Source organism: Moschus berezovskii, chromosome 4 (genome assembly GCF_049115385.1).
Source record: "Moschus berezovskii isolate FMDL1 chromosome 4, NW_MosBer_1.0, whole genome shotgun sequence".
Lineage (NCBI taxonomy): Eukaryota > Metazoa > Chordata > Mammalia > Artiodactyla > Moschidae > Moschus > Moschus berezovskii.
Genome location: NC_142463.1, coordinates 14,465,049 through 14,536,448, shown reverse-complemented (window position 1 = coordinate 14,536,448; position 71,400 = coordinate 14,465,049). Strand labels below are relative to the sequence as shown.

The following is a 71,400-nucleotide window of genomic DNA, read 5'->3' as shown; positions in this document are numbered from 1 at the left end:
GGGAGTACGCAGGGCGGCATCAGCCCGCAGCCGGCTCTGCGCTCCCCACTGTGCAATTCATCTGATGGGCCTGGGACTCCACAGACCCCACCTGTCGACAGAAGAGGCGGGGCGTGGGCGGGGCTGGTCCCGTAGGGCCCGCCCCCTATCCCTGAGCCGCGGGCGCGCGACGAGATATAAGGCAGCCTGGAAACAATGCGCCTGCATCTCGCGCTCCCGCGCCGCTCCCGGGAGCGTCCGGGCCGCCGTGCGCGAGCGAGGGCGGGAGCGCGCGCTGGGGGGCTAGCGCCTGTGTGCGGGCCTCGCGCTCGGCGGCGCGCATGTGCAAGTGTGAGGGCTGCTTCGCTGCCCCGAGCGGGCGGGGAGCCGGTCCGCTCCAGGTGGCCGGTGGCGGGAGCGAGGTGAGCCTGCGGGCAGCCTGGGAACGGGCGCGGGTCCCGGGGGACGGGCTGCGGGCTGCCTTCTGGGCACAGCGCGCCCCCGCCCGACCCGGCCGGGTCCTCGGAGCTGTGCTCCGGGCGGCGCTGTAAAGTTTGCTTTGAACTCGCTCCCTGCAGCCTAGTCCGCGCGCTGTGAGCGGCTTCCCCAGGCACGCTGACCCGGGGCCGGGCTGCCCGGGACGCTGGGGAAGGGCGCGGGCTCCAAGCTGTGAGGTTGGAGAGGTACGAGAGCCTGGCAGCCAGCTGCACTGGGGGGCCGGGGGACGCCTCCCTCCCTGGGCCCGCACCTGGGTCAGCACGTCCCCCTTCCCTCCCGCAGGGAGCGGACATGGACTTCGACTCGTACCAGCACTATTTCTACGACTATGACTGCGGAGAGGATTTCTACCGCTCCACGGCGCCCAGCGAGGACATCTGGAAGAAATTCGAGCTGGTGCCGTCGCCCCCCACGTCGCCGCCCTGGAGCTCCGGTCCCGGCGACGGAGACGCGGGCCCCGGAATTGGTCCTCCGGAGCCGTGGCCCGGAGGGGGCGCCGGGGACGATGCAGAATCCCGGGGTCACTCGAAAGCTTGGGGCAGGAACTACGCTTCCATCATCCGCCGAGACTGTATGTGGAGCGGCTTTTCGGCCCGGGAACGGCTGGAGAGAGCGGTGAGCGACCGGCTCGCCGCTGGCGCGCCCCGGGGGAACCCGCCCAAGGCGCCCGCCACCCCGGACTGCGCTCCCAGCCTCGAAGCCGGCAACCCGGCGCCCGCTGCCCCCTGTCCACTGGGCGAGCCCAAGACCCAGGCCTGTTCGGGGTCCGAGAGCCCAAGCGACTCGGGTAAGGACCGCCCCGGGTCATCCAAGAGGGGGCACCCCATGGGTGGCCAAACCTCTGCCGCTGAGGTCAGGCACTGGGTCTGCGCAAGCCCTTCCGCCACCTCCCTCTTCCTCTGGCTGAAGCTGCCGGTGTAGCCCCCAGCGGTGTCTGTCTGGCACGTGGGAGTGTTAGTAAACAGTTTGAAGAAGTGGCGTGGGAGCCAGCGTCCCTTTGCTGATGATTGGAGCCCCAGGGGACAAGGGAGACAGGGTGAGGCTTGGCGCTTAGGGAGAACAATACGGGGATTGGACCATAGGGGATTTCTGCCCTCCGAAGGCTGGAAGGGGTCCCTTAAGGGTCACTCCAGACTTGAATTTTTTTGTTGCTGTCTCTTTCTCTGGGAAACTCACTCCCCTGGGGAGAGAAGCTGAGAAGCCTTTTGTGCAAATCCAAAGCCTTCATCCTTTAAAAAACCTGGTCTCCTGCCTGCTTTATTTTAAAATGACAATAATGGCTCCTCCTCCATCCCCACCTCTTACCACGTATTCATCCTCACCATCACCCATGAGACAGTAGTGGAGGAATGACTGCTCCCCATTAACAGATGGAAAAACCGAGGCTTAGAAATAGGAAACCGCCAGAAGTGAACACCAGCTTTCTGCCATCCAGCCAGCTTCTTTTGCTCAGTCCGCCATCCCAACCAGGCACTTCTCTGAGGTTTAGAGGAACTTATTGGTAGCTTATCTGAGAAGTGGTACATCTTGCCATTTTGCTCTGGCCTGTGGTGGGAAGGTGTTCCTCTAGGAACAATTCATGTGAGGGCTTTCAGCTGCTTCATTTGTATTCAACAAATGTTCACTGGCCTCTACTTTGTGCTAAGCTCTGGGGTTAGTGCTGGGGGGTCACAGATATGGAGCTCCAGGCTCCCCTTCTCCATCCTTGAATACAAGTGTACATCTCACTGAGCACAGCCTGCTGCATCTGTGCCACCAGACTATGTTGTTAGCCTAACCTCTTCGAGGTGCCCATGAGAAATACTGGGGACGGTGTTTTATAGGGTGCACACTGAGGCTTGTGTCAGATAAATCAGGACTGAAAACTCAAGTAGCTTTTAAGAATAATTTACATGACCATTTAGAGGGAACTGGGGAATGGGTATGGAGGTTGTCATACACTTAAGGGTGAACATAAGGAAGGAAACACAATTAAAAGTCGAAAAAAATCGGTTCACTATGTTAAGGTCATTTTTAACCTGCTTGCTTTTTACACCAAGACCTTCTGTTTGTTTAATGACTGGAATGGGAACTTTGAGATCAAGAAACCAATAAAGATGTATCTCTACAAAAGCTGATGGAATGGTAGAGTGGAAAGTGCATTGTTTCAGGAATCTGGAGATCTTAGTTTTAGATCCAGAATGTTATAAAGGTGCTGTGTGGACTTGGCTGACCTGGGTCTCAGTTTCTCCCTTTGCACATTAGGGAGTTTGACCTGATCATCCAGCTGAGGACATGTCCTTGTTTGGGTAGAGTTAGACACTGCTCTCTGAAAAGAAGAATGGTGTCTCACATTATTTTTTTCTTAGGCAGAACCTTTCCCAGCTATGGGGCTTAACCCTGAAGTATTAAAGGTTTGGGATGTGGGGAAGCCTCCTGAATCATTTTCTAAGCTGCCCTTTACCCTGAACCTGTTTGCAAGCTCCTGGTTCACTCACAGGCCACATGGCCCAGAACAAAATGCAACAGATTGCAAACAATGAGGGGGGTGGGGAGAGTGACTGACGGCAAAGCTCAGCCAATAGGGGCTCGGGGCTGAGTAAGACCGCATTCCAAACTCAGCTCAGCCAGCCAATCACAGGTCTTGGGGCCAGGAGGGCTGAATGGTCAGGTTTTATTAATGGAGAAATAATGCGATTGTCCACACAATGGAAGCCTTCCTGACAAAGGGGCTCAAGCTTCGTGATTTGCGAAAGAGACTGAGAACTGAGCTCTTCTGTTGTCAGGCTGAAATGCATAAAGGTGGCCTTCTCTGTGGGGGCTGCAAAACAGTGCGGAGCAGTAACCTTCTCCCCTAATTGTCCCTCTCCTGGTTGGGGTAACCTAAGAGATCTTGGAGTAAGGGAATGATAGAGGCATGTCCAGGTGTTGCTAGTGTTTTGGCCCCTGTATCAAGACATTCCCTTGCCGCTCAACTCCTGCCCCCCAACTCCTGACCCCCTAGCACAGGTAGCTTGGAAATGGTCTTTTGTACCTTTGTGAAGTTCCTGCGGCTTCTGTCGACCTGTGATTACAAATCCAATCCTCTTCTGGTCCAGGGAAGTGGGTGGGGCAGGCGACCTATAAATGATGGATGACTTTAGAAACCTATTGAACCCAGGAGCAAAATGCTCCTAAGGGAAACCCTTTCCCTCCCCTCTGTGGGTGAAGAGGGATGGGTTGTAGCCCTCCCTTCTCTGACTCTTCTGCTGAAAGGGATGGCAGAATAGAGAGGAGGGGGAATAATAGGATTTATAACTTGTGAAAAGTAACAATTCCCAAGTGCAGGCTGTGCTGGGCTGGAACAAAGGGCAGCTCTGCCCACAGACCCCTCATTTACAATTCTGATGGGGTATGAAAGAGCCCGACTGGGGAAGATCTTTATAGTTAAAACTTTGTCCCAGGCCGGGAGCTCTTTCTCTCCCTCCCATCAGTGGGGGAGGGGAGAGCCTGTGCAGACTGGGGGCTGTTGGCTTGGGTCTGCCTTTTGTTCTTATCTAAGCCTTGCTGTGCAAAGAGAAATTGGAGAATATTTTCCTTCTTGCTTGTTTCCCTTCCTTTCCTTCACACCACCCTTAGCCTTGATACAATTGAATCAGTTGTCTTTCTCCCCACTTGAATTTGTTTATATCTAAATTGGGAAGATGTCACCTCCTTTCCCAAACTATAGGGTCTGTGTGTTTCTCATGGGATGTGTTTCTTCTGTTGATCTCTCTTCTCGGACAGAGGGCGAAGAAATTGACGTTGTGACAGTGGAGAAGAGGCAGTCCCTGGGTGTCCGGAAGCCGGTCACCATCACGGTGCGAGCAGACCCTTTGGATCCCTGCATGAAACACTTCCACATCTCCATCCATCAACAACAGCACAACTATGCTGCCCGTTTTCCTCCAGAAAGCTGCTCCCAAGGAGAGACTCCAGAGCCAGGGCCCCGCGAAGATGGTCTGGAGAGAGATGCACCGGAGGAAAAGGAAGATGAGGCAGATGAAGAAATTGTGAGTCCCCCACCCGTAGAAAGCGAGCCTTCCCAGTCCTGCAACCCCAAACCTGTCAGTTCTGACACTGAGGACGTGACCAAGAGGAAGAACCATAACTTCCTGGAGCGCAAAAGGCGGAATGACCTCCGTTCCAGATTCTTGGCCCTGAGGGATCAGGTCCCTACCCTGGCCACCTGCTCCAAGGCCCCCAAAGTAGTGATCCTGAGCAAGGCCTTGGAATACTTGCAAGCCCTAGTGGGAGCCGAGAAGAGGATGGCTACAGAGAAAAGGCAGCTCCGGTGTCGGCAGCAACAGCTGCAGAAGAGAATCGCGTACCTCAGTGGCTACTAACTGACCAAAGTCTGACTGCTCTGTCTTCACAGAGATCCAAGTTTATTTTTTAACCTCCCCTCTCCCCCTTAGGAGTTTGCACATTTCAGTTCAGGCGGGGCGGCCTGGACAATAGATTCCCAGAATGCTTTGCAGCCGGTGCACACACAAGAAGGGCTCGCATTCTTGGAAACCTTGCAACCCGGCTCTCCCTCTGCCCTGACTTGCGGAAGCGCAGTGGCTTCTCTGGCGCCTTTGGCTTCTCAGGCGGGTAACACTGAGGAGACCTGGGGTCTGTTGAGCTCACTAGCTCCGAAGAAAAGCCTGACAGATGCTATGCAACAGGTGGTGGACGTTGTCAGGGGGCTCCAGCCTGCATGAAATCTCACACTGGATGAGCCTTAGACTGAGAAAGGATGCTCCCACTGGTGTCTCTGGGGTGACTCTAGGACAGCTGGGCCTGGACGCTCTCCCCAGGCTCCTTTTTCCAAGAGACATCCGAGCTGTCTTGAGTGAAGACGAGCTCACAGACTTGATCAACAGGGACCATTACCTCACTGTCAGACACTTTACAGTAGCTGAGGAGTCAGAAACCTTTAACATAAATATATTCCCATGTTAGTTGACACCCCCTCCTCCCACTCTCCATGCTGCGATCTTGAGAACTTTTAAAGAGCTTGGCCTCTTAGATTTTTTGTCTCAAAGCCCTCCAGGCCCTTTCCTCTGAGGGCAGAGACCATCCCATCCTCACCAGGAACTTGTTTGGTTTCCTTCCACCTTTGTTATGCAATGGGCTCTAAGGCCATTTCCCACAGGTCAGGAATACTTCCCCAGGACACAGGGCAAAGGGTCCCAGCCTGTGGCCAGGGGAAGGTTTGGAGTCCTGGTTGCAAACTTGTTCCCTGCCCAGGTGTTTTCCATCTTGGAAATCCTCTCAAAGCAGATGTCGGGCACCTAAAGGGGAAGGGCTGTACCACTTCCTCTTTCCCACCTCCCTCTTATCTCAATCTCTGACTGATAAGTTTGAAGTTCTACTCAGTTCAGTCCAGTCACTCAGTCGTGTCCAGCTCTTTGCAACCCCATGGACCTGGAGCATGCCAGGCCTCCCTGTCCATCACCAACTTCTGGAGTGTACTCAAACTCACGTCCATTGAGTCGGTGATGCTAGAACTATACAAACCTGTGCTTCTCTTGCAGCTCCAAGGAGCTTGCTGTCTCTGTAGCCACCCTTGGGCCCTCTGCCAGCCTGACATGAGTCAGAATCCCATTCCCAGAATCTGGGCCTTATTGCAGTTCTTACTGGGAGAGCCGCTGGGACTCATCCAGTGCTCCAGAAGGCGGATTAGCTTCCTGGTGGGTTTTAAGAAGCTTCCAGGAGCTCTGCTCAGTAGACCATGATGGATTTTACCCAACAGGGCTCAGCCTCTCCAGGTGGATTCCAGGCACAGCCTCCGGTCTGAGAAAGTCACCTAACCCAACAAGTGTCATGTGGGCAACTTCAGCAGCCCCTAAATCTAGCCTGGAAGAAAGATCGGCCCTTCCAGCACTCCGCCCAGGGCAGCAGGTGCCTACTGGATGGGGGTTTGAAAATGGGGGAGGGAAGGCTGCTAGAGCGCTATATGTGGCTCTGGGAAACCAGATGCTACTTCTAAACCTGTTATGCATGATGGTCTGTTCCTGAGGTTGCTTCCTGGCCTCAGAGAACCCCAGTGGAACTTGCAAAAAGCCCCCTGCTTCTGGTGCATGGTTTTGGAGAGCCAACTGACTTCTGGAACTGTCTTTGGAGAACAGGTGGGATGTAGGTTATTGATGTCTCACCTGAAGAGCTTGTGTTTTATAAGCTGCTGTTGGGTATTATGCTGGGAGCAGTCTTCTTTTTAATACTGTATTTTTGTATGCCTTTTGCAAAGTGGTGTTAATTGTTTTTGTACAAGGAAAAAAAAAAAACTCTGGGGCAATTCTCCTGTTGCAAAAGTCTGATTTATTTTAAAAGCTAGATTTACCTGAAATTTTGTATTTAGTTGTGAATACTGATTGCCTGATTTTAAAGCGTTGCCTTCTGGGACATCTTCTAATAAAAGATTTCTCAAATGTGTCAGAATCGGGGGGGTGGGGAAGCTTATGCCCACCATGTCCCCCAGAACCAAGGGACACTGTTTTTTAGGGTAGCCACAAGGGATCTCTAACCATGATGCTAACCTGGTCACTCCACCCTGGGTTCCTGAAATGCCATTTTAAACATGTCTAAACAACGTTAAGTTCAGTACTCAGTAAACACGAAATTGTCTTGTGAATTCCAGAGTGCTGAATTTATATTTTAGAAGGCTTGAAATCCTGGTGTTCCACCATTAACTCATCCTGTGCCTTTTACCTTTACCAGAAAGCCCTAACTTGTAAAATGGGGATAAATGCTACTTCCCAAGGGATTGTTGTTATTTAGTTGCTAAGTCACATCCACCTCTTTTGCAACCCTATGAACTGTATAGCTTGCCAGGCTCCTCTGTCCATGAGATTTCCCAGGCAAGCATACTGGAGTGAGTTGCCATTTCCTTCTCCAGGGGATCGAACTCACATCTCCTGCATTGGCAGGCAGACTCTTTATAACTGAGCCACGAGGGAAGCTTATCACCAGGGATTGGCAGGCATTAAATGTAGATTTTTTCTTTTTCAGCTGCAAGGCTTGTGGGATTTTAGTTCTACCAGGGATTGAACCTGGGCCATTGGCAGTGACAATGTAGAGTCTTAATCACTGTACCGCCAGAGTACAGACTTTAAACCGCTTTTAAACTATAAAGCCTTAAATCTTTTCAGGTGGTACTTTTTTTTACCATAGGTAACCATGCCTACTGGCTTGTGGGCTTCCCAGGTGGTGCTAGTGGTAAAAGAACCTGCCTGCCAGTGCAGGAGACATAGGAGATGTGGGTTCGATTCCTGGGTTGGGAAGATCCCCGGAGAAGGGAATGGCAACCCACTCCAGTATTCTTGCATGGACAGAGGAGCCTGGAGGGCTACAGTCTATAGGGTCACAAAAAGTCAGACATGATTGAAGCGACTGAGCTTGCATGCATGCACTGCCTTGCAGGATCTTGATTCCCTGACCAGGGATCAAACCCATGCCGCTTTGCAATAGAAGCACAGAGTCCTGACCACTGGGAAACCAGGGAGTTCCCTTGCAGGATGTCTTTTTAAAAATTTTATGAGAATCAATGATATAATGTGATTTTCTTTTCTTTCTCCTTTGATTAATACAGGAACACAGTTCTCAGAAACTTGCCCTAAATGCAAGAGGGGAGACTTTAATAATAGCCACTCCTGATGGAGCACTGCCTATGTCTAAGCACCTTGCTCCTTCCTACATGTTAGACCACACCAATCACGTGCCAGGACTACAGAAGAAGGAAACAAGGTTCTAAGAGTGAAATATAACTGCCCAACATTACACAGCTAGTAAGTAAATGAGTTCATGGGATTTGAAACCAGCTCTGCCTATTTCTAGAGCCAGAGGTCTTAACCACCACATAATAATGATCAGCTGCTTTTGTTATCATGGGGTGTGTAGAGGAAGTAGACAGGGAATTTCATCACTTAACAGCTTGCTGGAACTGTCTCCTTGGGGCCACTGTGCCTGCCACTTATTGGGATGAAGTGGAGCAAATGTCCTGTGACCAGCCACTCTGCCACATTTGTGGGTTGAGTAGGTTTTTCTTGCCCCAGAGAAGCCCCTTCTAGGACTGTGAAAGGAAAACAGGTGCAGGTCAGAAAAACCATGAGCACCATGGTAGGAGAAGGCTACTGTATCTCATGTAATCCTGCCTTACAGCTGAGGCCTGGGTTGATATTGCCCACCTGCATTCCTACGAAGTCTGAGTCCAAAAGCTACTATAAATCCCTCACATTTACAAAGTGACTCTCATCACAACCTGGTAAGTAAGCAATATCTGCCACTTGGTACTGGAGCCCAGACAGTTTTTTTGTTTTTTGGCCACACCTGTGGCTTGCAGGATCTTAGTTCCCTGAGCAAGGATGGAACCTGTGCCCCCTGCAGTGGAATGGAGTCCTAACCACTGGACCACCAGGAAGTCCCCCAGACAGGTTTCTTACTCAAGGTCACAGATCAGAATCCAAATCCCAAAACCAGTCTTCTGTCAGGTAAACTTCCCACTCCACCCCTATGACCCCTAGGTCCCCAAAGCCAGGGCACAAAGAGCTGTTTGATAAAAACAGAGTTGGATTGCTGGGTCACTTTCCTTAAAACTTCATATCCGTCTTTTACTTATAGTCGCTCTTCCCACTGAGTGTAATGTCCTTTTTTTATTGGCTGTGCTGGATCTTTGCAGCTGTGCTCTGGCTTTCTCTAGTTGCGGTGACCAGGGTCTACTCTTCGTTGCAGTAGGAGGGTTTGTCATTATGCTGGCCTCTCTTGTGGCAGTGCATGGGCTCCAGAGTGCAGGCTCAGTAGTAGTGGCGCATGGGTTTAGTTGCCCCAAGGCATGTGGGATCTTCTAGGTATCAAATCCCTGTGCCCTGCATTGGCAGATGGATTCTTAACCACTGGACCAGCAGGGAAGTCCTCATTCTTCTGCTTTTGAGGCCATTTGGTAAGAAAATTTGTAGGGGCTTCTCTCCCTTCACTGGACCTTGAAAAAATTCAAGAGTGCTCAGTAAAATCCTAAGAACTCCTAGGTACAGGGCTTAAAGCTGATGCTAATGATGCTTTACATAGCTTAATTCTCACAATAACCTGGAGGAAAGGATGGTGTCAGCCCCATTTCACAGGTGAGCAAATTGGAGCTCAGAGACATTGAAGTCATTTGTCTGAGCCCAAACAGCTAGTACAGACTGCCTGATTTGCCTGACTCTAAGCTTCAGTTCCTCTGAGTCTGAAACTCTGCTGAGAAAGGAGTGGGAATAAAGCCATCTCCTGGGGGGAAGAAAGGGTGTTTCTGGAATGTGAAATATTTTAAGCTCCTTCCTAACTCACTTCTGCAGACTCCTACCTCTATCTTTGTCTGAAAATAGCCAGGAGTTTATTCCTGGATTTCGGAGAAAAATTTCTACAAATTAGGTTTGCCTCTGAATAGTACACTTAAGGGACTACATACATATCCCTCCCAGAGATGTGGATGTAGATAATAAGGAACACTGAGAAGACACACGTGGCATGGGAAAGAAAGGCCATCTGCTCTGTTAGACAATCAAAGGCTAAATGGAGTACTTAACTCCTGCCCCTACTGGTAGCTATTTTAGGGGGACTGAGACAGGTTGAACTATCTTAGAAGTGCTGAATTTGTCTTAAGTGCCCCTGGAGTCAGAATATTTAAGAATATTCACTTTAGAAGGAGAAGGGGTGGGTGCGGGGGTGGAGAGGCAGGCAGTGAGGGGAGGTGGGGTGGGGATGGTTTTGTTGATCTGGAAGGTGATAGGGAGTGTGAAAGAGGACTCAAAGGATAAGATAACCAGTGAGAGATGACTGATGACTGGGTGACTAGGGAGGGTAAAGGGGAGGTCTCTAAATAAGTCAGCTAAAGTTCCACGGGGGTGTGGACATTTCTACTTTAAGCTTAGTGGACAGCTCTTAATGTCTTTATTTAGAACTGCTGCTAAAGGGATCAACTGCATTAAGATTGGGCGTCCCAGGTGGCTCAGTGAGTAAAAAAAGTAAAGTGAAAGTGTTAGTCCCTCAGTCGTGTCCTACTCTTTGGGACCCCAAGGACTGATGACCTCTAGGCTCCTCTGTCCATGGGATTTTCCAGGCAAGAATACTGGAGTAGGTAGCCAGTCCCTTCTCTGGGGGATCAAGATCGAATCTGGATCTCCTGAATTGCAGGCAGATTCTTTACCATCTGAGCCACCAGGCCTGCAATGCAGAGGACCCAGGAGATGAGGATTCCATCCTTGGGTTGGGAAAATCCCCTGGAGGAGGACATGGCAACCTGCCACAATATTCTTGCCTGGAGAATCCCATAGACAGAGGAGCCTGGTGAGCTATAGTGCATAGGGTCGAAAAGAGTTGGACATGACTGAAGCAACTGAGCATGCACGCACCTGTACTATGATTGCCATTCTTTTGGTGAGTAAACCTAAATATGATCTTAAGGTCTCTAATCAGGTGAGTTATTAAACAATTAATACTCAGTGCCAGGGGTCAAGTTGGTGCCCAAGAAGTAACTGTTGAATCACCTTTAAACTTGTGGGAAGTAGTATGGTTAGGTAACCTTCCACAACCAACAGAGCTCAGTTCTGAATCAAGCTCTCCATTTTCCAGCTTTGTGACCTTGGACAAATTATTAACCTCTCCCATTCCCAATTTCCACATTTGTAAAACAAATATAAATCATACCACCTGCTTCTTAGGGTTGTTTAGTAAATGATTAGTATTATTTAAACCATTTAACAAGCCCCACCTAGAACACCAATTAGTCATATTTAAAAGGTGATAGAAGGGATTGGTAAAATAAGAAATCTTCCCAGAAGGAGTACTTAAACTGGGGTGGATGTGTTAATGCCTCAAGAGGCAATAAATCATCAGGGAAGGAGTAGCCAGGATTTTGGGAGACTGAGATGAGCAGAGAAGGAAAGAAGGGCGAAGACCTGAGTCTGACTGGTCCACAGCATCCCATGCCCCATGGCGGGCAGGAGGTGGGAGTCTGTGACGCTGTTGCACATATGGGGCCTCCATTTGTCCTTACTGGATACTGCAGTGTCTTCAAACTGAGCTGGAGTCAATGATTCCATTCAGTCATTAAATTCTCTAATGTGTATTTTTGTTCAGGCAGCAATCCTCACACCTGGGTGGGTCTTAAGACTCTGGAGACGGAAATGACAACCCACTCCAGTATTCTTGCTTGGGAAATCCCGTGGACAGAGGTATCTGGTGGGCTAGTACTGTCTCTGAGGTTGCAAAAGAGTTGAACACAACTTAGCAACTAAACAACAAACAAATCCCCAAAACCTTGATGTAGTAGGTAAGGGCCAGGAATCTACCTTGCTGATAAGCAAGGAGGAAGATGGAATCCTATGGTCACACTTAGAAAAACATTGGAATAAGGGGTTAGAGCCAGGTCTTGTGGAGATACAAAAATATTCACAGAAGTTGCTACAGATGGCATAGTATAACAGTTAAGAACAGGGACTTGGGGTTACTACTTATGTAATGTTTGGGCAAATCATTCAACCTCTCCAAGTCCTAGAAGTTTCCTTCTCTAAAATGGATATAATATTAATACCTACCTCACGCTGCTGCTGCTGCTAAGTCGCTTCAGTCGTGTCCAACTCTGAGATCCCATAGACGGCAGGCCAACAGGCTCCCCCGTCCCTGGGATTCTCCAGGCAAGAACACTGGAGAGGGTTGCCATTTCCTTCTCCAATGCATGAAAGTGAAAAGTGAAAGTGAAGTCACTCGGTCGTGTCTGACTCTTAACGACCCCATGGACTGCAGCCCACCAGGCTCCTCCGTCCATGGGATTTTCCAGGCAAGAGTACTAGGGTGGGGTGCCATTGCCTTCTCCGTACCTACCTCATAGGACTGTTGAAAAGATTAAAAATAAATTACTGTATGTAAGTGTTCAGAATAGTTCCTGCCACATAGTAAGAACAATGATATATGAAGTGATGGTTCCTTATGGAAGTTTCAGTTCAGTTCAGTCGCTCAGTCATGTTTGATTCTTTGCAACCCCATGGACTGCAACATGCCAGGCCTCTCTGTCCATCACCAACTCCCAGACCTTGCTCAAACTCAAGTCTATCAAGTCAGTGATGCCATCCAACCATCTCATCCTCTGTCATCCCCTTCTCCTCCTGCCTTCAATCTTTCCCAGTATCAGGGTCTTTTCCAGTGAGTCAGTTCTTTGCATCAGGTGGACAAAGCATTGGAGCGTCAGCTTCAGCATCAGTCCATCCAATGAATATTCAGGACTGGTTTCCTTTACGATTGACTGATTGGATCTCCTTGCAGTCCAAGGGACTCTCAAGAGTCTTCTCCAACACTACAGTTCAAAAACATCAATTCTTCAGTGCTCAGCTTTCTTTATGATCCAACTCACATCCACACATGACTACTGGAAAAACCATAGCTTTGACTAGATGGACCTTTGTTGGCAAAGTGATGTCTCTGCTATTTTTTTTTTTAATGGAAGTTTATAAGCGTGCAAACATGATCACAGAATAAGGCAATATGTGTCTCAAACAAGGGCTGCAAGCCTCAGAAGGGGAAGAGAGCACTTTGGAGTCATCAAGAAAGTTATTGTTGGAGATACTGTGACTTTAACTGGAACTACAAGTCCCAGCAGTATTCGGCTAAGTGAAGACGAGGAAGGTGTTCTAAGCTAAGGGAATGGCTATGGGGAAGAGAGGATTGGGAAAGTTATGTGAAATCTGGGGAGGGATCTGGTCTGATTTTCAGGCCAGGTGGTCTCATTTTTTTAAAACAAGAGGAGTTGCACTAGATTTCTAAAAGGATCCTTTTACCACAAACATCCTCTGTGATTCTTTGAAATAGGGAAGTCAAGAAAAGAAACCGATTGTGGTCTGGGACACAATTGAGATTGAGGTGGTGGGGTCATCAAAATAGAGCACCCAACAGGAAGTTGGAAATATGACATTAAAACTTTGGAAAGGGGGTTGAAATGAAGATACAGGTTTAAGACTCACCAAGATACAAAGCTGATGAAGGCCCACAGTACCAAGTCACAAAAAAGAGAAAAGGCCAGAGAAGCAGAGGAAAGGGCTTGAAGAAGCCATGAAATTAGAACCAGAAAGGACCTCTGATGGCTCTGCATCTTTTCTCCTTTTGCACCTCCTTACTCTGCAGCCTGGTAGGCTGCAGTCTGTGGGGTCGCTAAGGGTCAGACATGACTGAGTGACCTCACTTTCACTTTTCACTTTCACACATTGGAGAAGGAAATGGCAACCCACTCCAGTGTTCTTGCCTGGAGAATCCCAAGGACGGGGGAGCCTGGTGGGCTTCCGTCTGTGGGGTCACACACAGTTGGACACGCCTGAGGTGACTTAGCAGTAGCAGCACTCTGATTTTGCAGCCTTTGGGGATCCCTGTGCATGTGTAGGCTCCCTTGGCGATCTGGGAAGGCAGGAAGTGAGTTCCTTTTGAGAACAGGAACTTGGGGGTACTACCTATGTGATGTTTGGGCAAATCACTCAACCTCCCTGAGTCCTAGAAGTTTCCTTCTTCTGGTGTGCCCTGGAGAAAACTCTATAACACAGCACAAATCCTACAACATGGTGAACTCCACTCTCTTCCCTCACTTGTTCTGAGCACTCTGATGCTCCCAGATGTGAGCTGGCCAATCACCAATGGAAACAGTAATGGAAACAGACATCCACCAAGCCAATGGAGGGTGTTGTAATTACTCACAGGCACTGTACTGGGTTGTATTTTGTCCCCCAACTAAACTCATGTCTCTGCAGAGCCTGTGAATGTGACCTTATTTGGAAATGGAGTCTTTACAAATATCATCAAATTAAGGTGAGGTCATATTGGATTAGGATGGTCCCTACTCCAATGACTGGGGTCCTAAAGAGAGGGAAGTGGGGACAGAGACACAGCCACAATAGAGAAGATGGCCACTTGAGACAGGCAGTATTAGAGTCACACTGCTGAGAACCAAGGAATATAAAGAATTTCCAACAGCTACCAGAAGCTAGAAGAGGTAGGGAAGGATTCTTCACTAGAGGGAAGCACGGAGTGTGACCCTACCAATACCTTGATTTTGGGCTCCTGGACTCTAGAACTATGAGAGAATATATTTCTGTTTTTTTTAAAGCCAGCCAGTTTGTGGTAATTTGTTATGTTAGCCCGAGGAAACAAATAGAGGCACCAGGTTCATTGTCAAACATCCCTGCAGGAAATATTTTTTTTAAATTTAGGATGGGGGAAAAAAATAAATAAATAAATTTAGGATGGGGGTCAGGCTGCAAAGCACTGTATCTTTTAATTTGTGATTTTTTAAAAAATATATTTTTATTTAGCTGTGTTGGATTGTGGTACATGGACTCAGTAGTTGTGGCACATGGGCTTAGTTACCCTGAGGCATGAGGGATCTTAGTCCCTGACCTGGGAGTGAACCCACGTCCCCTGCATTGGAAGGCAGTTTCTTAACCACTGGACCACCGGGGAAATACCTACTTTGTGATTTTTTTTTTTCTTAACATTTATTTGGCTGTGCTGAGTCTGAGTTGTGGTATGTGGGATCTAGTTCCCTGGCCAGGGAATGAAGCTGGGCCCTCTGCATTGGGAGTGGATTGTCCTAGCCACTAGCCCACCAGGGAAGTCCCCCTAATTTGTGATTTAAAATAAAATTTTATGGCTGCACGATGTGGCTTGTAGGATCGTAGTTCCCTGATTGAACCCAGGGTCCTGACAGTGAAGGCATGGAGTCCCAAACACTGAACCGCCAAGGAATTTCCAGCACGTTGGATTGTACCAAAAATCTAGTGTTTGTCTTCGAACCAACTTTCTTCTCTTACTTTAGAAACAGAAGCTTCAGGCCTTTCATGACACATTCCTCCTCCTGTCCTAAATGTCGCAGTATTCTCTAGAATTCCAAAAAGTTCAAACTTTCTGGATGCTCCATTTTGAATGATCATTCCACTCTAATGACTTCTCCCTACCTTTCTTTCTTTAAAAAAAATTTGTTTTAATTGGGTCATTGTCCAGATTTTCCCTCTACCTTTTTGCACTTCTCCTTTTCAGCCATGTTTCCACACCCATCCCACCCTATGTACTGCTCTGTTTCCTATAGGTAAGGTAAGGCAACGTAGATGTTTCCCAGGCTATATCTGTCCTAGGACAGAGCATACACATACACAGGGGGTGACAGGTGGCAGACTGTGGACTTTGAGAAGGGCAGGCAGGAAGTAGTATCCTCCAAGTAATTCGTCTCCCTAGTATCTCATTCCCGCATTTTAGCATGCTCTTCCAGACCGAACCTATCCCAGCATTTTAAGAAATAATTTTATTTATTGTTGGCTATACTGCATCTTTGTTGCTGTGTGGGCTTTTCTCTAATAAGGGTGAGCAGGGGCTCCTCTCTAGTTGCTGTTCTGGGGCTTCTCACTCTGGTGACTTCTGTTGCAGAACGCTGGCTCCAGGTGCATGGCCTTCAGTTGTTGTTGCATGTGGGCTCTAGGGCACAGGCTTAGTTGCTCCGTGGAATGTATGATCTTTCCGTATCAGAGATCGAACCTGTGTCTCCTGCATTGGCAGTTGGATTCTCTACCACTGAGTCACCAGGAAACCCTGCATTTTTGCCTTTTAAACTAATTTTATTTTTTTTTTACTCCAAATAGTCTGTAAGCAGTGGAATATATTGAAGATGGGCTTCCGAATCCTCCACCTCTAGATGTACACATATATTTTAAGTGAGAGACTGCCTTTCCTCTTGAGCTGTCTTTCTGAATAGGTTGAGCTGCTTCCCATCTGGCCTCATACAAAGCAGAGAGGGGTCAGGGCTAATACCTGGGCATGACTACAAATAGCTTTTCTGACTCCCTTTTGTCGCCTTTTGTTTCTTTATTTCCCTGTAGTGCTCCCATTAGAGGGTTTTGGTGGTGCTAGAATCTGCCTGCCAATGCAGGAGACGCAAGAGACACAGGTTTGATCCCTGGGTCTGGAAGATCACGTGAAGTAGGAAATGGCACCCCACTCCAGTATTCCATGGACAGAGGAGCCTGGGGGGGCCACAGTTCGTGGGGGTTGCAAAGAGTTGGATATGTCTGAGCACATTGTTTCTTAGAAATACTTATTAATTCTGATCATAGACTTCAATTTCCCAATTTTTACTTGAACTTAATCTCTCCAATTAGGATTTCAAGTTACAGATTATCTTTAAGGAACTATTAGTATAGTTTAGAGTTCAAAATATCATTAGGGAGACCTAGGTCCAAAAAATATCCTAGAGAAATTTAATAATATGTTCTCATTCTCCTTTGATGAGGCTGGCAGAATTAGAATTACAATGAATGGAAACAATATGATTTTTTTTCCCCCTCACTTCTCCCTTCTCCTCATTTGTTTAGGACTACAGGCTCCATTCTGATTTAGGAGTCAGAACGAAATTCCTGCTCAGTATTTCAGTGATAATTCTCCCCATGGTCTATAGGATCCCTGTTCTCTTTGTTTCTATAGCAACAGTCCTGTGTTGCTTGGTTAGAAGCAATTTTCTACTGCTGTGGTGAAGCCCTATTTTTTCATTCCTTGCTCCCCTGTTGCCTTGGTAACCAGCCTCTCCCTCTTCTGGTCTCTCAGTAGTAAATTCCACTCCCCCGCTTCCTCCCTCTCTCTTTCTCTCACAACAGTCACCTGGTCATGACTGAGACAGTGCTTTCCCATCTGTAAGTGGGTCTCCTCTGTCATGGTCAGATTGTCATCATGATATTAGCCTCCCTTTTGCTTTATTTGCATCATTTCTCTGGCCTTCCTTCTTTCTGGTGGTTGTCAAGGTAACTGTACCCTCGGAAAATCTCCAGGCAAAGGCTCTACAGTTAACAACCATCATGTGAGTGTCTGCCATTATGTGGTCACACATCTCGATTTTAAAACCAGCTCCAGGCGGGTACCACAAATTGGAGAGAACAAGGCTTTTGATCAAAGCAGGCTGGATGGAGAAAAGGAGGTACAGGGGACCCTGGGACATGTGACTACAAGGTTGAGGCTGGGTCTGCAAGAATAGCCATTATGCCAGCAGTGATCCAAGTGATTGAGAAATGTATTTATTGGCAGTCATTCTAGATAGGTCTATCATATGCTGTAACCATCCAGGGGTGATTGATTCCTCTGGCCCAAGGGTGACATGACCTGAGAGCTAGGCAGAGCCAAGTAGTAATCTCAGGGAGAAAGCAATTAGAACTCTTGAACTTGCTAACAAGGGGTGAGTAGAATAGGTATTTAGGCACTTTCACACATATACTGGAAATTTCTCTACCCTTAGGCTGCTGCTCTTACCTCTTTAGTGAGGCAGATGGGGTGTTATTATTATAATAACACAAAGTGTTCAACAAATGGTGGTTATTATGTGCCAGGGCACTGTAGTAGGCACTTTTCAGACATTACTTCATTTTCTCCTTATGGCAATCCTGAGAGGTATTTAATGATGAGAAAACTAAGGCTAAGCTAATTGTGTGAAGTCACTCAGCTAAGTGACTGAGTTGGAATTCAAATCCATGCTCATCTGACCAGGTGCCCAGGATTCAGATTCCTGGACCAGGGATCCAACCCCTGCCTCCTGCGGTGGAAGTGTGAAATCTTAACGCCTGAACCACCAGGGAATCCCGCTGAAGCCCTTTCTTAAAGGTTGTGGAGTCTCCAGAATTTTGGTCCTCTCTGGACCTGATTTTTCCCTATCCCTACTTTAATCTGAGTGTTGTTACTATATCCTTTCTGCCTTCCTTATTTTTCTTCTTTGTATGTTGTAGGTTGTTTACTTGCTTATTTTTCTCTCTGTTCTCACCCCATCTCTTGCATCCTTTCACCAAAGAGATGACAAATTTTGTTTTGTCTTCTGATTGTGTCTGATTTTGAGTTGTTGGATGAAAACATAACAGCAGCCCTCTTGTGTGGATCACAATAAACTGTGGAAAATTCTGAAAGAGATGGGAATACCAGACCACCTGACCTGCCTCTTGAGAAACCTGTATGCAGGTCAGGAAGCAACAGTCAGAACTGTACATGGAGCAACAGACTGGTTCCAAATAGGAAAAGGAGTGCGTCAAGGCTGTATATTGTCGCCTTGCTTATTTAACTTATATGCAGAGTACATCATGAGGAACGCTGGGCTGGAAGAAGCACAAGCTGGAATCAAGATTGCTGGGAGAAATATCAATAATCTCAGATATGCTGATGACACTACCCTTACGGCAGAAAGTGAAGAGGAACTCAAAAGCCTCTTGATGAAAGTGAAAGAGGAGAGTGAAAAGGTTGGCTTGAAGCTCAACATTCAGAAAACAAAGATCATGGCATCTGGTCCCATCACTTCATGGGAAATAGATGGAAAAACAGTGGAAACAGTGTCAGACTTTATTTTTTTGGGCTCCAAAATCACTGCAGATGCTGATTGCAATCATGAAATTAAAAGACGCTTACTCCTTGGAAGGAAAGTTATGACCAACCTTGATAATATATTAAAAAGCAGAGACATTACTTTGCCAACCAAGGTCCGTCTAGTCAAGGCAATGGTTTTTCCCGTGGTCATGTATGGATGTGAGAGTTGGACTGTGAAGAAAGCTGATGGCCAAAGAATTGATGCTTTTGAACTGTGGTGTTGGAGAAGACTCTTGAGAGTCCCTTGTACCTCAAGGAGATCCAACCAGTCCATTCTAAGGGAGATCGATCCTGGGTGTTCATTGGAAGGACTGATGCTAAAGCTGAAACTGCAATACTTTGGCCATCTCATGCGACGAGTTGACTCACTGGAAAAGACTCTGATGCTGGGAAAGGTTGGCGGCGGGAGGAGAAGGGGACGGCAGAGAATGAGATGGCTGGATGGCATCACCGACTCTGTGGACATGAGTTTGAGGGAACTCCGGGAGTTGGTGATGGACAGGGAGGCCTGGCGTGCTGTGATTCATGGGGTCGCGGAGAGTCGGACACGACTGAGCGACTGAACTGAACTGAACTGAACTTTTCCTGAGAACTGGGAAGATCTGATTCTAGAGGTCACACCTCTGAGCTCACTGGCTGTAGCACTAAGTAGGCAAGCCATTCTCTCCATTAACAAATCATTGGGTATCTTTTCGGTATCAGGTACTATACTGGATCCCTGGGTCAGGAAGATCCCTTGGAGGATGGCGTGACAACCCACTCCAGTACTCTTGCCTAGAGAATCCCATGGACAGAGGAGCCTGGCGGGCTGCAGTTCTTAGGGTTGCAAAGCGTCAGACACTTCTGAATTGACTTAGCACGCACACAGGCACCCCCTGTACTGGAGATACAGTAATGTCCCAGGCAGAATCTGTTCCTTGCCTTTACAGAACTAACAGTCTGGAGAGAAAGTCAGACAATAGAGGTCAAAACATAATTTCATACTATAATTAGGGCTATGAAGAAAAATCGGAGAAGGTAATGGCAAGCCACTCCAGTACTCTTGCCTAGAAAATCCCATGGATGGAGGAGCCTGGTAGGCTGCAGTCCGTGGGGTCGCTAAGGGTCGGACACGACTGAGCGACTTCACTTTCACTTTTCACTTTCACACACTGGAGAAGGAAATGGCAACCCACTCCAGTGTTCTTGCCTGGAGAATCCCAGGGACAGGGGAGCCTGGTGGGCTTCCGTCTGTGGGGTCACACAGAGTCGGACACGACTGAAGTGATTTAGCAGCAGCAGCAGCAGCAGCAGCATGAAGAAAAATAAGTGGGTGCTAGTTGAAAAAAGAATAATAGGTATAAATCTATTTTAGAGACGACTGATATGTTCCCATTTAAGAGAGGAGGCGGTTGAAGTTTTCACACTAGCTAGCTGACGGCAGTCACAGCAGGACCTTCTGAGCTTGGGAACCTTAGTCCCTTTTTTCCTCCATCCCTCCGCCCTTTCTCTCTAGAACCCGAGATCCGCGCAGGCGCACTGACGGTTGCCATGGGGACAGCTGATCCGGCGCAAGCGCAGACGTCTCCAAGATGGCGGCGGCGGCTGCTGCAAGAGCTGTGTCTGTGGGGCCTGGGCTCCGGGGCCTGCAGCGGACACTACCTCTCGTAGTGATTCTCGGGGCAACGGGCACCGGCAAATCCACCCTGGCGTTACAGCTCGGCCTGCGGCTCGGTGGCGAGATCGTCAGCGCTGACTCTATGCAGGTATGACAGTGCGGCTGTCCCCGACCTGGGGAACCGGAGGCCGCGTGCGGGCCTCCGGCCGAGTAGATATCCTGTCGCTTGGTGGAAGCGGGTGAACTCCGAAGCTTGTAGGGCGGAGGGGGCAAAGGAAGGGCACTCATGATTAGTAGGCGCCCACCATACGCCAGACACCGTGCCAACATCTCATTTACTGCTGACGACTTTACTGTCTGGTGTGTAGGTTCTATTATTTTCTTTTTACGGATGAGGGAGTTCACCTCTGGAGGCGAAACGACCACCGCCTGTCACAAAGCGAATATGTGGAGGCGATGGTATTTGAACCTACAAAGGTGACATATAGGTGTCCAATACATACCTTTTAATTGAAAATTATTTCAGAGTTTTTGCTGTTTAGAATTCCCAGCAAAACCAGGATAAATCATTTACCATCTGTGATTGTCTGCCGAGGGAATGGATCGCCGTGGATAGTCTTGAGACCTGGATTCTCCTCCCTAATCTGCCATCGGCCTAAATAAGCTGACCTAAATAAGGTCGTGATTTGTGCTTCGATTGAGGGTGGGTGACATTTGGGGCAAATCTCTGATGGAGGAATTACAAGTTAAGAGTTTTTACAGAGTAAATGAGATGCTTGGTGTGCAATGCCTGCTGCTGAACCTCAGCAAGGAGGGGCAGTCCTTCTCCCCACTGTACCCCATAAACCTCTGGGGCATGGTCTCCACCCTCATTAGTTCATTTGGGGTGACACGACCATCAGCACATATCAGGTGATTGGGATAATTCAACAAATATTTGTTTGCAGCCTCTACTTTGTGCTGACTTTGAGAGACAGACTTAGCTCAAATCCAAGCCTTGCCTTTTCTGCTAAGGTATACAACCTTAGCTTGACCTCTCCCATGTCTTTGTTTCTTTTGTAAAATGGGAAGAATAAATTAGTAACATGATATTATTGTAATGGTTAAACAGATTAAATATGTAAAACAATATAATAGGCAGATAGTAAGTGCTAAAAATATGGTAGGTGCTATTTTCTGCAAGGCCCTTTTGGAGAGACAAAACTGCAGTCCTTGTCCTCAAGGAGTTTTAGTCCCGCTAAACATGAAACAAAGCAAATTAATACGTGTTTGAACTGAGATTTTCGTGATGCTTTGCAAAGTACGGGAGTGGGAGATGGAGAGGAGAGAGACTACAAATTTTAGATCTTACATCCATGGGGAAAGTCTCGCTGGTGTGTGGAGAATGCAGCAGGTATGATCCACGTTAGGAATCTTATGCTCAGAGAAAAGTTTCCTCTGCTTGGTGGAACCTTTTCCCGTCCATAAGTGTGCGTCTTTAACTCTCTTTGTTTAGGTCTTTACTTAGATGTCACCTTATTGAAGCCTTCTCTGACCATCTTACTTAAAACAACACACTCTTGCTCCATGTTTCCCCCTCTTCCTTATATACCACACTTGTCAGGAAAGTGTTCTCAATAGAACATCTTAATTTTACATCTGTTTTTAAGTAAGTTGGCAGGTCCTGGCAGTAAGGGTTGGTGATTGCTCTTAATGGCTGTTATCCATTATTCAGAAATGTTTCTTTACTCATATCTGTGTGCCACAAGCTTGAGCTTGCTAGAGGTCTTGCTCAAGGTAAAATAGGCCACATCAGTTAGACACCTTGTGTCTTGTACAGTGCTGATGATATGGTAGATCTTTAACATTTGATGAAATATTTGTTGACCTGTCTTATCAAAATCACACATCTTGATCCGTTTAGATTCTTCCTGTGGTTGTAAGTAACTAGACTATGAGAATTAAACTTCTTTCATCCTTGGGATGCCATGAGGATTAATTAATGCATGAAAAACACTTTGAAGATAACTGAGCTTTCTGAACTGGCTATGAAAGAGTTAGTTGCTCAGTCGTGATTCTTTGTAACACCGTGAACTGTAGCCCGCCAGGCTCTGTCCAGGAATTCTCTGGGCAAGAATGCTGGAGTGGGTAGCCATCCCCTTCTCCAGGGGATCTTCCTGACCCAGGGATTGAACCCAGGTCTCCTGCATTGCAGGCAGATTCTTTACGGTCTGAGCCACCAGGGAAGATTGTGTTTAATTTTGGTTATGCCTGGGATATTCATAACATTTCCTCTCATACCCATTGGAAAACTTTGACCTTTGATTTTTACTTTTCGGTTCAATTAATGAAATAAAGTATCTCTGCCCCTTTCACTGTGGTTATACATAGTTCTTCATTTCTACCATTGCTTACCATGCCCCTGATAAGGTAGTGCTACTCTGCTTGCTTTTTTTTTTTTTCTCTGCTTGCTTTTTAACCAATAGAAAGAGATAAGGCTTTTCAGTGACTTGAGGTTAACTCAAAAAATTTTTGGCAAACTTGTAAACAAGTGACACCCTTTTTTTTAAAGTTTATTTCTTTTTAGTTGTCCTCGGTCTTCATTGTTCCCTGAGGCCTTTCTCTAGGTGCGGCGAGAACAGGCTCCTTTTTGTTGCGGTGCAGCAGCTTCTCACGGCCGTGGTTTCTCCTGTTGCAAAGCAGAGGCTCTAGGCACGTAGGCTGCAGTAGTTGCAGCATGCAGTTTCAGGAGTTGTGGCTCGTGGTCCTCAGAGCACAGAGGCTAGTTGTGGCCTGAGGACTTGGTAGCTGCGGCTCTCGGGCTTAGTTGCTCTGGGGCGTGTGGCCCTGGGGCGTGTGGGATTGAACCCGTGTCCCCTGCATTGACAGGCAGATTCTTATCCACTGTGCCACCAGGAAAGTTCCAATGAATGATATTCTTAATGTTGGAGTTAACCAGCTTCTTTTCTTTTTTAATTTTATTTTTTATTAACCAGCTTCTTGAAAGAACAGTTTCAGTTAAATCCACAAGCAGAATCATAACTTAAATTTGTATAGCACTTTTTATAAAATGCTTCTATATATGCTTTTTTGTCCTCACAATGACCTTGTAAGATAGATACAATTATCACTTCACAGGTGAAGACACACAGGTCTTACAGTAAGTAGCAGACCTAGCGGAGAAGGCAGTGGCACCCCACTCCAGTACTCTTGCCTGGAAAATCCCATGGACGGAGGAGCCTGGTAGGCTGCAGTCCATGGGGTTGCTAAGAGTCGGACATGACCGAGCGACTTCACTTTCACGTTTCACTTTCATGCATTGGAGAAGGAAATGGCAACCCATTCCAGTGTTTTTGCCTGGAGAATCCCAGGGATGGGGGAGCCTGGTGGGCTGCCGTCTATGGGGTCGGACAGAGTCGGACACGACTGAAGTGACTTAGCAGCACCAGCAGCAGCAAACCTAGAGTTGGACATAGGTCTCTACTTTCCATGCTCAGTTCCTTACCTATACACAAAATTGTCATCCCTTTTAGATGAGGCAGGAGCTGTGGGAGTCAATCATTAGAAAGTACTTCTTAACTTGTATGACATTCATCCTTCACAGGAGTATGTTACATTTTGGTCAAGATATAAAATGTATTTTAGGATTCATATTGTGAATTGCAGTGTGAATTCATAATGATATCTCAAGTTGAGTGTTGAACTAAGTGGTGGCCATGTGATACATTGCTTAGGGGGCTAAAACTTACTGCAGCTGAGATATAATTTAATGTAAATAATTTGATGGTACCAAAGGCAGAGAATGTTTTCTGGAACAGAGGAGAAACGAAGGGCTTGCAGAGAGCCTAGAACGAGCAGTAAACTTACTTGTTATAACAGCCACAGAGACTGAAGGGTGACCAGGTGGAAAGTGCGATGATTAGAAAGTTTTTGCAAGTTTCCAGATTGATCTTTCTAAACCAGCATTTGAATTAATAGTCCCAGAAGTATACCAGTAACTCAGAAAGGATTGCATAACTCTGTCTTAAATCTATGCACCTCATACTTCTTGTATCATTCTTTTGTCCTACCTTAATTGTTGGGTCATCCCCAAGGCAGTCCCAGCAGGGCAGTTTTCATCCAAGGAAAGTACTTGTTTTTGTAAACATTGAAGAAGTAAGTGCTCTAAGTGTTGAGGTAGCTTCTTTGAGATAAAACCACAGGGTGTTAAGGGTTGTGTGTCTAGGGTGATAATATTGTTACAGAATGTGGTAGATAATGACTTGCTTTTATAGCCAGGTAACACCTGAGGTCCTGCCTTGCCTCTCACCTCTTATTCTTGCGTCAGTGGTTTGTTGAGGAGGAAGTCAGAACTAACTCTCGGAGGGATTACTTGCTAAGGGACTTCTGGGCTTGACTGTGAACTTTTCATGGTAGGTCTGACAGAAGTGAAAAACAACCTTTGTGCTTAAGTTTCTGAGTTTTCCAAACCAGTTTCACAATTGTAGAAGCATACATACTCTCAGCTAGCAGTAAGAGTCTAAATTCAAAGGACAGGTAATACAATCCCTGTTTTCCAGGATGGAAAAACTGAGGTGCAGAAAGATTAAAGAGCAGACTAGAGATCACACTACAAGACACTTGCACACCTGGGAATTGGATCTGGATCTTCTAACTCATGTAGTGTCTGATATATTGCAGGAAGATGATACTGAAGGTCTTCTTTTCAGTCTTTTTCTTGGCATGTAAATTTAAGGTACAATGCTTTGTCTTTAGTGACTGGATGAAACATTGTACTGAGAAATTTGAAGGCACTTGCCAAAAGATGTACAATGTCTGCCTGAAAATACAAACTGCCAACTATATGCCAAGAGAAAATAAACAAAGTGTTCTATTTGGGTTTATAGAGAGGAAATATCTCTAATGCCTTATTAGTTCTTCAAGTTCTGTGGAGAAGCAGTAGTCATACATAGGAGCACAGTTCCCTTGTGTTTGCCTAAACCTCCAGGAGGAGAAGCAAGTTATTTTTGGCAGTCTGACTAGTAAGCAGGCTATGTGTCATCTAATAAATGTGAAGTTCTGCGTTCTTTGTCTGCTTTGGGACATAATTTAGGAGCAGTGTTTTGGTTTTTTTTTTCTTTTTTTTAAACCAGAGGACTGCTTGTCTGATAGTGCCCAAGGGAGATCTGGCTTGCATGGTGGAGGGATATGAAAGAAGAGATGGGATAGTGGGTTACAGTGGCTTACTAGGATATGAAAATGAAAGCTACAAAAACCTGTTAACTGAGGAATGAGGGCTATCCAGAGTCTACTTGCCACAACTGACAGAGAGACAGTCTTTTAAAGGACTAAGCATGAGAGTAGACCAGAGGAAATAGCCCAAATTTTGGGTATTTAAAAAATGTATCATCTAAAAATATACATATATTCATTTATAGGTTCCTGCGTTCACCTTCATTGTGAGTGAGTTTGGTTTTCCTTTAGCTGAAAGGATATTAAGCATGGGTGGGTTGTACACATATATTTGGTTTGTTGGGTTTTTTTTGCAGCTGTGGGAGGAACTTTAGAGTTAAATCTGCCGTGTTACATAAGGAACAAGAAGTGGCTACTGGCTAAATGGGAAGACATAAGAGAGCACATGTGGGTTGCAGTTTCAGATTTGTGAGGATGAGGTGCTGTGCTGATGTTTCAGTGCTGAGGGCAGGGTGCTGAAACAGCTCTACTTCACGAAGGAGTATTTATATGAGGGGTGTAAGTTATTTGGGGTACACAAGAATTCACCTGTGTGCTCTGTATGTGCTCTAGTATGGCTTAACCAAATTGGTTGTGGTTTCTTGTGTAGTTTGTTGGGTTCTTTAGATAATTTGAATCAGACCAGGTTCCCTTTTTCAGTTTACCCAGAGCTTCTGAGCTGGAACTTCACCACTGCTCCTTCCTCATAGCAGCCAGAGTTCAAGCTCTTACCACTGTGCTGTGAATAATAATTATACTGAAAATGATAACAATAAAAAAATATATGTCAGGCAGTGTTTTAAAAGTTTGTCATATATTATCTCATTTAATATGCTCATTGCAACCTTAGGTGGTAGACACTATTGTTATCTCACCCCTAAAAATTACTTCTTGAATCCTCATCTCTGTGCTATTCTGTTTTTTTCTCCATCTCTTCCTATTTATTTATCCATTCATCTTCCATCCCATTCTTTTCCTATATACCACTGTATACATTTTATCAGGCAGAGAAGGAAAATGAATATTCCTGATGAAAGAACAGCATGAGCAAGGTAAAGGAAGGGTGAAAATGCATGGTATGTTTTCAAGGCATGACCAGCAACTATCATTGGCATGGACACTAGAAGGATAGTAGTCAGAGGTGAAACTAAAAATGCAGACCCTGAGGCCCTTGAGAGGCATGCCATGAGGTTTGGGGTTTTAAACGTGTGAATGATAGTAAATCTATTTCAGAAGGTAACTCTGAGGCTTGGGTGGAGAATGGGTTAGAGAGGGATAAACAAGTTTAGGATTCTGTTACATTAGCCTGGGTAAGAGGGGCTGGAGTTAAGTTGTGGCTGGGAAAAGGAGTAATAATTTTGATGTTTTGGAGACAGAACCAATAGGATTTTGGTTACTGAACTGGAAGCATTGTAAGGAAAAAAGATGGAGAGCAAAGCCTTTTTGTGTTTGGAAAAAAGAAAACATGCTTATTTAAAAAAACCCAAATAATATACAAAAGTTCAAAGGAAATATCACCATAGTCTTAGCATCCAAAGATAACCATTTTGACATTTTGGTGCACATCCTTCTAGACCTTTTGTTTTTTTTGTTTTTGGTAATTTATTTTTTATTGGAGGCAAATTATTTTACAATATTATATTGGTTGGTTTTGCCATACATTGACATGAATTCGCCCTGGGTTTACATAAGTTCCCCCTCCTGAACCCCCCTCCCACCTCCCTCCTCCCTTTATCCTCCCTCTGGGTCATCCCCGCATGCCAGCCCCGAGCATCCTATAACATGCATTGACCCTGAACTAGTGATTCGTTTCACATATGACAACATACGTGTTTCAGTGCCATTCTCCCAAATCATCCCACCCTCACCCTCTCCCATAGAGTCCCAAAGACTGTTCTATACATCTATGTCTCTATTGCTGTCTCGAATACAGGGTTATCATTTGCATCTTTCTAAATTCCATATATATGCGTTAGTATAGACCTTTTGTTTGTGTAGTCATCAGATCAGATCAGATCAGTTGCTCAGTCGTGTCCGACTCTCCGCGACCCCATGAATCACAGCACGCCAGGCCTCCCTGTCCATCACCAACTCCCGGAGTACACTCAAAACTCATGTCCACAGAGTCGGTGATACCATCCAGCCATCTCATTCTCCGTTGTCCCCTTCTCCTCCCGCCCCCAACCTTTCCCAGCATCAGAATCTTTTCCAGTGAGTCAACTCGTCGCATGAGGTGGCCAAAGTATTGCAGTTTCAGCTTTAGCATCAGTCCCTCCAATGAACATCCAGGATTGATCTCCTTTAGAATGGACTGGTTGGATCTCCTTGCAGTATAAGGGACTCTCAAGAGTCTTCTCCAACACCACAGTTCAAAAGCATCGATTCTTCGGCGATCAGCCTTCTTCACAGTCCAACTCTCACATCCATACATGACCATGGGAAAAACCATTGCCTTGACTAGACGGACCTTGGTTGGCAAAGTAATGTCTCTGCTTTTTAATATACTATACACATATGTATATGTGTTTTTTCCAATTTACAAAAATTATAAAATACATGTAACAAAATTTATCATCTTAACCATTTTTAACTATACAATTCTGTGGTGTTAAATGCATTCATGATGTTGTATAACCACTCTCCATTTCCATAACTCTTTTCATCTTGCAAAACTGAAACTCTGTAAACAAGGCCCTGCTGTGTAGCACAGAGAACTATATTCAATATCCAATTATGAACCATAATGGAAAAGAAATATAAAAAAAGAATGTGTGTATATGTATAACTGAATCTCTTTGCTATACATCGTAAATTAATGCAACATTGTAGATCAACTATACTTCAATAGAAAACAATGATTAAAAAATAAAGAAAATCAGATATTTCAAATTAAAAAAAACTCTGTACTCGATAAGTGATAACTCCCCATTCTTCCTTCCTCCCAGCCTTGGCAACCACCATCCTGTATTCTGTGTCTGATATTGACTACTCTTATGTAACTTACATAAGCAGAATCATGTGATAATTATCTTTTTTGTGACTTTCTTATTTCACTTCGCCTAACGTCCTCAGGTTCATACATGTGATTCTTTTTAACATAAGTTGACTCATACATTTCATGCTGCTCTGTATCTTGCTCATCCTCCCCTTAACAATGTGTTACAGTTATCTTTATGTGTTAACTTTGCATCTCAATTTGGTCTCAATTTGGGGTAATTTACTCTCCCACTCCCACTGCAGGGGACACTTGACAATCTCTGGAGATATTTTCCGTTGTAACAAATGGAAAGGTGGGTTCCTGGCATCTAGTGGGTAGAGACCAGGAATGCTGCAGAACATCCTATTATAGGTAAAACAGCCCCTCCCAACAAGGGGTTCAGTTCAGTTCAGTTCAGTTCAGTCACTCAGTCGTGACTGACTCTTTGCGACCCCATGAATCACAGCACGCCAGGCCTCCCTGTCCATCACCAACTCTCAGAGTTCACTCAAACTCATGTCCACAGAGTCGGTGATGCCATCCAGCCATCTCATTCTCTGTCGTCCCCTTCTCCTCCCGCCCCCAACCTTTCCCAGCATCAGAGTCTTTTCCAGTGAGTCAACTTGTCGCATGAGGTGGCCAAAGTATTGCAGTTTCAGCCTGGCCCCAAATGTCAATATGTTGTACTGACGTTGAGAAACCCTGTTCTACATTATTATTAGCCTTTAAATTTTGAAGTAATTATAGATTTACACATGGGTGTCAAAGACAGTGTATGTCCAACTCTTTGTGATCCCATCGACTGGAGCACGCCAAGCTTCCCTGTCCTTTACCATCTCCCGGAGCTTGCTCAAACTCATGTCCATTGAGTCAGTGATGCCATCCAACCCTCTCCTCCTCTGTCATCCCTTAGTCCTTCTGCCTTTAGTCTTTCCCAGCATCAGGGTCTTTTCTAATGAGTCGGCTCTTCGTATCACATGGCCAAAGTACTGGAGCTTCAGCTTCAGCATTGGTCCTTCTAGTGAATGTTTGGGCTTGATTTCGTTTAGGATTGACTGGTTGGATCTCCTTGCAGTCCAAAGGACTCCCAAGAGTCTTCTTCAACACCACAGTTCAAAAGCATCAATTCTTCAGTGCTCAGCCTTCTTTATGGTCCAACTCTCACATCAATATATGACTGTTGGAAAAACCATAGCTTTGACTATATGGACCTTTGTTGGTAAAGTAATGTCTCTGCTTTTTAATATGCTGTCTAGGTTGGTCATAGCTTTTCTTCCAAGGAGCAAGCGTCTTTTTAATTTCATGGCTGCAGTCACCATCTGCAGTGATTTTGGAGCCCCCAAAAATAAAGTCTGTCATTTTCCGTTGTTTTCCCATCTGTTTGCCATGAAGTGATGGGACTAGATGCCATGATCTTCATTTTTTGAATATTGGGTTTTAAGCCAGCTTTTTCACTCTCTTCTTTCACCTTCGTCAACAGGCTCTTTAGTTCCTCTTTGCTTTCTGCCATAATCCTGTACTGAGTTATTTATCGTTCAGACTGTTTCAGCTGTGATTGTTGGGTGCTCTTTCATGTTGATGCTTGCATCCTTTGGCATGTCCCGTATTTGTTTGTTTAGCACTTCCTTACTTGCTGGCACTGCAGGATGCTTTCATCTTATGTTTGTCCTGTTTCAGTTCTAGAATCAGCCATTTTTCCAAGGAGCCTTTGTTCCTTTTACTGGTGATTGGTATTCAGATACAAAGTACTGGGTGCTAATTGTGCTTGTTACTAGGATATCATTGCTTCTAGTCCCTTCAATGGGAAGAGCTAGGCAACATATGTATATATACTAATTCATACATACCCAAATATCTATTTTATTTCTGTATCTATCTATGTAGATGTTAAAATAAACGAGTTTATACTGATATCTCTGGCTCCATTCCACCACAGGTTTTATTCTGATCTTTCCTTCTTGTTATTTGTGGCTTCTTCCTCAGAGTAATAAACCTGGCTCTCCTTGTCTACAAATGTTTTCTTTTTTTGTACAACCTGTAAAATAGTTTAACTAGTTAATGCTGTGAGAAACAAGTTTACCAGCTAGAGTATAATGTTTGTGTATAATTCATTTTGCCGATTTAGCCGTGTAGTATCTAGCCATAACATCGTTTTACAGAGTTATTTAGGTCAGCTCCTCTTCTCCCCCTTCAGTGAGATTATGTCATGCATCTGTAATATAATTAGATTCATTTATTGCAGACTGGATTCTGTCCTGGCTCCTCAGTCTTTCTGGTTATTATTATTTTTAAGTTTGCGTGCAGTACATTCATTTTTGTGCACAGTTCTTTGGGTTTTACAAATGGAGAGAGTCAGGTATCTGCCGTCACATATCATACTGAACCACTTTCATCACTCTAAAAATTGCCTTGTGTATCCTCTTCATAGTCACCTCCTCTACCTGCACCAATTTTTGGCAACCACTGATCTGTTTTCCATTCCTGTGTTTTGCCTTCTAGAAGGTCATATACGTGGAGTCATACAGTACTCAACCTTTGGGGTCTGACTCTTTTTTTTTTGGCCACACGGTAGCATGTGGGATCTCAGTTTCCCAACCAGGGGTCAAACCTGGGCCCTCTGCAGTGGAAGTGTGGAGTCTTAACCACTGGACCACCAGGGAAGTCTCATGGTCTGACTTTTTTCACTTAGCAAAATACATTTAAAATTCTTCCATGTAGTTACATGAGTCTGTTTCTCTTTATTGTTGAGTATTATTCCATTGTACATTATATGTCCTTTCATCTATGAAATGCCATTTGAATTTCCAGTTTAAAGAAAGCTATTATAAACATAGCTAATGATTTAACTTTACAGGACTGGTTAACTAAGAAAATAGTTTCCTAAAATAGTTTAGGAAACTACTAAACTGTTTTCCAAAATGATTGTACCATTTTGTATTCCTGCCAGCAGTGAATGAAAATTTTTGTTTCTTTGTATTCTTTTGGCATTTGGTATTGTTGTTGTTGCTTTTAATTTTAACAATTCCAAGAGGTGTGTACTGGAATCTCATTGTGGTTAATTCAAATTCCCCTAAAGGTTAATGATGTTGAATATCTTTTCATGTTTATTTGCTCTATGTATATCTTTGGTGAAATATCTGTCTGATCTCTTTTTGGGAGGGGCTGTCTTACTGTTGAACTTTAGGTTTTTAAAATGTATTTTGGGTACAAATCCTTTATACAGAATGTTATTTGCAAATATTTTCATCTAGTCTATATCTTATTTTTTCATTCTCTTCAGTGTCTTTCACAGAACAAAGTTTTACATCTTCACTAAGTCCAGTGTATCTATTTTTTCTTTAGTGGATTGTGTTTGTGGTGTCATATCTTAAAAACTCACTGCAGGGAGTTCTTGGCCGTCCAGTGGTTAGGACTCAGTGCTTTCACTGCCATGGCTCCAGGTTCAGTCCCTGGTCTGTGAACTAAGATCACATAAGCAGGGGACCCCACCAAAAAGAAAAAAAGAACAAAAAGACAAAACACTAACTCATTACCAAGTCCATAAACATGCTGATTTTTCTCCTGTTCTTTAAAAAAGAAGTTTATCTATACAACACAAACACACATATATATACAAACACACATGAGTTTTATAGCTTTTCATTTTCCATTTATACCTGTGATCTATGTGAGATATGTATGGATGTCCAGTTGAACCAGATCTAATATTGAAAGACTATTTTTTCTTCATTGAATTGCCTTTGCATCTCTGTCAAAGACCAGTTGACTATTTTTGTGAGTCTACTTCTGGGGCCTCTATTCTGTTCTGTTGATCTGTTTGTCTATTCTTTTGCCCGTATCTCTTTGTCTTTAGTTACTGTACCTTTATAATAGGTCGTGAGATTAGATAGTGTAAGCTATACAACTTTCTACATTATTTTTTTGATCTCTGTGTAGTATTCCATTTCATAGTTGTATCATAATTTATTTAACCATGTTTCTTCTGAAGGACTTTTAGTAAGTTTAATTTTGGGGTTTTTTTTTGCTTAATAAATGATGCTGAGATGAACATCTTTGCACACACATCTCTTCCTATTTGTGTGATTCTCTCTCAGGGTAAATTTCTGGAACGGGATTGCCAGATGAGAGGGTGCACGTGTTACTTTCTTCCAATTTTCTAAGAGCTTTATTAGAGGAGATACTTAAATTTTTCTTATGGAGGTTAAATTAATGTAGTATTAACCATTTTAAAATGAAAAATTCAGGGACTTCCCTGGTGTTCCAGTGGTTAAGACGCCACACTTCTATTGCAGAGGACACTGGTTTGATCCCAGGTTGGGGAACTAAGATCCTGCATGCCTTGAGGTGCAGCAAAAAAAAGTACAATTTATTGGCACTTAATACATTTGCAGTGTATCTCTATCTAGTTCTGAAACATTTCCATCACCCTGAAAGAAAACCCCATAGCCATTAAGCCATTACTTTTGAGTTTCCCTTTTCCCCCAGCACCTGGGAGCCACCAATCTGCTTTTAGTTCCTATAGATTTTATCTGTTTTGGATATTTCATATAAATGGGATCATATAACACATGACCTTTTATGTCTGACTTCTTTCACTTACATTGTTTGTAGCATGTGTTGGTGCTTCATTTCTTTTTATGGTTGAATAGATATTTCATTGTATGGATAGATCACAGTTTGTCCATCTATTGATGGACATTAGCACCTTTAGGCTATTGTGAATAGTGCTGCTTGCTGTGAACATAGGTTTACATGTTATTTGAGTATCTGTTTTAAATTATTTTGGGAATATACCTAGGACTGGAGTAGAATTGCTGGGTTATATGGTAATTCTGTAGCTTTTTGAGGAATTGCCAAACTCTTACACAGTGGCTATATCATTTTACATTCCCACTATCAATGTATGAAGACAGCAGTTTCTCACATCTTCTCTAACACTTCAGTTCAGTTCAGTCGCTCAGTCGTGTCCGACTCTTTGTGACCCCATGAATCACAGCACCCCAGGCCTCCCTGTCCATCACCAACTCCCGGAGTTCACTCAGACTCATGTCCGTGGAGTCGGTGATGCCATCCAGCCATTTCATTCTCTGTCGTCCCCTTCTCCTCCCGCCCCCAATCCTTCCCAGCATCAGAGTCTTTTCCAGTGAGTCAACTCGTCGCATGAGGTGGCCAAAGTATTGCAGTTTCAACTTTAGCATCAGTCTTTCCAATGAACACCCAGAATTGATCGCCTTTAGAGTGGACTGGATGGATCTCCTTGCAGTCCAAGGGACTCTCAAGAGTCTTCTCCAGCACCACAGTTCAAAAGCATCAATTCTTTGGCCATCAGCTTTCTTCACAGTCCAACTCTCACATCCATACATGACCACGGGAAAAACCATAGCCGTGACTAGACAGACCTTGGTTGGCAAAGTAACGTCTCTGCTTTTTAATATACTATCTAGGTTGGTAATAACTTTCCTTCCAAAGAGTAAGCGTCTTTTAATTTCATGGCTGCAATCAGCATCCGCAGTGATTTTGGAGCACAAAAAAATAAAGTCTGACACTGTTTCCACTGTTTCCCCATCTATTTCCCATGAAGTGATGGGACCAGATGCCATGATCTTTGTTTTCTGAATGTTGAGCTTCAAGCCAACCTTTTCACTCTCCTCTTTCACTTTCATCAAGAGGCTTTTGAGTTCCTCTTCACTTTCTGCCATAAGGGTAGTGTCATCTGCATATCTGAGGTTACTGATATTTCTCCCGGCATTCTTGATTCCAGCTTGTGCTTCTTCCAGCCCAGTGTTCCTCATGATGTACTCTGCATATAAGTTAAATAAGCAAGGTGACAATATACAGCCTTGATGTACTCCTTTTCCTATTTGGAACCAGTCTGTTGTTCCATGTCCAGTTCTGACTGTTGCTTCCTGACCTGCATACAGGTTTCTTAAGAGGCAGGTCAGGTGGTCTGGTATTCCCATCTCTTTCAGAATGTTCCGCAGTTTCTTGTGATCCACACAGTCAAAGGCTTTGGCATAGTCAATGAAGCAGAAATAGATGTTTTTCTGGAACTCTCTTGCTTTTTCGATGATCCAGCAGATCTTGGCAATTTGATCTCTGGTGCCTCTGCCTTTTCTAAAACGTGCTTGAACATCTGGGAGTTCATGGTTCACATATTGCTGAAGCCTGGCTTGGAGAATTTTGAGCATGACTTTACTAGTGTGTGAGATGAGTGCAATTGTGCGGTAGTTTGAGCATTCTTTGGCATTGCCTTTCTTTGGGATTGGAATGAAGACTGACCTTTTCCAGTCCTGTGGCCACTGCTGCGTTTTCCAAATTTGCTGATATATTGAGTGCAGCACTTTCACAGCATCATCTTTCAAGATTTGAAATAGCTCAACTGGAATTCCATCACCTCCACTAGCTTTGTTCGTAGTGATGCTTTCTAAGGCCCACTTGACTTCACATTCCAAGATGTCTGGCTCTAGGTCAGTGATCACGTTATCGTGATTATCTTGGTCGTGAAGATCTTTTTTGTACAGTTCTTCTGCGTATTCTTGCCACCTCTTCTTAATATCTTCTGCTTCTGTTAGGTCCATACCATTTCTGTCCTTTATCGAGCCCATCTTTGCATGAAATGTTCCCTTGGAATCTCTAATTTTCTTGAAAAGATCTCTTGTTTTTCCTATTCTGTTGTTTTCCTCTATTTCTTTTCACTGATCGCTGAAGAAGGCTTTCTTATCTCTCCTTGCTATTCTTTGGAACTCTGCATTCAGATGCTTATATCTTTCCTTTTCTCCTTTGCTTTTCGCTTCTCTTCTTTTCACAGCTATTTGTAAGGCCTCCTCAGACAGCCATTTTGCTTTTTTGCATTTCTTTTCCATGGGGATGGTTTTGGTTCCTGTCTTCCTGTACAATGTCCCGAACCTCCGTCCAGAGTTCATCAGGCACTCTGTCTATCAGATCTAGTCTCTTATTTCTCACTTCCACTGTATAATCATAAGGGATTTGATTTAGGTCATATCTGAATGGTCTAGTGGTTTTCCCTACTTTCTTCAATTTAAGTCTGAATTTGGCAATAAGGAGTTCATGATCTGAGCCACAGTCAGCTCCTGATCTTGTTTTTGTTAACTGTATACAGCTTCTCCATCTTTGGCTGCAAAGAATATAATCTATCTGATTTCATTGTTGACCATCTGCTGATGTTCATGTGTAGAGTCTTTTCTTGTGTTGTTGGAAGAGGGTGTTTGCTATGACCAGTTCATTCTCTTGGCAAAACTCTATTAGCCTTTGCCCTGCTTCATTCCGTGCTCCAAGGCCAAATTTGCCTGTTACTCCAGGTGTTTCTTGACTTCCTACTTTTGCATTCCAGTCCCCTATAATGAAAAGGACATCTTTTTTGGGTGTTAATTCTAAAAGGTCTTGTAGGTCTTCATAGAACCGTTCAACTTCGTCTTCTTCAGCGTTACTGGTTGGGGCATAGGCCTGGATTACTGTAATATTGAATGGTTTGCCTTGGAAACGAACAGAAATCATTCTGTCGTTTTTGAGATTGCATCCAAGTACTGCATTTCGGACTGTTCTGTTGACCATGATGGCTACTCCATTTCTTCTAAGGGATTCCTGCCCACAGTAGTAGATATAATGGTCATCTGAGTTAAATTCACCCATTCCAGTCCATTTTAGTTCACTGATTCCTAGAATGTCTATGTTCACTCTTGTCATCTCCTGTCTGACCACTTCCAATTTGCCTTGATTCATGGACCTAACATTCCAGGTTCCTATGCAATATTGCTCTTTACAGCATCGGACCTTGCTTCTGTCACTAGTTACATCCACAGCTGGGTATTGGCTTTGCTTTGGCTCCATCCCTTCATTCCTTCTAGAGTTATTTCTCCACTGATCTCCAGTAGCATACTGGGTACCTACCGACCTGGGGAATTCCTCATTCAGTATCCTATCATTTTGCCCTTTGATACTGTTCATGGGGTTCTCAAGGCAAGTATACTGAAGTGGTTACCTTTAAAAAAACTGTAGCCACCCTAGTGGATCTAAAAGTAGTATCTCATTGTGGTTTGGATTTACGCTTCCCTAGTGACTTCTGGACATCTTTTTGTGTGTTTGTTAGCTATTCATGTATCTTCTTTGGAGAAATGTCTGTTCAGGTCCTTTGCTCATTTTTAAATTGGGTCTGTTGTTTTTTGTTTGAGTTGCACACATTACATTTTTTCTCTTGTTGCTTATCAGTTTTTTTAAATTTTTAACTGGAGGATAATTGCTTTACAACATTGTGTTGGCTTTTGCCATTTTTGCCGTATACAATGTGAATCAGACGTGCGTATACACACATTGCCAGACTGCTTTCAAAAAGTTTACCTGTAGTGTGTCTGTTTCCCCTTACCCTTGCAATTCTGTGTGTTATCCACCTTTTTCATTGTTATCAGTCTGGTAGACAAGAAATGGATTTCATTTAAATTTCATTTTGAGATAAATTGTCTTTTCAAGGGTGCCATGGCCAAGTTTTTCTTTTTTGAATTTCCTGTGCAGTATCTCTTGTGCTTACTTCTGTATAGTGATATTCATTTTTGTGTTTATTGATTTGTTCAGTCCAGTCCCATGAATTGGAAATATTTTTTCAGTTGGTCATTTGTCTTTTGACTTTTATGATATTTTTTTTTGCCATATTAAGGCTTTTAATTTGTATATTCTTGTACACTTTTTAGGAGTACAAGTTAGCTTTAACATTCTTTTAGAAAGAGTTCATGACTGAAGTTGATAATCCATTGAACTGTTGGAATTTACAGATGTGAATAAAAGATGTTGATTCTCTAATGTAAATGAAGATGCATCCAGGGCCTCCTTGCCTTCACTCTGCATGTTACTCTCCTCTTGGAGTCTCATGTAGATGCAGATTAAGCATGGGATCCTGCATTGTCCAGGCTTATTTATGTCTGCATACCTTTGGTTAGCTACTTTCCTTTCTCTCTTTTTTCCACATCTTGCTGCCTAGCACAATACTTGCAACAGTGGTTCTCACCTTCAGCTGTTCCTTGAAATCACCCAGAGAGCATTAAAAAAATACTGATGCATAGGCTTATAGTAGTCAGTAAATACCTGTTGATTCAGATTACATGATTTGCCTAGCTTTTCAGGTACCAGTATTCTCTCCTAACTTACAGTCCTAGTTTTTACTCTAAGGTCTTCATTTAGCTCATTTATTTTACCCTGGTTGTTGTTGTTCAGTTGCTAAGTCATGTGTGACTCTTTGCGACCCCATGGAATGTAGCCTGCCAGGTTCCTCTTTCCATGGGATTTCCCAGGCAAGAATACTGAAGTGGGTTGCCATTTCCTTCTCCAGGGATCTTCCCAGACCCGAGGTTGAACCCCAGTCTCCTGCACTGTTGGCAGGCTGATTCTTTACCACTGAGCCATCAGGGAAGCCCATTTAGCCTGGTAGGCATTTTATTTGCTGGGAAAATTGGGTTTTAGTCTCAGCTTTGCCACTGACCACTGCATATATAACCTTGGAAAGTTCCTACTGCTCTCTCGGCTTTAATTTCCTCTTGGCTGTGTTAGGGAGGGGAAACTGATTGGATCAGATCAGGGATCAGCAAACTGTTTAAGTCCAGATAGTAAATATTTTACACTTTGTGGGCCATACAGTATCTATTTGTCACAGTGACTGAAACCCCTTTCAGCTCTGGTGTTTTGCAGTTCTGTTCTTTCAAACCCTAGTCAGGGATCTCACTACAAAAAGCCGAGGAAAAAACAGATACTGAGTATGTTGTGTACTGCTTACCATCTGTCTGGCACAGTTCTAAACACTTTGCATATATTAACTGTATTCCTCAGAATAGCCCAGCAAGGAGTGTAGGTGCTGTTTTTATCCCCATTTTACAGAGGCAGACTTGAGGCAAAGAGAAATCAGAGACTAAACCTGCCAAATGAAGGCTACAACTGGGTAGGAGAGCCAGGTTTGAACCTGGATTTTCTGGATCCATTATGCTGTGCTCCTCTCCCTGCCTTAGACATACACCTCCAAATAATGGAGCACCTCAGCTATTATTTTCCATCCTAAGAAAAAGTATCAGTGAAGCCATCAAGAGTGGGCCAATCTTGAGGCTGTAAAGATAGAAGCTTTCTCATTAACTGTTTTCTACTCTTGAACCAGCCCTTTTGTTTCTGTCTTAGCATTGTATTCATAGGGCATTGTCTGTGTGTATATTTGTAGCTTTCTGTCACACTTACTCTTTATTTACTTACTTCTGGCTGTGTGGGTCTTTGCTGCTTCCTCTGGTTGCGGTGAGAGGGGTTGTGGGGCGCAGGCTTCTCTTTGGGGCGGCTTCTCCTGTTGCGGAGCGTGGGCTTTAGGCACGCGTCCTTAGTGGTTGTGGCACACAGGCTCTGGAACTCAGGCTCAGTAGTTGTGGTGCACGGGCTTAGCTGCTCCACAGCATGTGGATCACCTTCCCACATCAGGGATCGAATGTGGATTCCCAACCACTGGACTACCAGGGAAACCCTGTCCTGTTTCCTCTTGAAAACTTTGAAGGGGTTCCGTGTACGGTAACTGTTTTCTCCTCAGCTTCTCAGATTTAATTTCACCTCAGTAGAAATTCATTACTTCAGGCAAGCAACAGACTAGGGTCAAGTGAGGATAAAAATTCTACTGATAAGAGGCAGCAGAGGGGACTTGCCTGGCAGTCTGGTGCTTAAGACTGTGCTTCCGCTGCAGTTTGATCTCTGGTTGAGGAACTAAGATTGCGCATGCCATGTGTCATGGTCCCCCCTTCCCCCAAAAAGGCAGCAGAAACTGCTTGGGTTATAGGCAAAGCACCCTGCTTTAGTCCCACCTCCCCTGCCATCAGTTATATGGCCAGGGTTGCTCTCTGAGCCTCAGTATTCTCAATACAAAAGTTATTAGACTGGTTATGTTATCTCTGAATTTCCTTATATCTATGCTTCATCAGTGTTTGCGGGTGGACTTCTAAGCACCCACTGCAAAGGCTCTGCATTGCAGAATTTCTCATATTTTCACTTAAAAGTATGTGCTAATTTTGCATTCTCTGTTCTAATCTCTCTGCATTTATTAGATGTCAAAATGTTTCAGATGCTTGTTGCCACCAAGTAAAATTAATTAGACATTGTATTAAAAAGCAGAGGTAGCACTTTGCCGACAAAGGTCTATATAGTCAGAGCTATGGTTTCTCTAGTAGTCATGTATGGATGTGAGAATTAGAGCATAAAGAAGGCTGAGCATCGAAGATTTGGTCCTTTTGAACTGTGGTGTTGGAGAAGACTCTTGAGAGTCCCTTGGACAGCAAGGAGATCAAACCAGTCAATCCTAAAGGAAATCAAGAGTGAATATTCATTGGAAGGACTGATGCTGAAGCTGACGCTTCAATACTTTGGCCATGTGATGCAAAGAGCTGACTCATTTTAAAAGAACCTGATGCTGGGAAAGATTGAGGGCAAGAGGAGAAGAGGGCAGAAGAGGATGAGGTGGTTGGGTGGCATCACTGACTCAGTGGACATGAGTTTGAGCGAGCTCTGGGAGATGGTGAAGGGCAGGGAAGCCTGGCGCGCTGCCGTCCATGGGGTCGCAGAGAGTCAGACACGACTTAGTCACTGAACAACAGCAACAGCAAAGACAGGCTCCCTGAAAGCACACATCACGTGCATATGGTGTGTGCACTTTTCACTGGAAAATCACAGCCTTAGTGATGCTAGTCTCGTTTCCTTTGAAGAGAGGTCTCTATAGGAAAGTAAAAGCCATCACTGGCACTATAGATTTCAAACCATTTCTGTTACCAGACTGACTAAACATGTCAAAGTACTGATTCTGCTTTCTGGGCATCTTAATCTCTCTGATTTATTCAGCATGTCTGCAGTTGGATCTCTGCTAAACAAAGCTAAAAGAAGTCGTTGCCTGCCGTGATGTTCCTGCAGCTAATTCATTATTTCTAATCTAGTAAAGTGTAGGTTATTTTAAAATTTGTATTTTATTAAGAAAGAAAAGTTAGCCAAAGACTGTCTACTCTTCAACATCTCTTCAGTTGAATATACAATTTCAAATTACTTTAGTTTAAAAAAAGAAAATCTGCTTTCCATTGAGTGTCAGCATCTTAAAAAACTTTTCCTTTCACCCTCCTGTGCCAAAACTTTTCTTGACACTTGGGCTATTAGAACTAGAAGCGTTGCTAGATGTGAGGAACTTGAGGTTCCAGGAATAAAAACTGACTTTGCGAGTTCACAAAGCTGATTTGTGTGGAGCCGAGATTAGCAATATAGTAGGGAAAGAACATTGACTGTGCAGTAAGAAGACGTGGATTCAGTTTGTCTCTGCTGCTAAAGAGCTGGGTGACTTTGGGCAGATTGCCTGATGTGTCTACATTTCTATTTCCTCACTGGTGAAACGAGGCAACGTAACTTCATAGAGAATGAAACTCTTAGGGTAAAATCTAGCACTCTGTACCTCCAGCCTGGAGTATCCATTGAATATATTCCACATAATAGACACCGTGCTAGATGTTGGAACTAGAGGTAAAATATAGTCTTCCCTCAGAACTTGTAGTCTAGTGGAGGAGATGGAAATACTTCTCATGCACAGGAAGTTCTGTGGTAGAGGTAATGTGGGAGCATGGAGGACAGGCACAGATGGGGAGGACTGGGGAGGGATCTCAAAGCAGTCTTTCATCAGAGGTGATGCTAAAGAGTTTAGGGATTCATGAGACCAGATGTTCATTTTAGAAAAATCACCGGCTTCAGTGTGTACTAAATTGGAGGGGTTATACCCTAAAGGAAGGAACATCAATGAGGAAGCTGATGGAACAGTTCAGTTGAGAAATCATGAAGTCTTCAATTGATAATGGCAGTGGGCAGTGTGTTGGTGGTAAGCTTTGAGATAATTTTAGGAACTCATATGGATAGAAGTTGAGGGAGATTAGAAATGTAGGAGAGAGAGATACTAGGATCATTTAGTTTTTACTTTGATTAGGTGGTTCACTCAGGTGTGGGTGGAAAGTTAAGGAGGTCAGTTTTGGACCTGAAACATAGCAGGTTTCAGGCGCCTGCTTGGGGTGGTGATAAAGATGATGATAGCTTTGTATTGCTGCTTCCTATAGGGCAGGCCTATTCCATGTGCTTTACTGTATCATTTATTTAATTTTTACAGTAATCCTTTGAGGTTAGATTTAAGGTTATCCTTACTTTATAAATGGGGCTTCCCTGATAGCTCAGCTAGTAAAGAATTCGCCTGCAATGCAGGAGATTCTGGTTCGATCCTTGGGTCGGGAAGGTCTGCTGGAGAAGAGATAGGCTACCCACTCCAGTGTTCTTGGGGTACTCTGGTGGCTCAGATGGTAAAGAATCTGCCTGCAATACAGGAGGCCCCAGTTCGATCCCAAGGTTGGGGAGATCCCCTGGAGAAGGGAACGACTACCCACTCCAGTATTCTGACCTGGAGAATTCCATGGATTGTATAGCCCATGGGGTTGCAAAGAGTTGGACACGACTGAGTGACTTTCACTTATTTTATAAATAAAGGGTGTGAGGCACAGAGAGGTTAAATACCTTGCCCAGGGTTACATAGCTAGTAAGTTGTGAAGCCACGATTTAAATCCTGGCAATCAGACTCTAGAGTCCTTACTGTTAACCACTTCAATACTGTATTGTATAGCTCTCACTGATGATGGAAATGTCTACGAGGGAGTTAAATGTACATCATGAGAGAGAACTAGATTGTAGGTAGGATTTTGGGAGTTAAAAACACTTGGGGGTCACCCAGAGAAAGTTTAAATAGAAATGGCAGATAGATGCTGTAAACACTGCCATTTGTCAGTATTGTTCCCAGGACATGCTTAGTAGCTCAGTTGTGTCTGACTCTCTGTGACCCTGTGGACTATAGCCTGCCAGGCTCCTCTGTGGGATTTTCCTGGCAAGAATACTGCTGGGTTGCCATTTCCTCCTCCAGGGGATCTTCCCAACCCAGGGATCGAACCCCAGTCACCTGCATTTCCTGTATTGCAGGTGGATTCTTTACCCTTGAGCCACTGGAGGAACCCCCTTTTCCCATGACAGACATTGCTAATAGATCGGTGGAAGGTCCTGTGAATAGGAAGAAAACCTGGAAAAGATAGTGCCATTTGAAGTCCCAGAGGAGAGCTTGAGTGTATCAGATTTTTGTATTTTCCTTTATGTGTTTTGAGAGCTTAGTAGAAAAAGATGTTATATTTGGCAGTCAGGGTTCCTTAGTGATCTGAGTGAGTGAGATATCCACGGAGCAGTGGGGATCAACCAGCAGAGAAGATGGATGGATAGTTATTATAGATTGACGCATAATCCAAGATTGTGGTTTTCAAGGTAAGTATAATCCCCAGAGGCAAGAAAGTGCCTTCAGAGAAAGTGAGGAAAGGATTTCAGGATATAATTTGGATTAGGAAGTAAATGAAGTCAAAAGGGGGAAGATAATTTGGAGGATGGAACCGAACTGATGGGGAGCAGTGTTTCCTTTTGCTTGTAGACAACTGTGTTGGTGCATCATAGCCAAGCAGCCCGTGGACAGAGCTCCAGGATCTGCCCAGTGCCTCTTCTGATTAGCACACTTATTGGGGCCACCCAACAGCATGACAGTCCCAAAAGATTGGAGCTTAAAGGAGGGGGATCTTAGACTGTACAGATTTGGGGAGGAGTATCTCCAAGGTGAAATTTCTCTGAATCCGGTTTCTCAACTTTGAGACTCTTAACATTTTGAGGGCTGGGTAGTTCTTCGTTGTGGAGGCAGGGGGTATCTTATGTATCGAAGGGTGATTGGCAGCATCCCTGGCCTCTACCCACTAGATGGCACCCCCACCACCAGTTTGTGACAACTAAAAGTGTTTTTAGACGATGCCAGACATCCCCAGTTGAAAAGTTCTATGAAGACCCACAAGATCTTCTAGAAGTAACACCCAAAAAAGATGTCCTTTTCATCATAGGGGACTGGAATGCAAAAATAAGAAGTCAAGAAACACCTGGAGTAACAGGCACATCTGGCCTTGGAGTACAGAATGAAGCAGGGCAAAGGCTGATAGATTTTTGCCAATAGAATGCTCTGGTCATAGCAAACACCCTCTTCCAACAGCACAAGAGAAGACTCTACACATGGACATCACCAGATGGCCAACACTGAAATCAGATCGATTATATTCTTTGCAGCCAAAGATGGAGAAGCTCTATAGAGTCAGCAAAAACAAAGACCTGGAGCTGACTGTGGCTCAGATCATGAACTCCTTATTGCCAATTTCAGACTGAAATTGAAGAAAGTAGGGAAAACCACTAGACCATTCAGGTATGACCTAAATCAGGTCCCTTTCAATTATACAGTGGAAGTGAGAAATAGATTTAAGGGACTAGATCTGAGTGCCTGATGAACTGTGGTCGGAGGTTCAAGACATTGTACAGGAGACAGGGATCAAGACCATCCCCAAGAAAAAGAAATGCAAAAGAGCGAGATGAAATGGCTGTCTGAGGAGGCCTTACAAATCCCTGTGGAAAGAGAAGCAAAAAGCAAAGGAGAAAAGGAAAGTTATGCCCATTTGAATGTAGAATACCAGAGAACAGCAAGGAGAGACTAAGGACAAGGACCTTCTCTAAGTCTTTGCACACCTGCTGCTGCTGCTAAGTCGCCTCAGTCGTGTCCGACTCTGTGCGACCCCATAGACGGCAGCCCGCCAGGCTCCCCCGTCCCTGGGATTCTCCAGGTAAGAACGCTGGAGTGGGTTGCCATTTCCTTCTCCAGTGCATGAAAGGAAAAGTGAAAGTGAAGTCATGCAGTCGTGTCCGACTCTTAGCGACCCCATGGACTGCAGCCCACGAGGCTCCTCCGTCCATGGGATTCTCCAGGCGAGAGTACTGGAGTGGGTTGCCATTGCTTTCTCCCTTTGCACACCTAACATCTTGCAAATTATCTGGCGCATAGTACACTCTCAGTGAATGTCTACTGAGATAAGCCAGTTTTGTTAATAATTGGATAAGTAGGTTAAACCTGCAGTTTCTTAGAGTATTTCAGTTATCAGACCTCAAAAAGAGGCCAGAGTTCCCTTAGTATTGTCAGAATCTGATTTGTGTGGAGAAGTGTTTTATCCCATCATTTCTTTTATTTTTATTTAAAAATTAAAAAAAAAAATATATCCAGTCATTTCTGTGAGGACAGATCACAGGTGTCCTCTGGGAGAATGGGAAATGGAACAGAGTGATGTGCTGGCTTTAAAAGATAACACAGATCCCTTTAGCTCTTCCAGCACCTGGAGCTGACTGTGCTGTAGGTAGTTTCAGAGTTTCACTGAAACTATAGGTAAAGCTGGGAAATAGGCAGAATGTCAGGCAATCAGCTGCAAACCTAACCTGTTCTGGTGGAATGATGCTTTCTGGGCAGGTAATAAAATTATAAGCCCAGTTGTGGCATTTACAATAATATGAACCAAATGTGACATTTATAAAACTGATTGGTTTCCAGGTTTGTTTACATGTTTATCCTTAATGCAAATATATAAAATATTGCTCTGTTTTACTTTTTGGCCTAGCAGTATGGTTTTAATTGATAAATAATGTCCACCATAAAGCACATAATTCATAACTGCATATTTCAATAAATTATCAACAAGTGAAAATAGCTGTGTAACCACAACTCAGTTCAAGAAATAGAACATTACCAGCTCTCTCAATAATTTTGAAAATTGCTGTATGATTCAGCAATTCTACTTCTGGGTTATATATTCAAAATAATTGAAAAAATTCAACAAATCTTTGAAAATTTTATCTTATTGCTAATATTCATTAGTTTCTAATGTGTCTAAATTCTATCAAGCCTTTTAAAAGTTATTAGAAAAATATACACAACAAAGAAGTTACCATTTTACCATTTCAGTGGCCCTTAGCACATTCAGATTGTTCTGCAGTCATCATCATTCATCATCTCCAGGACTTTTTTCCTCTTCCCAGATTAAAATTTTGTACTCATTATACATTGACTTCCCATTCCTCTCTGCCCCAGCCCCTGGCAGAATGACAGGGACCATTCTGGCAACCACCATTCTACTTTCTGTCTCACAATTTGATGATATATGTCATATAGTAATATGATATAATAAATGGAATCATATAGTATTTGTCCTTTTGTACCGGCTTATTTCACTTGACATAATGTCTTTGGGGTTCACCCATGTTGGTGCTAGTGGTAAAAAACCTGCCTGCCAAAGCAGGAGACATAAGAGATGCAAGTTTGGTCTCTGGGTCGGGAAGATCCCCTGGAGGAGGGCATGGCAACCCACTTTAGTATTCTTGCCTGGAGAATCCCATGGACAGAGGAGCCTGGCGGGCTACAGTTTAAAAGGTTATAAAGAGTCAGATATGACTGAAGTACTTCACACACATGTTATAACAAGTGTCAGAGAGTTTCCTTTCTTTTTAAGGCTGAATAATCTTCCCTTGTAAATATAGGACACATCTTGTTTATCCATTTATCCTGTAATGGACACTTGGGTTGCTTTCACCTGTTGACTGTTGTAAAAAATGCTGCTGTAAACATGGGTGTGTGTGTGTGTGTATATACACACACATCTGTTCAACTCCCTGCTTTCAGTTCTGTTGAGTACCTACCTAAAAGTGAAATTGCTGAATCAGGTATTTCCCTGGTGGCTCAGACAGTAAAGAATCTACTTAAAGTGCAGGAGACCCAGGTTCGATCCCTGGGTTAGGAAGATCCCCTGGAGAAGGGAATGGCTACCTACTCCAGTATTCTTGCCTGGAGAATTCCTGAAAGAAGAGCCTGGTGGACTGCCACCAATGGGGTCGCAAAGAGTAGGACACGACTAAGCGACAGTCACTTTCACTTTTTTATGATATTTCTGCTTTTCACTTTTTGAGGAACTGCCTTACTGTTTTCCATAGCTGCATCATTTTATAGTCCCACCAGCATTGTACAGGATTCTAATTTCTTTACATCTTCACCAACTTTTTTTTTTTTTTAAATAATAAGCATCCTAATAAAGTACATCCAGGTTTTTTTAAAGAGTATCTTTGTTATGGAATTTCCTGATATAAAAAAGTAGAGCAAGTAGTAGTTGAACTCCCATGTATCTGTCACCTGTGCTCAATAATTGTGAAAACTTGGCCAGTCTTGTTCCAATGATGATCTCTTTCTCCCCCATTATTGGAACTCAGACACCAGTCATCATAAACTTTAATTAATTAATTTAAAAATTGAAGTAGTATGCTGCTGCTGCTGCTAAGTCACTTCAGTCGTGTCCGACTCTGTGTGACCCCATAGATGGAAGCCCACCAGGCTCCCCCTTCCCTGGGATTCTCCAGGCAAGAACACTGGAGTGGGTTGCCATTTCCTTCTCCAATGTGTGAAAGTGAAAAGTGAAAGTGAAGTCGCTCAGTCATGTCCGACCCTTAGCGACCGCACGGACTGCAGCCTACCAGGCTGCTCCATCCGTGGGATTTTCTAGGCAAGAGTACTGGAGTAGTATATTTGATTTATAATATATAAACTTTCTTTTTCTCTATGAAAGACAAAATAAAGCATAAAACAGTATTATTAATATAAATAATGTTTGTGAATTTTACTTGGGTCATAGCCATGTATGGAGAAGGCAATGGCAAGCCACTCCAGTACTCTTGCCTAGAAAATCCCATGGACGGAGGAACCTGGTAGGCTGCAGTCCGTGGGGTCGCTAAGGGTCGGACAAGACTGAGCGACTTCACTTTCACTTTTCACTTTCACACATTGGAGAAGGAAATGGCAACCCACTCCAGTGTTCTTGCCTGGAGAATCCCAGGGACGGGGGAGCCTGGTGGGCTTCCGTCTATGGGGTCACACAGAGTTGGACACGACTGAAGTGACTTAGCAGCAGCAGCATAGCCATGTATTTGATTCAATGATCCATGTCTCTTGTGTCTTATTAACAAATATGTTCTCAGCATCATTCTTGCTCTTGTACAGTGCAGATATAGATATACTTTACCTATGCTTTTCATCTACCCTTGCCTTCTTGCTTGTTAACAATTTTATTCATGAGTAAAATTTTGCAATACACAGTTACTGTGATCACAAGCTACGTAGTCATTTGTAAACACAACTTTAACAGCTTATCAGTAACTGCCAAAAGTCCTATGAGAATGGAAAAGAGTGAAGCAACATCATTATAGACATAACTTTGCTGTTGTTCAGTGCTGAGTTGTGTCTGACTCTCTTGCAACCCTATGGACTGTAACTCGCCAGGCTTCTCTGTCCATGGGATTTCCCAGGCAGGAATACTGTAATGGGTTACCATTTCTTTCTCCAGGAGATCTTCCCAACTCAGGGATCAAACCTACATCTCCTGTATTGCAGGCAAATTCTTTACTGCTGAGTCACCAGGGAAGCCTTAAACATTACCTTGAATCACTTCTAATATTCTTTTATTGAGGTATATATATTCTCATGCAAGGAGATCCAACCAGTCCATCCTAAAGGAAGTCAGTCCTGAATATTCATTGGAAGGACTGATGTTGAAGCTGAAACTCCAGTACTTTGGCCACCTGATGCGAAGAACTGACTCATAAAAGACCTTGATGCTGGGAAAGATTGAAGGCAGGAGGAGAAGGGGACAAAAGAGGATGAGACAGTTGGATGGCATCACCGACTCAATGGACATGAGTTTGAGTAAACTCCAGGAGTTGGCGATGGACAGGGAGGCCTGGCATGCTGCAGTTCATGGCGCTGCAAAGTCGGACACGACTGAGTGACTGAACTGATATATTCTCATACAACATATATATTAGTTTCAGATAAACAATGTGATGATTTGATGTTTGTGTATATTGTGAAATGATCACCATGACAAATGTAGTTAACATCTGTCACCATTCATAGTTAGATTTTTTTTCTTGGGATGAACCTTTAAAATTTGTTGTGTGTGTGTGTGAGTTGCTCAGTCATGTCCAACTCTTGTGACCCCATGGACTGTAGCCTCCAGGCTTCTCTGTCTATGGAATTCTCCAGGCAAGAATATTGGAGTGGGTTTCCATTTCCTTCTCCAGAGGGTCTTTCTGACCCAGGGATCTAGCCTGGATCTCCTGCATTGGCAGGCAGATTCTTTATCATCTGAGCCACCAGGGAAGCCAGAATTTACTCTTAGCAAGTTGTTAATATGCAGTAGTAGTTATTATTAACTATGCTGTACATTACATCCTCATGACTTACTTATTTTATAACTGGAAGTTTGTATTTTTTGACTGTCTTCACCCATTTTGCCTACCCCATACCCCTGCCTCTGGCAACCACTAATCCTTTATTTATGCAGCTTCAATTTCTCTTTTTTTTAAAGACATATGCTTTCATTTGCAGTACTTTAATATACTGTATTGGAGAAGGAAATGGCAACCCACTCCAGTGTTCTTGCCTGGAGAATCCCAGGGACGGGGGAGCCTAGTGGGCTTCCGTCTCTGGGGTCACACAGAGTCGGACACGACTGAAGTGACTTAGCAGCAGTAGCAGCAATATACTGTATACCTCGGTATATTACATACCACTGTGTAGAAACACCATATTATTCAGCAAAAAATATAATAAAATTTTTATATTTTTATACTATAAAAGCATATTATACCTAAAAGTTAACAATAATTCTTTTTTCAGATACCTTGTTTGTATCACCCATATCTTTATGCTCAGTTTCTTTTAATCTGCTGGTACAGGAGACAAAGGATTACTAACAAGTTGCTCAAAGATGACAATTTACATTGCTAACCAAGATTCAGTTACAGTTTTTAGTTTGTTAACTCTGGGAGCAAGAACTCTGGTTATTTAAAACCATTCTTCCTGATATTTGTTGGCTTTTGTGTATATACCATAAATAGTACAATAGGTGGCCACTGCCCTCAGCAAATAAGGTGAGTTTAATTCTGGGATTGATTTATATTTATGTGTTTGTTAAAGTTGGCCGTTTTAAGGGGCTCCAGAAAATATACCTAAAAGCAGAATATAGGATGAAAATGTATCTACAAATTTATCTACATATCTGATAGAATGTGCTGGTAGAGACTGTGTTTACATTTTGGCTCTTTTGGAGATGAGGGCTAGTAATTATACATTTGCACCTGTGCATTTCCTTAATGTTAATCTCAGTGTTAAAAATGAGAATCTACTTATGGGTCAGAAGTCCTCTACTGGCAAAATCAGGTTGTGTAAATTCTTTAACGTTGGGTCATTTGAAATCTAACCTACAGCAGAGCCAACTAAAGGCTGTGGGAAAAGGAGAGGAACACACAATTATTTATTCTTTTTCCCTCCTATAGTTTTCTTATCTTGCACAGCAGATCTCAGTATATACTACTGCACTTTATAACTTTTGAAGGCAGTCTTGTTCAAGATACAAAGAGAAGAGCTCCCTACAATTTAAGATTGCATCAGTGTTCAGGTGTAAGAATGTAGTTCTGTTGTCAGGCACAGATAAATGAGTTAAAGGCAGAGCTACTTCTTTCTCTATCGCTCTGTTTATATGCTTTCTTTGTGCTGTTTTACTGGTTAACCATTTTCTTTTTGTTTGAAGATAGTTTATATTCTTTTTCATTAAGTAGCCTCAGTAGCAAAGAGCACAGGGGCTTCAGAGTGATAGTGACACTGAGGTTATTGTCCATTCTCCTTCTGTTGTCGCAGTAGTATATAGATGGTAGTAATACAATGACCCTTATATGGAATTTTCAGCGGGAAAAGAATCTACCTGCAATGCAGGAGACCCTGATTTGATTCCTGGGTCGGAAAGTTCCCTTGGAGAAGGGATAGGCTACCCACTCCAGGATTCTTGGGCTTCCCTGGTGGCTCAAATGGTAAAGAATCCACCTGCAGTGCGGGAGACCTGAGTTTGATCCCTGGGTTGGGAGGATCCCCTGGAGAAGGGCATGGCAACCCACTCCAGTATTTTTGCCTCGAGAATCCCCATGGACAGAGGAGCCTGGCGGGGTACAGCCGTAGGGTTGCAAAGGGTCAGACACGACTGAGCAACTAAGCGCAGGCAAAAACTAAGTAGGTATTAACTCATTTAATTTACACAAAAACCATATAAGATAGATATTATTATCCTCATTTTATTACTGAAGCATTAAGGCACACAGAGATTTGTAAACTGACTACTCCAAGTACAAATAACTAGTAAGTGGCAGAGTTAGGAATTGATTTGAGGCAGCCTGGCACCAGGACCCTTCCTCTAACCATTATACTTTATTGTTGTACTTACTTGACACCCATTTAAGTAAAGGGAAATGTGAGATAAAAAACGTTCTTAACATCTTTGTGGGCTCTGTGGAACTTATTATTTGTTCATTCAATGCTCCCTGTAGAATCAGTGATTACAGAGAGAACATTTAATCTAAAGCATTCATCCCTATTTTCAAACTAGTATTTTCAGATCTGTTCTCCATCTGAGACCTTGCATTTAGAAAAAGTACACTTGAACTTCTTAGTTGAATTGGCAGATCAAGAGCTACAGACAGGATATTGCCTCTGAGTATTTAGAATGTATTTGCTGATCCCCTGAAGCAGTAATTTGGCATAGTGTTTCTGCTAAGAGTTCAGTGTTAGGGATTTTGACTTCAAAGTGTGTATATGTGTGTTTTATATATATCTTTGTAGATAGACCACTTCTCCACAAATGGAGTCAATCTTACACAAATTCTGAAAATCTTTCAGAGCCATTTAAATCCAAAAAATATCTAAGCATTTGAAGTAGAACTATGTGCAACACAACATGTTACCTTTCTGGAGACTGGTGATAAGTAGAGTAAATAAAGCAACCTGCCCACTTTTAAAGGCTTGAAGTTCAGGCCAAAGAACCTCCAGTTAATCTTGCAGAGTTAGTTCTTATTTGGGCACCGATTTACATATACTTTTTATCTTTAAGTCTGAGTTATTAACCACTATTTGATAAAAACAAAACAGTGTTTTGATTTTTTCTGCATCTTTTGTCTTGGATTATGTGGATCTGACTGTGCTCTGGTTAGAACACAGGTGATTTGGGTCAGTCAAGTGTTTGGCTGTAGCGAGCAATAGATCATCATTTCTGCCCATGAGGTGTGCATCTTATGGAGTACCTGACTTTCTCACGCTAATTTTCTTTCCCTTAGGTTTATGAAGGTCTCGACATCATCACCAATAAGGTTTCTGCCCAAGAGCAGAGGCTGTGCCAGCACCACATGATCAGCTTTGTGGATCCTCTCGTGACGAATTACACAGTGGTGGACTTCAGGAACAAAGCAACTGCTCTGATATCCTTCAGGGAGACAGCAGCTAGGCTTGGTGGCTGCACGGCAACCCAAGCCAAGAAAGAGCTTTCTTTGTACTGACAGTTCCTCCTGAACAAAGATACGCAAGACAACAGTAGCATCCCCATCAGAACTCTTTGGATTGAAAGATACAGTGTCCTTGCTGCTGAATCTTGTCCTTAGACTGCAGGGTCAGCATCACTTAGAAGCTTATAGAAGTGCTGAATTTGGGCCTCATTCTAGACCTCCTGAATCAGAATCTGCATTTAACTAGAGTCCCAAGTGATTCATTAGTCATATTAAAATTTGGAAAGTGCTGTTTTAGTGGAGAGAACACTGACTTAGGAACGAGAAAATCTGTGTCCTAGTTTTAGAATTGAGTCTTTTGCCCATATAAATGCTTTACCCATGAGCTTATTTCCCATCCTTTAAATGGGAAAAAGAAATTAATTTAGAAATAGAACAGGATTATAGTAGGGAAAAATAATTTTGGGGAACACCAAAGAAATTTTGGAAAAAAGAGTAACATGAGAGGGCTGCCCTTATATTTTAATGTCCAAACTGCCTTTACTTTCTGGACTACTGTATATTAAAGCATATTGAAAAGTCATAATAATTTTCATGTCATAGCATGAAAATTATATACTAGACAAATTTATAGCACAGATAAGAAAAGCCAGATACATCTTGAAGTTGTATGTATGTATTTTATGATCAAGGTGGCATTTCAAAACAATGAAGAAATAATGCAGTAGTTAATAATTTTTCCTGGGGCAGTTAATTTTTTTTCTTAAGTGAAATCAGATCCTTATTATATGTGACATAAGTTCCAGATGGATTTCAGAGTTAAATAAATGTCTTTTTTTTTTTTTTAATGAAACTTTAAAACAAATGAGATAACATGTAATGAGTAGTTACATGAGATTAGAGTGGGGAAGGACTTTGTAGATATAGTCTTTTTTTAAGGATTTTTTAATTCAATTTTTTCTTTTTTATTGTGTTAAAATGTACATAAAATTTACCATTTATAAGTGTACAGTTCAGTGGTCTTAAGTATATTCACATTGAGCAGCTGTCACTATATGCCCATAATAGTCTTTTTTTTTTTTAAAGGAAAATGGCTAGATTTGGATATATTCTTATATTACCAATACAAGAATTTGTATTGATAAGAATACTGGCTTCCATGGTGGCTCAGACAGTGAAGAATCTACTTGCAATGCAGGAGACCCAGGATCGATCCCTGGGTTGGGAAGATCCCCTGGAGAAGGAAATGGCAACCCACTTCAGTACTCTTGCCTAGAGAATTCCATGAACAGAGGAACCTGAAGGGCTATAGTAAGTACATGGGTCACAAAGAGTCGGACATGACTGAGTGACTTACACTAGCCACTAGCCATTGGTAAGAGTGTATTTCAACTATTTCAGTTCCTAGGTTTCTATCCTTAAGAAACCTTGCCACAAGTATACCAGGAGATAAGTGATAGATCTTATTTTAACAGCATTATTGCTCTTAACAACAGAAACATATAAATACCCAAGTTCCTACTTAGAGAAGAATATATAAAATGTGCCTTGTTCATTTAAGTACTATTTCAGCAGTGAAAATGATGAAGTTGTAATTCCATGCATTATGGAGGAAGAATCTTATACATAATTAAAGGAGGGGCATACAATTTGTTTCTCTTTTTTAAAAATGGACATATGCCTTATAATCCTTGACTGGTAACATCTTTCTCCCCACCCTACCCCAACCTCTTATAGAGGGTTTCTGATAGAAAAGAGGTCATCTATCTCTGTGCCCACAGAGTGGCCGGCAAGGGGAAGAAGTGTATAAATGAGTCTTGATCTGGGTTGAAAGTCTCTTTATCAGTTACCCTCAGAAGCACAGTTCCTCTTAAAGTAGATATTATCTGTTTAACTGAGATTCTAAAGAGAAGAATTCCAAGTAGCAGGGGTATGAGAACAATAATGACTAAAGTAAATTGAGTGCTTACTCAGTAGAAAAAAATATTTCAGGCATTGTCTTAGGGGTTTTATTTGCATTGTCACATGTAATGCTCATAAGAACTTGTGAGAATTTATAGGTGAGAAAGCTGAAGCTTAGGCAGCTTGAATGAGTTGCCGGTGTTGGAGCTGGTAATTGAAATCTATTTGTCTTTACATCCTGTGCTTCCCAGGTCACCTGGTAGAGTTTCAAGTGTGAAATATATACTAGTACCCCAGAATGGTGAAGACTGACTGAGTCTAAGACCACAGCTTAGAGAAACCAGCTCATAATTTGCCTTAGAAGGCAAAGTCACATAATGGATGTCATTTTCATGGCTTCCTGCACAACTGACACTTGGTTCTGTGAGAGTTCTTTAGGCTTGTGCTTATTAAGCTGATTTGGAATACTAAGCAAGCTTTGAATTTGAGCAACAAGGCTTAGAAAGTTCTAGAACTAGAAGGAATTACCATCGTGCATCTGTCTCTGGTTTATGCAAGTCCCTCCAGAACAGATAGGAAATGATTCTGAGAACTCATGAGAAACAGTGAAGACTAGTATCAAAAATATGACAAATGAATGTGGTTTCTTACTAATCCCCTACTTCCAAGTGAGTCAGCATTTTCTTATTGATGTTAAATATTTTGATGTCTTTCTTAACGTTCACATTGAAGATATATTTGCCCGAGACAAAATTCCTATTGTCGTGGGAGGAACCAATTATTACATCGAATCTCTGCTCTGGAAAGTTCTCGTCAATGCTAAGGTATGTTTACTTCACTTGTTGTTCAATGAGGAAATGGATTCTTCTTTCTTGCCAGCTGATTTTAGTGGAAGGAAAGTTGACTCTTGCCTATTATACTCAGCAACTGTACTAATTTTCCTACCTAATATTCTGAAGCAAGTGCCATTTCCATATGTGAAGTGTCCTCCTCTAGGCTGGCCTAAGGGCAGGGGCTGTATGTGGGAAAAACGCTTCTCTGTGGATTCATTAACATCGCCATGTAAGTTAACAGTACGTTAGTCTGATTCAACATTTCCCGGCTGTAACAATCTGTATGTCAGGGAGATACCTGACATCAACCGTTTTTACAGAGGTGCTATTGTATAGGGTGGGACTTTGCAAACTATTCAGTATAATGTGCTGGAAATTCTGGTCCATTCTTGGGTCACACTTATTGAGAAGCTGGACTCCTGGATGTGTTAATATAGATGTATTAGTCAGGGTAGCTCATACTTCTGACAAGGAAGCAGTGTACCTGAGTACTTCCCTAGACAGTAGATCTTCTTTCCTCTTTATTTGCTATGGCCTCATAGTACTACCGTGGTGTGTTGGAATTTTCTGTTTATGATCTCTCACTATATGGCAAGACCTTCTGATTGATCTCAGTTGTGTTCCTAACACTTAACCAAAGTGCCTGGCACATACAGTGTATCAGTGTTTGTTGAATTGTTTAATTAACTTTACCTCTAAACCTTCATTTGATCGCCCCAGGAGATGGGCACTGAGAAAGTGACTGACCGAAAAGTCGAGCTTGGAAAGGAGGATGGCCATGTTCTCCACAAACGCCTAAGCCAGGTTGACCCGGAAATGGCTGCCAAGCTGCACCCACATGACAAGCGCAAAGTGGCCAGGTAAGAAAGCTGGGGCCACTGACCCGAAGCCCCTTTAGAGGTAGAGGGCAGTCAGTTCTTCAGGGTGCCTGGGTGGCGAGACAGGTTTGGTAATAGCATCTAGTGGAGATGGATGTGTTCTAGCACAGCAGGTTTGGAGGCCCTGAATTATTGCCTTAGTCCAATTCCTTCAATTAATAGTTACACCCTACTTTGTTGTTACATTTAAAATTGGTAATACAGTGCAGTTGTTCCCTAAGGCCTGTGTACTCTTGCTTCATTTTCTATCTGATCTTTGCTTGTATAACAGTTTTCATATAAATTTTTTTCTGGCATGCAGCAGTGACTGAGTTCTGCCCCAGCACACTGCCCATTGGGAGGCAGGTTTTAATTTTATTTTTTTCCATAACTTTATTTATTTATTTTTTTTGGAGGTGAGTTTTATAAGTTGTCTTATATTGATCGGCTCACCTTAACACATGGAGGCTTTCTTGAAGGGAAGAGAGAGATGATCTTAGTTCATTAACCATGTTTTCTTAGGTTATTTTGAAATTGAATCCTCATGTGTTAGGTGTGTTTTTCTCCCTCCCTCCCTAGTATTAGATGGTTTATTTTTTCCTCCATAAATAAGCATCTTCATTGGCTCCATATTCTGTTCACTTCTGACCACATCTTCATTTTATCAGTTATTATACCTACTTTTTTTCCTTCCAGTTTTCTTGACATATAATAGACATATAGCACTGTACAAGTTTACAGTGTGCAGCATAATGATTATTTTTACATACATCATTACGTTATTACCACGGGAAGTTTAGTGTACTTATATAGATAGAAAATAAAAGAGAAAAATAGTTTTCTCGTTATGAGAACTCTTAGGCCACCCTCTTAACTTTCATTTATAGCTTACAACAGTGTTAGTTTTATTTATCATGTTGTACATTACATACCTGGTACTTGTTTGTCTGTAACTGGAAGCTTGTGTCTTTTGACTAACTTCATTCAGTTCCCCCTTCTCCCACCCCAGCCTCTGGTAACCACACATCTGATTTCTTTTGTTTTGAAGTATAATTGATCTGAAACACTGTGTTGATTCCTAGTGCACATCATAGTGATTTGATATTTTTGTATGTTGCAGTATGATCACTACTTAGGTGTACTTCTATGCAGTGCTGGAGGTGACACCATATCTGGCAGAGTAGAGGCTCAAATGAGGATCTACTATATGGATGTTTATACACTTTAAATATTATAGCAACATTTGGTATTGATAGGGGTTATGAAATATTTTATTCAAATATAGTGTTCTAGATCAGTGTTTCTTAAGCCTTCTCTACTGTCCACTCTGCCCTTGAAGCTTTTTTAGAAAATTTTTTCTCTTGTTGTAACTGCCTCCCTCCCCTCCTTGAAATTTTAATACTAAAGAATAAGATTTGGGTTATGGTTACTCTTTGGAAGGCTGCACATGATTATAATATCTAAGTGTTTTTTGCCCCTTAAGGTCAGTATCACCCTGTTAATAATACATATTCTAGATTAATGAAGTATATATTTTCCAGTATTCAAACATTTTATTGTAAACATTTTAATAGAAATCTTCCAAATTTTTTTTTGAAAACTCAAGGATACTAGATGAACATTCATTTTTATATTGTTTTATGGTATGATTATCTGTTCCTTTTATTAATCAATTCTTATCATTTTTCTTTGTTTTGCTGCTTCTAAAATAATAATGAGTTGAGAATATATTTTAGTAAGAACAATAGGTTAGGAGCAGGAGTTCTAGAGTCTCTAAAAGAAGATCCAAGGACCTTTTTCATCTTTCTTTTTGTTTGAGGCTGTATATTCTAACCTCCAGATAAGTAAGATATCTATTACTACTTTTTTCCCCTTGTAAGTCCTCTTCTGAGAGACCAGTGATGGGGAAAGACGAGGGGTTTCTACTCTTGTGTTAGGGTTTCAGGAAGTAGAATTGGATCAGGAAGGGATAGATCACTTTCAAGCTGATAAGTTGCAATCACTCAGAGTGGTAGAGTATAGATTTGAGAGTTCAGTTACCTAGTGCTGCATAACATAGTAGATACTAACAGAGTGGACGGTGGCTTAAGTATGTGAATTCTTTCTTCAGTGATCTTTGTGTGTGTAGTAGAGTACTGAATTAGTCTGAAGCATTCTTCATTGATTTTAGACATATTTAAAAAGAAAGTTGATAAGCTGGATATACAGCATACTTTTGTACTGTGGGAAAGGCATTCCAGCGAGACTAGACTTGTTGGCTTATAACAAGGTGTCCCAGCAAGCTTTTATTGCTTACTTGAAAGTGAATATGTCCTATTCTGTTTGTGTAGAAGAAACCTGTTGTTTCTGAACCTAAAGATTTCAGAGAATTTTATGTATGTTTAGAAAGGGTAGTTTTATCTCTTTTAAGTTTTCTTTATAACTCTTTTCTGAGTAGCTATAGGATTGTTGTATAACACCAGACTTTCATGTGTTCAGGGGCTTAAACGGTGAAAATGACAATGAGGCATTCTATAATAAATAGCCTCTCTCCTGTTTTACTTGAGAATTAATATTTCCTAATGGTTTTTATGGATGTGCCTACTCTACTCTTTCAAATGACTTAGGAGCCTGCAAGTGTTTGAGGAAACAGGAATCTCTCATAGTGAATTTCTTCATCGTCAACGTGCGGAGGAAGGCGGCGGTCCCCTTGGAGGCCCTCTCAAGTTCCCTAACCCATGCATCCTCTGGCTTCATGCGGAACAGACAGGTAAAAGTCCTTTAGTATCCCAGAGTCCATCTGAGATAAAGCTATAGTAATACATTGCTGTATATAAATGAAGTAAGTCAACTATACCTCAATAAAACGTTGTTCTGAAAAACCATGTTCTCAGTGGCATATGAATGGCTCATAATAAGCGCTAAGCAAGAGTTTGCTATTAATTTTATTATCATTACCAAAGGCACAGTGTCATTTCCCTGGGTACCGGTCTGGAAAGCAGGTAAAGGTATTCCTGGCATTAGTATAAGATACCAAGGATGAGATAAGATGGGATGGGAAAGGGGCTACTATCCAGAGAAGATCCAAAGGAGAAAGAGAAGGCTCCTGTGGAAGGAGGTCTGACTCTCTGAATTGGCTAGTGCTTTCTCCTTATATAATAAGATGATGTGCCTCATTCTTGCAATTTTTATTGAATTGAGGAGTTTGTGACTGAATATAATTATATCTTTGGACTCTGAACTTTTTCTTCCATTTGAACAAATTCTCTTCTTTGTGGCAGCTTATGCATTCATCATGTATAGTACGCACCTTCGGCAGGCTTGCTGGCTGATGAGTTAATTTGATTCAAGTTCTAGATGAGCGCTTGGATAAGAGGGTGGATAACATGCTTGCTGCTGGGCTCTTGGATGAACTAAGAGATTTTCACAAACGCTATAATGAGAAGAAAGTTGCAGAAAACAGGTGAGGATCTGGCTGCTACTTTCACGTACTCTTCATTCCTTGCTTATGGTCAAAGGACCATAAACACAATTCTGGCTTTGGATCTACTTGGTTATTAGCCTTTGTCCTTGGCATTGGCTCGGCTTGTGGGAAGGAGTGTTGGTGTACTTGTTACAGTTGCAGTTTTCTAATCTCACAGACATTCCCAAGAGTTAATTTTCAACTGAAATAACCTGGGAGCTGATTGGGGGGTGTAGAGGAAGGATTTGAGAGAGGTGGGTACTGCTCAGGATCTCAGTTTCTCCATTTGTGAGATGAAATGGTTCAGCTCGATCATCTCCAGGGCCCTCTAACTCTCAGATGCAATGGCTTATCCACTGATGCTCTCTTCTTCTCAGCCAGGACTATCAACATGGTATCTTCCAATCAATTGGCTTCAAGGAATTTCACGAGTACCTGATCACCGAAGGAAAATGCACACCAGAGATTAGAAACCAGCTCCTAAAGAAAGGTGTGAATTCTCCATCTAACCTAGCCTTGGATATCCTTGGGTGCTAGAGTGTCCAGCTGGTATGGTCTGAGAGAGAACTGAGGCTGAAAGAGTCCCAAATGGCCTTCAGCTCAGAATGGAGATTTTCACGTACTAAGTATCCACCAGTGTGCTGATGTGGCTGGTTTTCTCTGATGCCAGGCTGGCTGGACCTTCCTTGCAGCTGAGTGAGAAGTGCTTAGAGGTTCTTACATCTGCTTTGTCTTTCAGGTATTGAGGCTCTGAAACAAGTGACTAAGAGATATGCCCGGAAGCAAAACCGATGGGTTAAAAACCGTTTTTTGAGCAGTGAGTCTCCTTGTTTTTCCTTATGTTCTGGGTCTGCTTTCAGTAGAACGTCAGCATTCTCAGCTCACCCAGAAAGTAAACTTTAGTTTCTGGATCTGACCTGGGGGGTGTTGCAAAGTGATTATCCAGGGGTGTTTTCTTTTGATACCTCAGTAAACAGTTCTTCCTGAGGAAGAATCTACCTTATACCTTGAACACCTGAGTACCGTCTGCAAGCTAGTAAGAGCAAAGTAGCGATATTTTCTTAGCAGAGTTGGTGTTTGGGGTTGATCTTAGCTTCAAACTTTATAGCTTAAGAACAATTAGATGTCTATAAGAAGGCTTTCCTAATTAAAATGGTTTTGGGGCCAGATAAGTAGTATAAAAAGACAAAGCCTTTACCAGTTCTCCTAGCATCACTTTTGTGTTCAGATACATGGTGTTTTAGGCTGCTGCACCTCTTAACTTCAATTGAATAGTGCTTTTAAGGAAAAGGGAAGGAAATTCATTGGGTGCAACACATTTATTACTGGGACTTCAAGGTGGGCATATTTCTTTTCTTTCTGAGGATAAGTAAATAGAAGCTTAGAGAAGTTAAATAACTTGCTCAAAATCCCCTTGCTAATAAGCAGTAGAGTACTGGATGCAGCCTGACTCCAAAGTCCACACTCTGCTGTATACCTGCTGCACTTGTATCCTTCAACTGTACCTTTATCTGAACAGCATTAGTACTGGGCCTTGGGTCAGGAATGGTGTGGTCATGAGCTGAAAGATTAATTTAAAGGAGGTTAAGCATAAATGAAACCCTGTTTTTATCTTTTGAGCACTTTTTAAATATGCTTTTGAATCAACTCCTGTTCACCCTTGCCATTGAATTTCTGCTTTCAGTTAGTTACAGATAAGTACAACCGAGGCCTCCCCCTCCTCCCCAGTGCCTCTGAACAGAAATGCCTTGGTCCGTGTTGTTTGACAGATCGCTGTCTCAGTTCTCATTCTCTGCCAGCGTTCTCCATGCAGTTCTACTTACCTTGCTTTGTCTGCACATCCTTCTAGATACAAGTCTTTTTGTCAGCCGAAACTGAAGTTCACTGCTACAGGTTTCTAACACAGCCTCTTTTCTCACCAGGCCTAACAATTCGTCTGTAACAAAAGATGGGGTTTTTTTGGGGTAATGATTTGGAACTTCTTCCTGTGGTAAAGCCGCAGTAACCCCCCATCTCTGAGTCACTCCGGGTCGATGGCACAGTGCATCGTATGCTCGTTCCTCATTCGTGTGTGTGCCCACACAGCATTGGTGCTGGAGTGAAAGGCACAGCTGCCCTGTAAATCAGGAACCGCGTGTGATTGGCCAGGGGCTGGTCTGCTGGGATATGGTTCTGGCACAGAGCCAGAGGGACTTCCCCACCCCAGCTTGGCCTTGGACCTGAGCCAGAAATAGCAGCTGGGAGCCGAGAACTTGTTGAAAGGTGCTGAGACAGGGCACAGAAGCCCAACAAAGGACTTAGAAGGGAAAGGAAAATATAGAGTGGCCTGGAAACAGGTGCAGAGCTTAGCCAAGGCCAGGTGTGCTGTGGATGCTGCCTGCACCCTCCCAGTCTCACCTTTCCGTGTGGTGGCAGGTGCAGCCCAGTCCAGTTTATGAAGAATCTTATTTGTGGTTGGCACAGTCAAAAGGCCAGCACCTGCCAGCCGTTGGCATTCCGAGGACTTTGATGTTTTTGTCCATGGGTGATGCTCTTCGCCTTTAGGCAACTGACTTAACCTAGATGTGGAAGACAGTTTAGTGTGTCTGCAGATTGAGGAAGCCAGCAGTGGAGACTAAACATGGTTGGCTCAGTTGGATGAAATGCCTGTAGCTGTACGTTTGGCTACCTCTAGTCTTACCTCCATTCAGAAGTAATTCACCATAGGGTATTTCTTGAATGCTTCTCTAGATCTGTTTCTTAGAAACAGGGCGCAACTACTTTAGTTCCAAGGCTTTTTTCTAATTTTCAGATTCAGCAGCTCCCTGGCTGATACCCTGCTGTTGCCAGCCCGTGATTATCAGTATGGTATTAATGAGTTTTGTGAGTGCCAGACTACTGAAGGGAGATACACAAACCTGAGATTAGTGTCTATTTCTAAAGAAAACTGTGAACTCTCTTGCCACAGAGTGTCATATCAGATGATATGGACCTTAGAACAGGTGTTCTCTTCAAGCTGCTAATTTCCCCCTATAACATGCTGCCTTTTATATTGTAGCCCATACAGTGGTTACTGGGGCTGTTACTGTTTGTTGTTTTCCTGAGTGATCTGGAAGATCCTACACCTGAGACTCTAGATTATACAGCTAGACGTGTTGGCTCCAGACCCATCAACCTTCTGGGTCTTTCTTGGACTGTGTGTAGTTGTTTGGTTTGTGTTACTGATTAAAAGGAGTGGCATGGTCAGAGTGTTCATTCCTTTGGCCCCATGTCTTTCCCTTGAGGATTTTGGAGTCCTGGGAGCAGAATAGATTGGGTCTTGGAAGCTGACCTCGCACAACTTTTCTTTGTCATCATTAGGACCTGGTACCAGTGTCCCCCCAGTATATGGCTTAGAAGTATCTGATGTCTCGAAGTGGGAGGAGTCTGTTCTTGAACCTGCGCTTGAAATTGTGCGAAGTTTCATCCAGGTAATTATTAATGCTGGTCTCGTCTATTGTCTGATTTTCAGAGAGCTTTGTGTAGCTGACACCTTTGTTGCTATGCTGGGGAATGAAGCATTCTTTTCCATGGAATAGAGCAGAAGGGCTGGCTGCTTTTACATCCCTGGAGGCTGCGTTTCTGCTTTCACATTCAGAAAGGTTGTTTTTAAAATCTGTTCACAGCCCACCTGCTCTCTGGGGTGAAAAAAAGGAATCTTGGGAAAATCTCACTCCTCTTAATATCAGAGAATGATATCCAGATCTCTTTGAACAAATGCTTCTTCCCCATCCCTGCCTTGTTCTTTCAGGGCCACAAACCTGCAGCCACTCCAGTAAAGATGCCAAGCAATGAAACTGAGAACAAGAGAAGTTATCACATGTGTGAGCTCTGTGATCGAATCATTATTGGGGACCGTGAATGGGCAGGTAAGAGTCTGGGGTAGAACACAGAGAAATCTGTAAGGGCGGGTCACACTGACTTCATGAAATTTAAGGGCTTTGGTAGCTTGAATGCTGGAGTCTGCTTGTTTGTAAAAAGATGGCCAGAGTCTTCTAATAGCCTATGTTCAGATTTTATGGAGGCCTTCTCAAACGGGAGAGTTGTCTCTGTATTCTGAATTTCAAAGGAAGATCGTTATGCTGTCTATTTTTGGCTCGAGTAGATATTTTATACTGAGAGGTTGGCAGTTAACTTTCCAGAGCTCCTATGACTTTTGTAATCCTGCCTTAGAGGAGTTTCATGGCCTCTCATATTTAGACCTCAGTGAGGGTGAAGGTAGGATTTTAAGGGAAGCCAGGCAACTCACCAGAAAGACCAAAGGGACAGAAACATCTGGGACGGGACAGGAAGTGCAGTTACTCCTGAGTACATTCTTCAAAAGTGGTATCTCCAGTAATTTTTATGGTAATGTGTTGAAGTGTTGTTGGTCCATAAACTGTGACGAAAAGTGTTAAGGGGAACTGTGTGGAAGCAAGACTGTCATACTCTGAAAGACAGTGGTGAAAGGGTACTCTTCATCATAAGGTGCTTCCAAACAACCCAGGATTGGCCTGCCCCAAGGTTCTAGTTCCTTGTTTCAGAATCTAGGTCTGTCTTTGCCACAGAGTGAGCCACATTGCACTTCTCTGTCAGATTTCTACAGTCATCCAGCAAAGCCCAAAAGGGCCTTAGCTGCCAAGCCTTGGATTTACATGGTATTCAGAAACTTGTTTAAAGCTCACTCCTTTTTTGCACAAGTAGGACTTGTATTTTACCCAGTGACTGGAATCCTCCCGTTCAGAGGACTGCTTTGCATGGTAGGGATTCTCACAGAAGTAGATTTTTCTCCCCATACCAACCAATAGAACTATGAGTTCTGTTAACTGTTAATGCTGGCAAAATGAACTGCATTGTCAGAGTCTGGGGATGGCTGTGATTGCCCAGGCAGAGAAGAAGCCTCGATTATCGTTGGTTCATAATGATGAAAGGGGAAGAGAAAGAGAGTGCCTGATTGTTTTTTCTAAAGGAAACTTAGTAGTTCGATTTGTCGAATGTCCTTCAGGGATTGCCATAGAGAAGCAACATTTGTGAGCCTTTGTGAGTGGAGCTTGTGTGAGCCTTCTATAGTGCCATCTGTCAAGTCCTTGCTCCCATCTCCTGCTGCCATGGGGAGTCAGTCCAGAGGTCATTTTTTGCCTTAGGCTCTAGCTGGAGACAAAAGCTGACTTTTTCCCTCAAGTAAATTTTTCCTTGACTTCTAACCTCTTCCTTTCCTACTTTGCTTCTAAATCCCTAAAAATGATATTTTGAGTAAGTGTAAAAGAGAGTTTAATCTCGTTGTCTGTCCTTTTAGGTATTTCCAAATAAGATTTCCTTGAAAAAGAGCACGCTAGTAAAAAGGAACTTCTTTCAGTTACAAGCTGAGAACTGCCTTTGGGGTGAGAGGTCAGAAATAGATATCAGCCGAGAGTAGCTTTTTACTGCTTCTGTGACCTCTTGAAAGGGACCATCAGAGAAGAATACTCGCTGTGATCTCTCTGTGTATTGTGTGCTGGAGAATGTGAGTGTCTGGGTTAGCCATTCAAATGGCTTATCTGACGCAGGCAGAGGGTTGTCACACCAGGAGGGTCAGCCTGAGTGAGCTGGTAAGAAGTGAGAAGACAGCTCAGGGTACTATAGGCCTACAATACAGACAAAAATTTGGATATGTAACTTTTGAAATGTATTTGTACAGGCAGCCCCAAATGGAAAAATAGAATCTAGAGCCCTGTTCTGGAAAATTGAATCTCTTTTTGAGCTATAGCTAAGCCAAAGAGCTTACCTGCTGTGTGACCTTGGACAAGATATAAGACCTCCATGAACTTCAGTCTCCTGTATAAAATGAGCTGAATAATACTGTCCCTCAAGATTGTTGTGCAGGTTAGTGATAGAAAGCACCCAGCAGATAGACGTGGTTCGTGGTATATAGCTCATTCTAGTTTGCTAGCTAGCTGGGCATATGACTTATTCTTCTTTTAAAAATGCTAAGCAGCTATACCAATACATGTGTTGATCCTGTTATTGTTAGAGACAAGAATTGTTTCGTTAATTTTGTATGCTACCAGAATTAATTAATTGTAGAAAATCCTAATTTTTTTGTTTGTTTTGTCTTAGCACATATGAAATCCAAATCCCACTTGCACCAACTGAAGAAAAGAAGAAGGTTGGATTCAGATGCCGTCACCACCATAGAAAGTCAGAGTGTTTCCCCAGACCATGACAAAGAGCTTAAAGAAAAGGGATCTCTTGGGCAGAATGATAAAGAGCTGAAAGCCAGCATTTAAGGGACTTGTCCAGTGACCTTTGCAAAGGTGGCAAGAGTCCAGTTCTTTCATTCAGTGCTGTGGTTTTAAAGTCTCATGTTCTCTGCTGTGGAAACAGTAGGTCTTGTTAGCTCCTTGTATGGCTGATGTGTCTGGTCTGGTAATGATGAGTTAAGGAAAGGAATATTTTTTTTTTCTTTTAATCTTAGAGGTTCTATTTTTAAAAGAGGCACAGATTGCACTTTTTTACATTTGATCTTCTTGGTGATAACTACTGGGATTCACTGTATCCTTTTAAAAAAAGTTATATGTCCTTGACTCTGGCTGGAAATACCTAATTTCCAGACACTTTTATAGCTGACTGAGTTATTGTGAGCCACAATTCCGGAGTTCTGGATGGGAGTGAATGGCAGGAAAGGATCAGCCCCAGTAAGATAACCAAGTGAACCAAACCAGTTTCAGGAGTTCCATGAAGAAGCAGAGAATCAGACTGAGGTGGTTGGGACTTAAAGTCTGAAGTCTTTGACATTTGTTGAGCTCCTCCTGTGTGATAATCACTGGTATATTCCTATTGAGTTAGGAATCTATTTTTATTAAAAGTTAAATAAAGAAAAAGTTTTTAGGAGCCTCTCTAGTGCTTGAAAAGATGTATATGTGATGTCTAACATATATAGTGTGCTTTGTTTTCAACATGAGAGCTTTTTCTCAAAGTCAGCGTTCTTAATATGTCTGTTTATTTAACAGATGTTTATTAAGCACTTAATTGTATTCCTGGAAAACATCTGGAAAGGGTCTTTTTGTTTGTTTGTTTGTTTGTTTGGCATGCGAGATCCTAATTCCCCAAACCATCAGTCCCATGCCCGCTGCAGTGAAAGTATTGAGTTTTAACCACCGGACCGCTAGGGAAGTCTCAGGAGGACTTTTTTTTTAGTTGGAGATTTGTTATTTCCAGTTGAAGCTCTCTTACTGGAGTGAACTGAGCTACCAGCCATATATGAATGTAACATAAAACTAAGCATTTTTAAGTTCACAGTTCAGCAGCATTTATGTTGTGCAACCAGAACTTTTTCATCATCCCAAACAAACTCTGTACCTATTAAGCAGTGACTATCCACTTAAGCAGTATTTGTTTAGAATCTAGAATCCACCTGCAATTCAGGAGACCTGGATTCGGTCTCTGAGTTGGGAAGATCCCCTGGAGGAGGTCAGGGCAACCCACTTCAGTATTCTTGGCTGGAGAATCCCCATGGACAGAGGAGCCTGTCGGGCTACAGTCCATGGGGTCGCAAAGAGACATGACAGAGCGACTTAGCACGCACACACACACACTATATGAGAGGCCCTGTGTAGGCTAGAGGGATAGAGACAAAATGAAATGTGATTCTTGCTTTCATAGAGCTTGAAATATTGTTATCTATACAGAAACAATAAATTTAGGTAAGAGAATATCAAAAACCATAAAGACTGTGTAGAATTTCACTTGGAGGGAAGAAATAAGAAGGGATCATGGAAGAAGGAGCATTTCTACCAAACCTTAAAAAGCAGTTCTTAGTGAATGTATTGTGAGCTTATGCAGAAGCTTATTTTTTAGATTTTTTTATATAGTTCAAAAATCAAAATATGAAAAGAGATATTCCTTGAGAAATCTTGCTTCTACCTCCATCCCCTTCTCCTCTTATAGATAATCACTTATTCATTTTTAATGTATATCTCATGAGTTTTTTTTTAAGTAAATAAGAACAAATGCAAATGTGTATTCTTGTTTCTTCCCCTTACCCAAAAGATGACAAGTAGTGCACACCGTCTTCATTTGCTCCCTTACTTGTTGGCAATACCTGAGTGTGCATGGCTGTCTCCTGCCTCCTCAGGCAGGTCTCCTGTTTCTTTTCTTTACCACCTTCCTGAAGGTCACTCAGTTGACCCCAGGCCTTAAGCAGGGTTCACTCATGTTTGCTGGACTTCATTCAGATGCCATGGTTAGGCCAAAACTAGCTTCTGAGGAATTCTCATGCTGTGGGCAGCTTTTTCATTCAACCAGCACATATTTTAGAACTTACTCTGAGCCAGGTGCTGTGCTAGACTCTGGGAGCTCAGTGATTAAAAAAGCCCACATTGGTCAAATAGCTACAGAATTACAGCTATGGTAAGGGCTGTAGCAATGGCACCCCAATCCAGTACTTTTGCCTGGAAAATCTCATGGACAGAGGAGCCTGGTAGGCTGCAGTCCGTGGGGTCGCTAAGTCGGACACAACTGAGCGAATTCACTTGCACTTTTCCTTTCATGCATTGGAGAAGGAAATGGCAACCCACTCCAGTGTTCTGGCCTGGAGAATCCCAGGGAAGTGGGAGCCTGGTGGGCTGCCGTCTATGGGGTTGCACAGAGTCGGACACGACTGAGGCGACTTAGCAGCAGCAGCAAGGGCTGTAAAGAAAGGACCCTCGCTGTGAGTACAGGTAATCCACAGCCCTGCCCCTCATTGGTGGGTGTGTGTCTGTGGTGTGTGTGTGTGCGCACGCATGCGTCGGTGTGTGTTGAGGTACATGATGTGGCACAGCACGCGTCTGGAGCAAAGACTGCACACAGCAGCATGTGATCTGGAAAGCCTGATTTCACACAACTTTGGTGCCTTCTTCCCCCGACCCCTCACCCCCAGTCTGTGGGATGTCCTGGATCCCTTGAGTTTTATTGATCCTTACCCACATTACCTGATCTGAATCTCAGAATAAATGTATTTTTTGGTCAAAGAAGAAATTGTCATTGAATCCACATCATCTTATTCTCTATGTTAAATGTGGTGTAATTGTCCCAATCAATGTATTAACTACTTGAGCTGATGAGGTGGGAAGTGGCATCTTCCCTCTGGAAGTGGAGATGAATCCTTACTGTGAGCCAGGCAGCACCATGCAGTGTATATACATTAGCTTCTCGTACAACCCTGGGAGAGAGACTGTTTTTGTGTTTCCCCAGTGGGGAAACCGGCTCAGCAAAGGTACCTAAGCCAGTACATGGCAAAGCTGGAATTGAAGCGAGGCCACAGAATTCAGGGTTCAAGCTGCTGAGCCCTGTGTTAAGCTGGCAGATTTTAAAGAGGAACCTTAGTCTCTGAAATGCTCTTCACTCAAGTTGCTAAGTATGTTTTAAACCTTAAAAAAATTTAAATGGAGAAGCGGGAAAAACTAGTTTTAATCATCCTTGCTTAAAAAGCCTTTAATCCATTCATCTGAAATACCTGGAGCTACAACTTCTTGTTGAACTAACCTTCCCTATCTCTGTGGCAGTTGGCAATCAGGGATTTCTAGAAAGAGAAAAATCCAAGCACCCAGTATTTGTGAAACACTTCAGTCTAAAGCACTGTGGTTGTGCCCACTACCCTATTCTTGTTGTTTAGTCGTTTCAGTTGTGTCCAACTCTATGCGACCTCATCGCCTGTAGCCCACCAGGCTCTTCTATCCATGGGATTCTCCAGGCAAGAATACTGGAGTGGGTTGCCATTTCCTTCTCCAAGGGATCTCCCCAGCCCAGGGATTGAACCTGCATCTCTTGCGTTAGCAGGCAGATTCTTTGCCGGGTTCTTAGAAACTGTCAATTCAGCGAGATAAAATTCCTGTACCTGCAGCACAGGGCCTGGGGAAGGCAGAATCCTCACTAGGAATCTACTTGGTGTCCTGGTCTGAGGCACTGCTTTGAGGTCGATTGCCCCTTTCTGCCTGCTGCCCCATGAATGACTTTGCTGTTGTGTGTAGGGAAGGAAGCAGTTCTGCCTCGTGATTGTCATAAATGTAGAGGTGAGAGGGTTTTTAGCAACATCTTGTACAGGTGGGGAAACTGAGGCCCCAAACATGGATGTTTCATAGTAACAGAGCAAGTTGTGACAAAGCCAACACAAAGTTCAGGTCTCCTCTCTCACTCAGCTGCCCAGGCTCATACCAGATCTCGTTTGAGAGCAGGAAAGGACCACCGTTGGGCATTTTGTTCAGCTTCGAGTGAGGATGAGAAGCCCTGGTTAATCCCTAGACAAGCAGAGCCTTTCAGTGCGGGTACCTAGAGTCTCTGGTCCGTGCTAGTGCTGTCTAAATGGCTTTGGCAGTTCCAACTCTCAGCAAGCTATTTAGGGCCATCTGCCTCTGTTAGTAAAAACCTTTCCCCTCAGTTTATTTTTTTTAATTTTTGGAGGATAATTACTTCACAATACTGTGGTGGCCTCTGCCATACATCAGCATGAATCGGCCTCCCCTCAGTTTCGAGAGAGAATTGACAGATAAAGTAGAAATCTTGATGAGGCTTTAGACACTTCTTGTAGTTCAGACAATGCTGTTTTAGGTAGGCAGGAAATATTTTGACCCTGGAAAGAGGTGGATTCTTAGTCTTGAAAATATTTTGAGTTTAGCAAGAGCACATTTCATCTATAGCCTGCGTTTGTGGTTGAACCTTTGTATTGACAATTCTCAGTAATTATATTCTTAGCCTCAGTTCCACATTCTACAAAGATTTTTTGCTTAAAACACTTAGCACAACACTTAAGAAAAAACTAGAAAGAAGGCTTTTACAAATTCAGCAACCTTGTCTGTATATCCCCAGCATCTAGAAAGTTCAGTATTTGTTGAATTATGTGAAAGCCTCGAAGTTAGTGGGTTTCTACATAAGTAATCTGTTTTTTAATTGTTAAATAGCCCTTAAGTGGGATGAAGAAATCTTGGGATAGTAGCCACAGAAAGGAATTTCATTATTTGATTATCACCTACTTGGGTGGTTAGGGCTGTTTTGGGAAAAGCTAGCTAACAGGTCATTTGTAAAGCTGTTTTGAATACATACAAAGGCCTCTGCATGGTTGTATTAGTTAGGGTAAAAGGCTAAGCTGCTGTGACAAAGAGACTCAACAAAACAGTGGCTTAAAGAACAAAGAAGTTTGTTTCCTTCTCACGTAACAACTCTGAGGGGAGCTAACATTTCCGAAGTGAGCGGTCCAGGTCAGTGGGGCAGCTCCGCTGCGAGCGGTCATTCAGGGACACAGATTCCATCTATATCGTGTTGCCTCTCCTCTTGTCTGGGGGGCATTGTCGGCACTGCCTGGTTAAAGTTGGGTCATCTCTGGTTCCAGTCATTGGGAAGGGGACAAAGCATGGAGGAAGGCTGGGATCCTGCAACGGCACATATAATTTTGCTCACTTTGCCTTGGCAAGAACTTAGTCATGTGGCCATATCTACCTGCAAAGAAGGCTGAGAAATGAGTCAAGTCATGTGCCAAGAAAGAATTGGAGAACAGATTTTGGTGGGCAACTTGCAGTCTACACTAAATTAGTCTCATGGAAAGAGCACTGGTTTATCTAATTAGCTCTGATAGCTTGCTAGGGGCACATCTCTTATTTCCCCATCTGTGAAATCAGCAAGTGATAGGGACTGACCTCTGAAACATTTCAAAAAGTAAAGCTTGAGAAATTCTTGGCTGCTGAGATTTTAAGATGAGTATTAGAGTGTTAAACAGTGAACATGAGACTGAGTGAGCCTTAGGGCCAGTGGCTAATGCCCTGAAGGTGGGGGAGAGGGAAAGTCAGAAGGTATTTTGATGGCATTTCAGGATACCTGAGTTAAGGGCTGTAGCCATCTACCTCCAGACTTTCTGATGTGAAAAAAAAAAACTGCTATTTGTACCTGCAGCTGAAGGCCCGCCTGTCTAATATGCTGTTGGAATGCCCAGTAAGTGGTAGACATAAATTGGATTTATTTGTTTTGTTGGGGAAAAAATAGTTAATGCTACTTAAGTGGTGATTTATGGTATGTTGTCAGTTTCCAGAAGTTATCAGGGAAAGCTTATATTTAAAACTGGCTTGATGTTCCATTGTGCTAATGGCCAGGAACAGTGCCTTAGGCTTTATCTGTCACCCAACTAGGCTTCAGCTGTTAGTCGTTATTGTTGTTGTTTTTAACACATATGATTTCTTCATGGGTCAGCTTATTTGCATGAGCAGTCTCATTCACCTAAACGCCCTTTCCCCTGCTCTTCACTTTGTAAACTTCTGCACATACTTCCAGGCCCACATGTGATGCCCTCTCCTTAGACAAAGCTTCCTTGGCTCCTCAAGGGAGGCTTAGTTTTTCCTTCCTTCATGTTCCCATAGCAGTTTATACATAATACTAGCATGTAATTTTATATGGTACTACACACCAGGCATGTTCTAAGTAGTTTGCATATAATAACTCATTAAGTCCTTACAACAGCC

General features: G+C 43.1%; 2 protein-coding genes across 2 annotated transcripts; both read left to right on the top strand.

Annotated features, from left to right (window-relative positions):
- The first annotated feature begins 148 nt into the window (after nt 1-148).
- MYCL (MYCL proto-oncogene, bHLH transcription factor) lies at nt 149-7,025 on the top strand. The gene is made up of 3 exons (XM_055402358.2): nt 149-401; nt 760-1,264; nt 4,222-7,025. Exons 1-3 carry the CDS (start codon nt 321-323, stop codon nt 4,818-4,820), a joined length of 1,185 nt encoding a protein of 394 aa, XP_055258333.2. The 5' UTR covers nt 149-320; the 3' UTR covers nt 4,821-7,025.
- A 13,378-nt stretch (nt 7,026-20,403) lies between these two features.
- On the top strand, nt 20,404-66,931 carry TRIT1 (tRNA isopentenyltransferase 1). Its single transcript, XM_055402174.2, has 11 exons — nt 20,404-20,597; nt 51,741-51,883; nt 54,535-54,631; nt 55,361-55,500; nt 58,104-58,246; nt 58,828-58,939; nt 59,317-59,429; nt 59,679-59,756; nt 62,279-62,388; nt 62,709-62,826; nt 65,033-66,931. Exons 1-11 carry the CDS (start codon nt 20,424-20,426, stop codon nt 65,200-65,202), a joined length of 1,398 nt encoding a protein of 465 aa, XP_055258149.2. The 5' UTR covers nt 20,404-20,423; the 3' UTR covers nt 65,203-66,931.
- Nucleotides 66,932-71,400: the final 4,469 nt, after the last annotated feature.

Coding starts and splice junctions, on each gene's coding strand:
- MYCL (XM_055402358.2), top strand. CDS start 321: ATGTGCAAGTGTGAGGGCTGCTTCGCTGCCCCGAGCGGGCGGGGAGCC. Junction 402..759: donor TGGCCGGTGGCGGGAGCGAG/GTGAGCCTGCGG, acceptor TCCCTCCCGCAG/GGAGCGGACATGGACTTCGA. Junction 1,265..4,221: donor CGAGAGCCCAAGCGACTCGG/GTAAGGACCGCC, acceptor CTTCTCGGACAG/AGGGCGAAGAAATTGACGTT.
- TRIT1 (XM_055402174.2), top strand. CDS start 20,424: ATGGCGGCGGCGGCTGCTGCAAGAGCTGTGTCTGTGGGGCCTGGGCTC. Junction 54,632..55,360: donor AAGTTCTCGTCAATGCTAAG/GTATGTTTACTT, acceptor TGATCGCCCCAG/GAGATGGGCACTGAGAAAGT. Junction 62,389..62,708: donor TTGTGCGAAGTTTCATCCAG/GTAATTATTAAT, acceptor TTGTTCTTTCAG/GGCCACAAACCTGCAGCCAC.